The following is a 72,089-nucleotide window of genomic DNA, read 5'->3' on the forward strand; positions in this document are numbered from 1 at the left end:
GATCCTTCTGGGAATTTGAATTCTCAATAGAAACTCGTGTGCTTTTAATTCATCTGATTCTAAAATAAAACCTCTGCTCCTGGGTTCTTGGAAGAACCTTCAGCAAGTCCAGTGAATCCATCTGTATCAGGGATTTAATCGTCTGAAAGCTGCTGAGGGAGCAGGATGCTACACCCACTTAGAGGTACATTTCTCACCTCTGTGGGTGGATTCTAGCTCAAAGTAGATCTTATGAGAAATTCCAGTGCTAGGATCTACCGATGCAGAAGAGATTCATTTATGCTGGGAGGAGGTTATCATTATGGGTAGCTGGTAGAGGTCAGCACAGCAGCGGAAACCACCACGGCTACGCGAACAAGAATGACATTCCTGGGTGATCTTCCCTCCTGACACTGTGCGCTGAAGGTAGATTTAATAGGCACCTAGATGTCTCCTTCTCCCACCTTAGGGTCCTTCTGCCTACTGTGCTGTGGCAGGAGGACTTTGAACTCCCTCGGCATCTCTCACCATCACTTACCAATGTAATTGGGTGTGGTGGTCAGAGCTAGCCCAACTGCCTCGGTGAGAAGAGGCTCAGAGAATGAGAGGCTGTATATCCAGACATCATCTCTGAATAAGGCTCTGAAATTGCCAAATCAATGAAAAGACTTTATACCTAGCCTAAATGAACATATTGATGTCCAGGACAACATCTCTCAGTGGAGAAGAAAATTGTAGTAACAGGTAAAGTAAATCTTGTCTTTGCTGAAACAGTGGAAGATGTAAGTTTCCCACAGAGTTATTTCTTTTTGGAACCATCACAGGTCATCACCCCACAGTGATGATTATCTGACTTGAAATCACAGTATTTCGTATAAATATCTTTCTCATCACCAAATGAGATAGAATGAGTGCCAATACTCCTGACAAGAGCTGGAAAAATAGAATAAAGTTCCATAGATCAGGAAACATTCTGTATTGTAGGACTGCCCAGGAAGAGAATTACTCATACTGACCATGCAACCCTTGTCGTATCTGAGTTGCTATTGTTTTATTTACCCTATTGGGAAGGTGAAGTTGCATATCTCACTTCAGTGACACATTCTTTTCTATTCCAGCACTGTATCTGCTTAAGAGTGTTAATCTATCTTCAATTTTATTTTATGTTTATTTTTAACAAAATGATAATAATGCTAAGAAAGATAAAAATTAAAAGATTTATTAATTCAGATACAAAAAGAACTAGACTAAAAGTTAATAGAGAAATATTCCTACTGGGTAGTTAGAGTTTGAGTTACCTTCAATAATATTATTAACCTTTATGTTTGGTGATTAAATGTGTTTCAGACATTGCTTATGGTGTCTAATTGTGTCTAAGTAGAATTGTGCAATACTGATGTTACTATCTCCCACTTTACGTAATATAGGACTATTCCTTAATTGTAGCAAAATTCCTTGTCTCAAACTTAATGAACATTTACATAGAATCCTCTCAAATGCAATCGTATTTATGCAAGTGAAAGAATATGATTTTATCTCTTTCATTTTCCAGTCATCAAATTCTGACTGTGAACTCTAATAAACTGGAAACCGTGTCTTGGTCAGTAGAAACTGGCAAATAGAAGATGCTTAGTACACATATGTTTTGAATTAAAAATGACAATCATCCATTTAACAAACATTTGATTTCCTGAGTGCCTGTTTCATCTATAGCTATACTAGTTATTACGAGATATAAAGACGTACAGGACATATTACCCACCCACAAGACTTATTCTTTGGTGAAAGGGAGTCTCAGTTCAAGTAAATGCCATTTTGTATAAATCTTTTTTTATCTTGGATTTTATCTTGAAGATCACCCAGATCTTTTCTTTTTTCTTTCTTTCTTAAAGATTTTTTTTTTCCTTTTTCTTCCCAAACGCCCCCAGTACATAGTTGTATATCCTTCGTTGTGGGTCCTTCTAGTTGTGGCCTGTGGGATGCTGCCTCAGCATGGTTTGATGAGCAGTGCCATGTCCGCACCCAGGATTCGAACCAAAGAAACACTGGGCCACCTGCAGCAGAGTGCGCGAACTTAACCACTCGGCCACAGGGCCAGCCCCAACCCAGATCTTCATAGTGAGGGTGTAACTCTTTTAACTGTGATTATTGACCAAGCCTATACTTTTGCTAGGTGCCCAAAGAGCCTCCTCATAGAAATCTACTCTAATTCCCAAGAGTGGGAAAGACCCTCCTTATAGACTGTCTGACAACTAGCCTTTGATGGGGCCTAGAGAAGGTCAAGTAGGCTGCCACCTTTCTCTTTATAGGAACTGGCTGTAACCTGCAATAAAATGATTCAGATGAGGGCTGTGACTCCAATGGCAACACCTCTTCAGAATTACACAATGAGGGCAGTGATAGCACAGTTTGTGGCCACACTAGTATTTTTGAATGACCCATATGCATTTTCTAACTCAATATATACCAGCCTGAGAATTTACATTTACCTAAGTCTGATATCCTCTAGAGGAAGATATAATAAGTCTCAAGATTTTTAAAATTACTGAAATCATCCTATACTCATAAGCATTAAAAAAAAAAAAGGTGTGAACTAAAATTATATCCATCATTTTAAGAGATTTAATTCACAACTATCTGGGAATGTATTGTGTGCTCTACTGAAACCTTACTGTAAACCTTCTATGACAAAATGGAATTATATTGATGTAACATTAAGTGAAATGGTATTGATTATATTAAAATACTGTTTAATTTGTAATTCCTGTATAGGTAAGAACATTCCCTTTTTGAATAGCGAAGAGTCAAATAATTACAGAAATCATTCACCAAGGAAACAGGAGTTCCTCTCAAGCCAAAAACTGGAATTGACCAGAAAACACTAAGTTAGATACTACATGAGAAATTTGTATCTCTTGTTGCTAATTATATAGGGAGGAAGATGTCTAGAAAGCACACCTGTATAGTGGTGTTAGGATGGTTTCTTTCACGGAAGCTTATGGAAACTGGACAGTAAGAAACACCACAAAATGTCACATTAAATTGTGTCTAGTCCTTGAACTAGAGGGTACGTATCTCGGGTAGCAGGTAGAATAAGAGAATAAGAATAAGATAATTTCAGCAATTAACCAAGTAGCCACACACATTATAAGCTGCACTTAAGCTTTGTGGGGTATGAATTTCTATTTAATATTTTTCTTCCTTCTCAGTACCTAACATCAAGCTGAGAAATGAATGAACCAAAAGAGGCTGTTGTTAAGCAGGCTTTGTCAAAGCATTAAAAGAGGCTCAAGGCCCCTTTGGGAGCCAGCATGAGAGGAGCAGCCATAAAAGTCTAGCAACCATGTAGGAAAGGGGAACGTGGGCTTATAGACTCATGACTAAGTTAGACACCCCTTGCCACTGGGTGGTCCTTACAGAGATAAGTCTTCAGACATCTGGGGTTTTTGTTTGTTTGATTTTTAGAAGACCAGAGATAGATAGATGCATACACAGAGACCTAAATTGTGTGATTGATTTGAATGAGCACTTTCATGTCTCAGTATAAAATTTAATCATTTTAGCATTATACTCTACAAACCTAATGAGGTGATAATATATCAAATAAATTAAAATTTTGTATTCAAGGAAATAGTCTGGAGCTGTTCAAACTATATTGCAGAAAAATATTTTGACATGGAAAATCATTCCTGCTATGTTTCTAAATGAAAGAAATAGGTAAACTTGCAACATTGTTTGATGTTCTTTTTTTTTAATTCATGAAAAGTATGACCATAGATATAGAGTAAAAAGGTATAACTGTATATACAAATTATTAACAATGATCATCTGTGATTTTATGTTTCAGTGTATTACCTCTTTAGTCTTTTAAATGGAGTCTCAAAATGTTTTTATAAGAGGATTTTGAAACTTGATGTCACAAGGCCGTACAAGGTAGGTACCACATTATTCACACAATGAACCACACTCTTAAAACTTTAATCTCTAAATTTCAAATGTCCAAGTCTTGTATTTTCTAAATAGGAATAAAAGCAAGATAGTCATATAAATTTGATAATAAGATGCTAGTTACAAATACATTCTCTGCCTAAATAACTGAATAATATCGTGAGTTTTTGTTGATACTGCTAATTTAGTGAAATAAATTTGACTCCATAAAGGAAGTCATTTAAGATGTATTTTGAGGTAGTTATAAATATTGATTGTCCCCTGGAACAATTTGTATAACTTCCAAAATTATATGCTCATTCTTTTCAATGAAGACATTAAAAATTTGGCAAAAATCATGACAAAATATAAACTTTTAAAATCCAGATATTAGTTTATATGACTCTTCACTATGATTCTTCACTAAAAGTAATCAGACCTTTTTGTAGAAATGGCTGTGTCCATGGCTGAAGAGGGGAGTGTACAAGATCTTGAAACATCTTATAATATCAAAAGAAAAGAAGTGCTCAAAAATTATGGGAACATATTAATAGGAGAAAGCAACAAGCTTGAGGGGTTCATATATAAGACAATTAAGCATGTAATGATCATAAATAATTGGAAGCCCTTGATAAAGAAAAATTCATGAGTCCATATTGATAGATAGATGAGAGAGAGAGAGAGAAAGATGATAGATATAGATGCCCAGAGATAGATAGATTGTGCTTTTGCTTAGACTGAAAATGATAATCAATAAATACAAAAACAATGAAGGAGTTAGAATGGCACATTTTGCAATAATCATTACCAATAATGGAGTCAGGCAAGATAATTAATGGATGCTGAAATTATTGACCAAAAGCTTTTTAAGGAACACAATATTTTTATATTAATTTTAATGGGTTCTCCAGAAGTTACATTAGGAAAAGAATAATGATTTTATAATGGAGATATTTGAGAGGCCCCATCTTCACCAAGTGGTCCAAGTTAGCATCACCCATAATGGGACAAATTAACATCATACCTCTGCTCATGGAATACACTGAGGAGGATACTTGTTTTTCCTGCAGAAAGTGAATAATCTGAATCAAAACTGAGGAACCCCATATAATCCAAATTTGAGGAACATTCCACTAAAGAACTGCTCTGTACTCTGCAAAAATATCAGTGTCATGAAAAGCAAAGAAAGGCTGAGTAACTATTGCAGATGAAAGGAGAATCAACATAGATGACATTAAATATAGTACGTAATCTTGGATTGGGTCCTGGATGGGGGGGGGGATTAGAGAGAGAATACTGTAGATTCAAGAATCATGTCAGGATTAAATTGCCTGATTTTGATAATTCTATTGTGGTTAGGTTAGTAAATGTCTTTGTTCTTGGTAAAAAAATGAGGAATTTAGGGGTAAATGGGCATCATGTGTACACTTTAACTTCAAATGGTCCCAAAAAAGGTAATGCATATATATAGATAAAAGAGAATGATAAGGCAAATATGAAAAAAAAAATTAAAATTTGTTAAATTGGGTGAATGTACATGTGAGTTCTTTACATAATTCTTGACCCTTTTCTGGGAGTTTAAATTTATTTCATATTACAAGTTAAATACAAGAAGGTAACCAATTTGGGGGAGAAAGGAAAGCTGTCAAGTATGGACAAGGATACAACCTTTCTCTGAGCTCATTTTGAGATAAACAACGCCAATTTTTGTTCATTCTCCAGCTCTGACCTTTTATCATGTTTCAGTCCTTGACAAACTGTCATTAGGGAATGGGAAGCAACCAGTCATGGGTCACAGAGTTCGTCTTGGTGGGATTCGAGCTCAGTGCAGACGTGGAAGTGCTCCTCCTCTGGGTCTTCTCCCTGTTCTACATCTTCAGTCTCTTGGCAAATGGCGTGATCTTGGGACTCATCTGTCTAGACTCGAGTCTACACACCCCCATGTACTTCTTCCTCTCACACCTGTCTGTCATTGACATGTCCTATGCTTCCACTAATGTGCCCAAGATGTTGGCAAACTTAGTGAGCCAGAATAGAACCATCTCCTTTGTTCCTTGCATTATGCAGACATTTTTGTATTGTAGTTTTGCTATAACAGAGTGCCTGCTTTTGGTGGTGATGTCCTATGATAGGTTTGTGGCGATCTGCCACCCCCTCCAGTACACTGGCATCATGAACTGGAGAGTGTGCACAGTCCTGGCTGTCACTTCCTGGTCATGTGGATTTATTCTGGCTCTGGTACATGCAATTCTCCTTCTCAGATTGCCCTTCTGTGGGCCCCGGGAAGTGAATCACCTCTTCTGTGAAATTCTGTCTGTCCTCAAGCTGGCCTGTGCTGACACCTGGATCAACCAAGTGGTTATCCTTGCTGTCTGTGTGTTTGGATTAGTCGGGCCTCTCTGCTTAATGCTAGTTTCCTACATGCGCATCCTCTGGGCCATCCTAAAGATCCAGTCAAAGGAAGGCCGCACAAAGGCCTTCTCCACCTGCCTCTCCCACCTCTGTGTGGTTGGACTCTTCTTTGGCATCGCCATGGTGGTTTATATGGTCCCAGACTCCAGTCAACGAGAAGAGAGGGAGAAAATACTGTCCCTGTTTCACAGCCTCTTCAACCCCATGCTGAAGCCCCTCATCTACAGCCTGAGGAATGCTCAGGTGAAGGGGGCCTTGTATCGAGCACTGCAGAAGAAGAGGCCCACTTGAAGGGTAGACAGAATGTTGCTTCATCAGGGATTTCCTTTTAAAATATGTGATTTGCTAAAGGCAAAACTCAGGGAAATTTTCTAACTAGAACTTTGGTATATAAATTGTAATTGCCCAAATTCCAGCATTGAAAATTGGGTAAAGTGACATGGCAAAGCATATCTTCTAAACTTTAGAGACAATTTTAGGAGATGGGACAGCTAAATTATCAGAATATTTAGTCTTTCTTTTACGACATATTGAATTCTCTTTATTTTTTAAATCTAGGAATATCAATATAGGGAGAAAAAAATTAAGAAAATGACATCAATGCCTTTCTCTGTGTTATGTATTTAGACATCTGTGACTTCTCACCTTGTGGTAGTTGGAAACGGTGCAGTAAAGTTAATACCATGAGAGAGAACTTCCAAAGTAGACCTGAAATTTCAGTGCAGAAAATAGTACAGAGTTATGTGACTCTAAGGCCCCAGTTGTGAGGCCAATGAAATAAGAGTTTAGAGAAACTCTAGCTTACTTGTTGGAATAATTTAGGAGTAAAAGTGAAAAAAATTAGGGAAAGCTTTAGTCCAACAAGAAACTATACTAAAAATACTAAAATATATTAAAGTTTTACGATTTAGTCAAAAGGAAATTCATTAGTAAATGTTTAAATGGTTCTAGAGGTAAGAGTTTTCAGCATTTCTCAAATATTACATTTATTTTGGGGTTATAATAATTTACAATAAGGGCAGATTTAATCCTGTTAAAGTTCTTGAAAATTTTCCCACCAATATTTTTGTAATGTTCAAACCAACTTATCTAAAGATGGTTTGGGGTAGCACCAAGCGGCATGAGACAACTAGGAGAGAGCCAACATCATTTCTCTTTCATGGCGGCAAAAGTTCCTCCTGATTTATGAAACCAGATTGAACAAGTGTCTTCATAAAACTAAAGAGGATAAAATAAGTAAGGGCTGCTTTTTTTATGATTTAATATTTGTGTATATTTCAAAATGATCACCACAATAAGTCTAGGTGACGTCTGTCACCATACATAGTCACAAAAAAGTTTCTCTTGTGATGAGAACTTTTTAAGAGCTACTCTCTTAGTAACTTTCACATATGCAATACAGTAGTATTAACTATCATCACCATGTTGTACATACACCCTCATGATTTATTTATAACTGTCAGTTTGTACTTTTGTGACCCCCTTCATCCATTTTGCCCACTCCCCACCCATGTCTCTGGCAACCACTAATTTGTTCTCTGTATCTTTGAGCCCCTTCTTTTTCTCTTTTGTTTTTAGATTCCACCTATAAGTGAGATGATGTGGTATTTGACTTATTTCACTCAGCCCAATGTGCTGAAGGTCCAGCCATGTTGTCGAAAATGGCAAGATTTCCTTTTTTATGGCTGAATAGTATTCTATTGTGAGTGTGTGTGTGTGTGTGTGTGTGTGTGTGTATACATACATACTACAGTTTATTCATCCATCGATGGACACTTACATTGTTTCTATGTCTTGACTATTGTAAATAATGCTGCATTGAACATGAGGATGCAGATATCTTTTTGAGTTAGTGTTTGTTTCCTTTGGATAAATACCCAGAAGTCAAATTGCTGGGTCATATGTTCTATTTTAATTTTTTGTGGAAGCTCCATGCTGTCTTTCCTAGTGGCTGCACCAACTTACCTTCCCACCAACAGTGCACGAGGACTCCCTTTTCTCCACCTTCTCATCAGTACTTATTTCTTGTCTTTTTGATAATAGCCATTCTCACAGATGTGAGGTGATATCTCATTGTGGTTCTGATTTGCCTTCCTCTGATGATTAGTGATGTTGCACACTTTTTCATGTACCTGTTGGCCATTTACACGTCTTCCTTGGAAAAATGTCCTTTTAGATCCTCTGCCCATTTTTTAATCAGATTGTTTGTTTTGCTATTGAGTTCTATGAGTTCTTTAAATATTTTGGCTCTTAACCCCTTATCAGATATATGGTTTGCAAATATTTTCTCCCATTTGGTAGGTTGCCTTTTCATTTTGCTGATGGTTTCCCTTGCTATGCAGAAGATTTTTGTTTCATTAGAAAATGTATTATGTTGTTAATTATCCTCTATTTTCTGACAAGTCATGAAAACTTTATCTACTTTGAGTTATAAAATTCTAGAATAAGTAAAGAATGAAACATAATTAACTTTTGCTTTAAAAATATATAGTACCCAAAGGATAAAATATGTGGTATTGTACACTGTAAACAAACATAGATGCTGGGAAAGAAATGAACCAAGAAGGTGAGGGCCATATTTCAGCTCTAGACATTTCATACGCCCAAACAAATAAACACAGAAATAAATTGAATTCACTTTACCAGGCAAAGGATGATTATCTATGTATGTTTCCTGTTTGTAGCAGATTTTTTCCATCATAATTTTATGTTTGAATGTTCACATGCTGCCAATATATGATTGTAATTATAATTTTGAAATAAAGGCAGTTCTATTTTTCTTCCCTATTCTGAACAAGATAATTATATTTCTTTGGATTATAAATTGCCACCATTTTTAGAATTAGAAATTCTTCAAAGAACAATTAAGTCTTTGCTGAAACATGAAATAGAAGATTGTTTTAGAGGAGATTACAATTCTTCAATTCAGTCCTTCTAACGAGAATAAAAAAATGGGCTTCACTGTTGGTCAAGTCAATGCCTCCGATTCTAAGATGTCAGGCTGTGTATTTTGAATGAGCTTAAATATACTCAGTAATACAAGCAGCCTTGCAAGCTATGGAGTTGTTCAGTAAATCAAATGTTTATTTTCTTCACATAATTGAAAGTAGGAAAAACCATATGGTGGTTGTATTAAACATAATGCACTTTTAAGTAAAAGTTTAAAGCATTTCTCCATTACCTTATTTGTTTTACAGAAAGAAAGAATAGAAAAATAAAAAAAAGGTAAAGTTGTTAAAATAAGGGAATAAAAAGTCCATCTAGTTCTAAACGATTATCTAGTTCAAAATCGTTGTTTTTAGAGTAGTATTTCATGTTTACACTGGTGCTCTGCTCTACATTTTCCTGTCTATTCCTGTAATACTTCAGAGGTGTTAGAGCTGTGGTTTGTCTTTCTGACGCAGCTGTGAATACTGTGTTGTAAATTGCATCACAGGAAAGATTACAGAACCTTTTCTTTGAGGAAAAGACCAGCAGTGGTGGCCTTCTGGTGATCTTAGGGTGTCTCAAAGTTATGAAGTTTCTACTGAGTCACAGTGGGGACAAGTTCTGCCCATAACCTGACTGATGTCTCTCATTCTCACAAGAAGGCCATGGAAGAGGGAAGAAACACACACACACCCCCACACACACACGTCTGGGCACAACACTGACCTTCTATGAAAGCAGCAAAATACTCCAAAAGCCAGAGGTCAAGAATTCAGAGATGCATCAGGTTAAAAGAGCAGAAACCCTTCAGTAGATTGGAGTCAGAGAGATGGGGTAATGAATCCCATTTTCCCTACTTCCTGTGTGGCTGGAACAAGTACTTAAAATTCAGGACCTTCATCTTTAAAATAGGAATAATACGTATGCCATAGAAGAGCAAGACCTGCCAGTCAGACATTGTTTCAGCACAGTGCTTGACATATATGATACACTGAGCAAATGATACTCTCAGGTACAGAGTGTCCAGAGACCTCTGGTCAAGCCTGAAGCCTGATGGCCATTCTGAATTGTGGATATGGTATGATCAGAATTGTGTGGTTTCCAGCTGCCCAGAAGTAAGACTCTTTCTACTTGGGACTTCTGAAACTGAAAGGATTTTGTTGGCAGCAGTCTTTGTTTTTTTTTTTCCTTAAAGATTGGCACCTGGGCTAACAACTGTTGCCAATCTTTTTTTTTTTTTCTGCTTTATCTCCCCAAACCTCCCCTGTACACAGTTGCATATCTTAGTTGCATGTCCTTCTAGTTGTGGGATGTGGGACACCGCCTCAACATAGCCTGACGAGCGGTGCCAAGTCCGCACCCAGGATCGGAACCCTGGACCCCCGCAGCGGAGTGCACGAACTTAACCACTCGGCCATGGAGCCGGCCCCGGCAGCTTATACTAAGTCTTATACTAAGTAGTTATCACTATTACAAATAACAGTTTTCTTTTTTAGCCTTTAAAATCTTCAGAGATCTCTGATTTCCTGGCCCCAATGTGGATCCTTTCATTCTCGTACTATCTGAGAAAGCAACTTTTTTAATCCTCAAGAAAATGGCAGGGGCTCGAAAGAACATAAAGGCGGTCATATCTTCTATCCTGTGATGTTACTTCTTTTTCTTAAGAATAATGTAGAGAACCTGCTAGGTGATCAGCAGCATTTACATGGCCAGGAAACACTCACTTGTCAAAGAGGTGCTTCTAGGTCACTCTCTTTGCCATCTTCTGGAATAACAATGGTGACTCACAATGCCTAGGCTCAGATCTGGTGTAGAAGGTTCAGTCCAGGGACTGATGCTGCCATATACATGGACCAGCATCACAGTAGGCAGCCGGCAATACAATACAGTACATGGAAATGACCCAGGCTGTAATCACCTGGCCTAGGTATTTCATTCCCTCCCACTGGGGTTCTTTGAAGTTCAACTTCTTTAAGGTTATCTAATGCCATTTGATCCCTGACAAGGCCTAACCTGACTGTCGGAGAATCAAGCAGAATGACAGGATATCAGTTAGTGAGCAGTTTATTGACACAGTCTCTGGAGAGAGCTTTCCTGAGTTCAAATCCAGGCTCTGCCACTTCCCAGCTGGTGAGCCTGGGCTGGTTATTCACCTCTCAGTGTCTCTGTTCTATCATCTGTAAAATGGACACAATAATTGTACCTACTTCACAGAGTAATCATGTGAATTGAGTTAATTTTCATGAATGCATGTGGCATGCATAACACACAGCAGGAACTGTGTAAGCGTTTGATTAATAAATGATGTAGAATAAATAAATCTACCACGGGCTTGGGATTGTGGTTGGTATTGGAATCCAAGGACAGAAACTACATCTCATGTTGCCTTTCACCTTTCATGCACAGTGTTGATTAGTCAGTCATGGATCTTGGAAGACTCTAAAAAGATCATTATTTTTTTCTATCCTTACTCTATCATTTGTGTAAAAAATTATTTTCTCCACCTTATAGATGAATCAATTGATATTCTGAAAGTTTTAATTACTTACTGAAAATGAAAAAAGGAACTAGTGAGAAAAGATGAGACTAGAAACTGAAGAAAACTTTGTCTTAAACCTGTTTTGAGACAAGGTTTTTTTTGCAAGATGCAATTTGCAACCACTGCAGAAAAATAATTAGAATTCTTTATAAAACTTTTGAGCAGTTTTCTATTAGACTTTCATGATATTTCAAGACCCTTTCTGGGAATGTAGGGTTACCCACTCTGACAGCTGACTCACTTTTGGAACTTGCCCACATCTTTAATCCATTTTGTGACTAGCCTAATAATCTTTAACTAGACAGTTCTTTACTGTATCATCTCTTTTTTTTCCTACAAATATTTTTACCAGCAGAGGGCATCCTTGCATTTGGGCACCCTCGAGTTTGGTATACTCAGCAACCTCTCATTAGGCAGCGGTTTGAAATAAAACCGCCATGTGGGCTCATGATCATTTTATCTGAGAAGTTGTCTTTAAATTTAGATACATATTTGGCAGCATAATACACCACTCGTTGCTATATTCCCCATGATTCTTACCCCCTGCTGCTTTTTAATTCTAAAAATGCATAGATCCATTGAATTAGAGTTGGAAGAGATATTCAGAATCAACTAGGCCAACTTTCTTCATGGAAAACAACTGCATCTTAGCTGCAGCTATGAAGACTCAAAGAGAACTTTAAAGGGAATGTAAGTGTCTTGATTAGCCATTATCCTTTCTAAGGGCAAAATTGTTGTTTTCAGTTTGTAGTAGTGTGGTTGATTCCATGGTTGACTGATTGCCTCTCTCTTTACCATCCGATCTCCAGACAAAAATAAAAGTACTAGAAAGTCTTCCTCCCTCACTCCCTCCCTCTGTGCCTTCCTTCCTTTCTTCCCTTCCTTCCTTTTTCTTTTTCTTATTTGTTTAAACAAAGCAACCAAAGGTTGGAAAGGAGAAGCCCAGAGAAAACATGAGACAGCCAGTGGTTCTCAAAGCTCACCTTGCACCAGAATCACCTGGAGGGTTCGTTAAAACTCAGGTTGCTGGGCTCCACCCCTGGTTTCTGATGCTGTAAATCTAGAGTGAGGTCTGAGGATGTGCATTTCCAGCAAGTTTCCTAGGGGAGCACATGGTGCCAGTCAGGTATCACATGGTGAGAACCACTGAGATTAGCCACCTCAGTGGGAAATTCCGTTTTGATCACCACCTTCAGGCCAAACACAGCTTTTCCCTCCTCCAAATGCCAAAACTCTCCCTCCCTCCTCTGGACTAAGAGAGACTGATATTCCAAACACATGCAGTTGGTGAGACTATCAGGTTGGAGGGGAGGGTGCTGAGCAGACAAGGGGTTAAAGGCATGTGGTGGGAGAGGATGAGGAGGAAGGTTCCTGAAGTATTTTAGTGACAAGTTCCATGAGAATTAGGTCCTCCCCCTGAGAAGCCACTTCTGAATCTTCGCCATCTGGCACTTCTTTGTGAGGGCTGGATTGTACCAGTTCAAACCGGAAAAAGGGACTGGTTGAGCATTCTGCAAGATTCTCTTAGAGAAAGGTCAGGACATTCTTCACTACTTAAGCTTCAGCAAATTTCTCCAGGGGAGGAGATGAGGAGACAGAGAGATCCATGCTCGGCCCCAAATTGTCTTTGGTGGTTCCTAACATCCAGAGCTCCCCTCCCCCCACCTCCCCAAGGCCTTGTTCCCTAGAACAAAGGGGTGGGGAAAATGATGCAGTTTGTAATGCAGATTCCTTCTCTCTCATCTTTTAATTCCTGCAGGTGAGGTGTTTCTAAGAGGGGACAAGTTCTCAATCAAAACTGTCCTCCCAAAGGTTCTCCTAATTAAAGGTTATTTGGGTAACAAGTTTCACTTTTACAAATGCACCACTCCTTCTCCCCCACCCCCACAGCATCTATTAACATCCTCCAGCTATTTTAATCAGCAATTCAGCCTCAGATGGCTGTCCTTAGCATCACATGGGGAGCTGTTAGAAACTACCAAGGCCAGGACTCGACCCCAGACCCACATCATCAGAATCAGGAGGCTGTGGTCTGGCATCAGGACTGTTAAATTTCCCACATAATTCAGATGTGCCCTCTAAGGGTCAAAAAGTCCCTGTTTTAGTCAAATAGCAGGTACATCTCTGTGAGAGCCAAGCTGTCTTTTAATCTGGGTAGTGAGGACATGCCTGAACCACGGGCTGATTTAGGCAGCAAGAAGGCTGCATGAGTGTCCCGAGTGTCGAGAAAAAGAAATATGGCTGGAGGGTGGGAGAGCTCTTCAGAAAAGGAGCCGCCATCAATGACCATGGGACTTTGGTAAGAAACATCCAGGGTTTTACTGAAATTGCTGCCCACAGTCACCAATGGCCTCCATCAGTGATGATCTTTTGAGTAGTATAATGACTGAAATCCTCAGCTCATCCCAGTCAGCTGAATTTTCAGTCCAGCTCTGAACCTGCGGAGGGTGAGGGAGAGACGAAAGGCCAGTGCTCGAAACTTCTTTCGCCTCCAATGTCTTCCTTTATCATGGGGTTTAGCTTGTGTGAGTCAAAGGGCCCCCTAATCATGGCTTCTCTCTAATCTGGAGACCGTTGTCGGGGTGCTCAGAGGCATCAGCACTTGGAGGATGCCCACAGAGGGGACAGTGGTTATTGTACCCAAGATGAGGTGTTTTCACTTTACTAAGAGAGCTTTGGTTTGAATTTCTCCTGGAGGAGAATAGGTGAATAGAACACAAATTTGAAATATTTGTTTAAAATCTCTGCTTATTTATGAATTAAAACTCAGTGAGTCACATAGTGAACAAACCCTATATCCTTAGGTCTAAAAGAAGCTATTTCTTTTCTAAAGCCTTTTACCTGTCTAGCTGCTTTTTAACTAGTTGACCTAAAGAGTCTCAGGGAAATTTCTAGAAATAGGTTTCTACAGTGAGCATGTAATGCTTAAATTCTTTTCTCAGTCGGTACAAACTCTTTGTTCATGGAGTTGGCTTTGTATTTTCAACTAATTAGGTTGCGCAGAATTTTCCCTCCATCTCCGATATTCAGAAATGATGTGGGTCTTTTCTCCAATGCTTAAATACTAAGTATTTTTTTCTTTCCCATAAAAGACAAATGGATCATCAAGGCCAGAATTATTTCAAAGTGACATCCCTCTGCTTATCCATGACTCCCTTATAAGCCACTTGGTCCCTTCAACAATATTAAAGGGGCTCTCTCAGAACCTTCTTAAATTCTTGATCCTTCTTCACTCCTGTTTTCAAAACCCTGTTAATCATATCCAAGTTCCATTCCATCAAATCCAAATTCCAATGGTAAGCACTCAAAGTTCATCTTCTTGTAGCACAAGGTTTATTTCTCATATTCTTTCACCAGTGTGGCCTTCTCTCTTCAAATAGCAAGACCTTTTGTTTGCTCATCATCATGACTTCATTCATGTTGTTTTCCTTGCTGGAGTGGTCTCTACTTCTTTACTGGGACAAACTGCCTGCCATGGCAGCCACCAGCTTCATGAGAACCATTATGATAGTTGGACCACAAAAAAAGCTCCTCATCGGCCCACTCATTCCAGGAAAAGGAACACAGAAAACACCACCACCTCCAATACTGAACAGTCCTTCAGCCTTCGACTGTCCCTAAGCCCCTTACTTGCCCCATTGCAGCCACCCAAGGACTGCCAAATGTACCTGAAGACCAATTAGAAAGATCCCCCCAACTTTCAAAAACAAATCCCACCAGAATAACATGCTTGCCAGTCAGAGACCATCTCAGTGTTTCCTCTTTTTCCTGTGTAAAACTTACTCTCCTTACTAACCTCTTTGAACCCCTGCTGACATAAAATCAACAGCAGATGGGTTCCCTTGCCAAAAGTCTATGAATAAGCAGCCTTTTACAATTGTGTCTCAGACTTAGTTTTGTCTTTAACACTAACCATCTAAATCCCACCAACTTTTCAGAAGCAGTTTGGTTCCAATGTCTCTATGGCTGTCTAGCACTCAATTTCCTCTTTGCTATGTTACTTGCCCCTTTCCACCCCCGAATAGACTTGGCCCCTCCCACTCCCACGTGGGAAATGTAAAGAAATAGTAAGAAATTGAAAGGAGGGAAACTGCATCTTCTCTCTTTTTCTTCGCTGTGTTCCCTCTCTATCATATCTTTCTCCCCTCCCTCCTTCTCTCTCCACTTCCTTTTTCTTTTACAGTCTCCATACACCTAAAATTGAGCCTAAGCATAAGTGCTCAATGTCCTATCAATCAGTGTTTTTTAATAAGTTCATACTCATCCCCCAGGGCAGGAGGAATGAAGCAGACCAGATTACCATGTTATTATACATATATAATTTTCAGTCAGTCACAGTACAGAATTTTTAATGTCTTTGACATTTTTAGGAGAAAATTCAATTCCAAATAGTCATGTAAATAAAGCTAAATTTAAAAAAGCTTGGGGCCAGCCCAGTGGCATAGCAGTTAAGTTGTTGCACTCCACTTTGACAGACCGGGGTCGCTGGTTCAGTTCACTGGTTCAGATCCCGCTCGTGGACCTAAGCACCGCATCCCACATATAAAATAGAGGAAGATGGGCACGAATGTTAGCCCCTCATTTGTTGAGGCTAGATTATATTCTTTACTATAATTTCCTAAAATAATTTTCCTTTCTTTCATTACTTTTTATTGAAATATATTTGACAAATAACACTGCGTAAATTTAAGATGTACTACATGTTAATATGTTACACTTATATACTGTAATATGATTGACATTATTGCAATAAATTAGCACCTCTTTCACATTACATAATTATCCTTTTTTTAGAGGTTGGTATAATTCTAGTGTCTTAGCAAGTTTGTAAATTATAGTACAATATTGGTGTCTAAACTCACTATACTGTGAACTAGATCTCTAAGGCTCATTACAGCTAATCAATTTGTACCTGTAAACATCTGTCCTATCCTCTCTCCTCCCATCCCATGATAACCAGAATTTTACCCTGTTCTTACAAGTTCGGCTTTCTTAGATTCCACATATAAATGATATCATAAGGTACTTGTCTTTGTCTGCCTGACTTATCTCACTTATTCAAGGTCCATCCATGTCAAAGCAAATGGCAGGATGTCCTCCTTTTTCATGTTTGAGTAATATTCTACTGTGTATATATATATATATATATATATATATATATATATACACACCACGTCTTCTTTATCTATTTATCCATTTTGTTGGGCACTAGAGTGTTTCCATATCTTGGCTATGGTGAATAATGCTGCAATAAAAACTGGAGTGTATATATCTCTTTAGAAATCCTGTTTTCATTTCCTTTGAGTATACACCCAGAAATGGAATGGCTGGGTCTTATGGTAGATCTATTTTTAATTTTCTGAGGAACCTCCATATTGTTTCCCATACTGGTTGAACCAATTTGCATTCCAACCAACAGTGAACAAGGGTTCCCTTTTCTCCATTTCCTTGTTAGTACTTGTTATCTCATCATCTTTTTCCCCCCAGTAATTTTATTGGGATCATAAAGGTTTATAACATTGTGTAATTTCGGATATACAGTATTATTGATAAGTTTCTGAACAGACTTCATTGTACTCACCATCAGGTCTAATTTTTGTCCATCACTATACCTATGTGCCTCTTTATCCCTTTCACCCAGCCCTCAACCCCCTTCCCCTCTGGTAACTACTAATCTGTTCTCTTTATCCATGTATTTGTTGTCTTCTACATATGAGTGAAATTGTGCAATATTTGTCTTCCTCTGTCTGGCTTACTTCAACCAACGTCATACCCTCAAAGTCCATCCATGTTGTTGCAAATGGGACAATTTTCTTTTTTTTATGGCAAGTAGTATTCCATTGTGTATATATATATATATATATATATATATATAAAACACATTTTCTTTATCTATTCATCTGTAGAAGGACACTTGGGTTGCTTCCACATCTTGGCCATTGTGAATAATGCCACAATGAACATAAGAGTGCATAAATCTCTTTGGAGTATTGATTTCAAGTTCTTTGGATAAATACCCAATAGTAGGATAGTTGGATCATATGGTATTTCTATTTTAATTTTTTGAGAAATCTCCATACTGTTTTCCATAGTGGCTGTACCAGTTTGCATTCCCACCAGCAGTGTGAGGGTTCGCTTTTCTCCACACCCTCTTCAACATTTGTTGTTTTTTGTCTTGGGAATTATAGCCATTCTGACTGGTACAAGGCAATATCTCATTGTAGTTTTGATTTGCATTTCCCTAATAATTAGTGATATTGAACATCATTTCATGTGTCTGTTGGCCATCTGTATATCTTCTTTGGAAAACTGTCTGTTCATATCCTCTGCCCATTTTTTGGTCAGGTTGTTTGTTCTGTTGTTGTCGAGTTGTATGAGTTATTTATATATTTTGGAAATTAACTCCTTGTTGGATAAATGATTTGCAAATGTTTTCTCCTAGTTCGTGGGTTTCCTTTTCATTATGTTCATGGCTTCCTTCACTTTGCAGAAGCTTTTTAGTATGATGTAGTCCCATTTGTCGACTTTTTCTTTTCTTTCCCTTGCGCGAGTAGACATGGTATTTGAAAAGATGCTGCTAAGCCCAATGTCAAAGAGTATACTACCTATATTTTCTTCTAGGAGTTTTATGGTTTCAGATTTTATATTCAAGTTTTTAATCCATTTTGAGTTAATTTTTGTGTAGGGTGCAAGATAATGGTCTACTTTCAGTCTTTTGCATGTGACTGTCCAGTTTTTCCAACACCATTTAGTTTTTTGTTATTTTGTTTTAATAAAGAAAGGCATTTCTTTTTTTAAGATTGGCACCTAACCTAACATCTGTTGCCAATCTGTTTTTTTTCCTTCTTCCCCTCAAAGCCCCCCAGTACGTTGTTGTATATTCTAGATGTAGGTCCCTCTGGTTCTGCTATGTGGGATGCCACCTCTGCATGGCTTAATGAGTGGTGCCATGTCCGTACCCAGGATCCAAACCAGTGAAACCCTGGGCCACTGAAGCAGAGGGTGTGAACTTAACCACTCAGCCATTGGGCCCGCCCCTCCAACACCCTTTGTTGAAGAGACTTTCCATTCTCTGTCTCATGTTCTTGGTTCCTTTTTTGAAGATGAACTGCCCATAGAGGAGTGGTTTTATTTCTGGGCTTTCAGTTCTGTTCCATTGATCTATGTGTCTGCTTTTGTGCCAGTACCATGCTGTTTTGATTACTATAGCTTTGTAGTATATTTTGAAATCAGAGATTGTGATGCCTCCACTTTTGCTCTTTTTTCTTAGAATTCATTTGGCTATTTGGGTCTTTTGTTGTTCCATATAAATTTTAGGATTCTATGTTCTATTTCTGTGAAGAACGTCATTGGGATTCTGATAGGGATTGCAGTGAATCTGTACATTGCTTTAGGTAGTATGGACATTTTAACTATGTTTATTCTTCCAATCCATGTACATGGAATATTTTTCCATTTCTTTATGTCATCATCAATTTCTTTTGGTAATGTCTTATAGTTTTCATTGTATAGGTCTTTCACCTCCTTTGTTAAATTCATTCCCAGTTATTTTTGTTGTGATTGTAAATAGGATGGTATTCTTGACTTCTCTTTCTGTTAGTTCGTTATTAGTATAGAAGTGCAACTGACTTTTGTAAGTTGATTTTGTACCCTACAACTTTGTTGTACTTGTTGATTATTTACAATAGTTTTCTGATAGATTCTTTAGGTTTTGCTATATAGAGAATCATGTTGTCTCAAAAGTGATACAGCGAAAGTATCACTTTTTCTTTGCCAATCTGGATACTTTTTATTTCTTTATCTTGCCTAATTGCTCTGGCCAAAATCACCAGTACTGTGTTGAATCGGAGAGGCAAAAGTGGGCACTCTTGTCTCATTCCTGTTCCCAGAGGGATGATTTTCAGTTTTTCCCCATTGAGTATGATGTTGGCTGTGGGTTTGTCATATATGGCCTTTATTATATGAGGTACTTCCCTTCTATAACCATTTTATGGAGTTTTTTTTTAATCACAAATGGATGTTGGATCTTGTCAAATGTTTTCTCTGCATCTATTAAGATGATCATGTGGTTTTTATTCCTCATTTTGTTAATGTGGTGTATTACACTCATCAATTTATGGATGTTGAACCATCCCTGTGTCCCCAGTATAAATCCCACTTGATCACAGTGTATGATCTTTTTAATGTATTGCTGTATTCATTTGCCAAAATTTTGGTGAGGATTTTTGCGTCTATGTTCATCAGCAATATTGGCTTGTAATTTTCCTTCTTTGTATTGTCCTTGTCTGGCTTTGGTATCAGGTGTTGTTGGCCTCATAGAACGTATTAGGAAGTATTCCATCTTCCTCAATTTTTTGGAATGGTTTGAGGAGGATAGGTATTAAATCTTCTTTGAGTGCTTGGTAGATTTCTCCAGAGAAGCCATCTGGTCCTGGGTTTTTGTTTTTTGGAAGGTTTTTGATTACCGTTTCAATCTCTTCACTTGTGATTGTTCTATTTAGATTCTCTATTTCTTCTTGATTCAGTTTGGGGATGTTGTACGTGTCTAAGAATTTATCCATTTCTTCTAGCTAATCCAATTCTTTGCCATATAGTTTTTTATAATATTATCTTATAATCCTTTGTATTACTAATTCTTTGCCATATAGTTTTTTATAATATTATCTTATAATCCTTTGTATTACTGTGGTATCCATTGTGATTTCTCCTCTTACATTTCTAATTTTATTTATTTGAGACTTCTCTCTTTTTTCCTTAGTCTGTCTAAGGGTTTGCCAATTTTATTATCTGCTCAAAGAATCAGCTGTTTGTTTCATTGATCCTTTCTCCTGTCTTTTTTTTTTCAAGTTCATTGATTTCTGCTCTAGTTTTGTTATTTCCCTCCTTCTGCTGACTTTGGGCTTTGTTTGTTCTTCTTTTTCTAATTCTGTTACATTTAGTTTAAGATTGCTAATGAGAGATTTTTCTTGTTTGTTAAGGTAGGCCTGTATCGCTATGAATTTCCCTCTAGGGACCACTTTTCCTGCATCCCATATGAGTTAGTATGGTGTATTTTCATTTTCATTTGTCTCCAATTATTTTTTGATTTCTCCTTTAATTTCTTCAATGATTCATTGGTTTTTTAGTAGCATATTCTTTAGTCTCCATATCTTTGTCCCTTTCTTATTTTTTTTCTTGTAGTTGATTTCTAGTTTTACAGTATTATGGTTGGGAAAAGATGCTTCATCTAATTTCAACCTTCTTAAATTTAGTGAGGATTACCTGTTTCCCAACAGGACCTATATTATCTATTTAAATGGCAGTGTGGGGCCCAGCCCCATGGCTTACCCCAGTGGTTAAGTTTGTGTGCTCCACTTCAGTGGCCCAGTGTTTCACTGGTTCAGATCCTGGTCACAGACCTAGCAACACTCATCAAGCCAGACTGATGCAGCGTCTCACATAGCAGAACCAGAATGACCTACAACTAGAATATACAACTATGTGGTGGGGAGCTTTGGGGAGAAGAAGAAGAAAGAACAATTATGGGCAACAGATGTTACCTCAGGTGCCAATCTTAAAAAATAAAATAAAATAAATGGCAGCATGCTTGTCTGTGTAGCAAAAGCAGCCAAATATTTTAATACATCTCCAATTTATAAAACTTCATGGCAATTCCAAATTTTTAAAAATATAAACGGGATTACAATGAATATTGACAATCTCTTGGACACTATGGTTTGGGGGACACTGGATATTTTTCTTCCCAAACTCACTAAGTCCCTCTTGCCTGGGGATTGGACTTTCAGGTTCCCTGTGCAAAGAGCAGTCTACTTGGCTGTGGTCAGGGTGGACTCCCTTTCATGGTTTAGATTACACCCATGTGTCTTCTCTTTGGAGAGACCTTTTCTGACAATCTCATCTACAGGAGCCCCTTCAAACCAAGCCACTATCTATCATTTACCCTGTTTATTTCCATCATAGTACTTTTCACTTTCAATAAATATTTCTTGTTTTTTTTTACTCCTGGTATTTTAGGAATGGTAATTAACTATCACCTCTCCTTGCTCCAAGTGTAAAAAATAGAGAAATAGACACAGAAGTCAGGCAGAAATTAGAAATATGTTTTATTTATGAGGTTCATTGGAAAACATGGTTTATATCTTTGACAAAATTTCTCACCAAATTGCAGTCACAACCATTAGCCCACCTCCATCCCCAAAGGGCCAGAACATGCCCCTGCAGGCTGTAACCAGAAGGATAGAACTGAATCTGACCCAACAGGAGAGCAGAGAAGGAGCATCCTCAGTGCCTTTTTCTGTTTCACAAATCATTTCAACTAGAGGACAGAGAGGGTAGGTGTGCTCCAAAGCGCTTCATCTCGGTTAGAGAGGCCTCTCCCCTCCATGGAAATGTGAGGAACAGATGACAGATAGACCACCTACTTCCTCAGAATATGTCTCCCCTTCAGAATATCTACTTTATCCACTGCTGTGCCTCCGAAGCATAGAACAGAGGCTGGAACATGATGAATTCAGGAAGATGTGTAAGGAATTGTTGAAATAAAAATTTAAAGTATATGAAATTACTCACATATCAAATTAGCAAAGGTTAAAACTGATAATGTGTAGTATTGATGACCATGTGAGAAAGATACATAATTCTCACACACTGTCAGAGGGAGAAATTGGTACAAATCTTCTGCAAGGATGCTGGCAACAGGTTTCAAAGCTTTATGGGGTCTACATCTTTAGCATCTACAATTTCAATTTTAAAATACATCCTAAAGAAATAATATTGAGTATAGACAAAATTCAATTTGAAAGAATATTAACCCCAATACTACTAAACATAAGAGAAATAAGAATCAAAAATTTCCAACACAAGGATATTAAATAAATGGTATGATAGTACAATATTGTGCTAATTTTAAATAATATTTGTAAAATATTATTAAAATATATAAAAGTATTCTGAATATTAAGTGAAAATGATAGCTAACAAGATAGTCTGTATAATATAATCCCAATTTTAAAATATGAATTTGAGGATGTAAATGTTTACTAAAGGAAATCATTGGAATAATTTTTAAGTATTCTGTAAGACTTGAAACTTTCCACTAATTTAACAATAAAGATAGTTCATCCAGCTTGTTTCTGGAATATATGTGAAGAAAGTATAAAGGGACAGCACCAGGTCACTTGCTCTCTCGACGTGATGTTGCCATCCAGCCCTTCAGGACCCTTTCTACCTCTGCTCCTGGACACACACAGGCACCTCCCAGGAGGAGCACTCTAGAAAGCAGTAAGCAACTGATGTTCCCGCTGATCCCGCTCCCTGTGACCTGCTCAGAATCCATCTGATCAGCAGGACGCAGTCAGCATGGGAACAGTGATGAGGACTGTCTGGAGGGGATTGGATGACAATGGAAGCTGCAAAGCTGGGAGGAAATCATGAGGACAAATGATTCTGTCACAGCAGAAGATAAGATAAGTTCTGGGATTTGTCTCTATATCAAGTTATAAAAGGGAAAAGAGAAAACCCTCAAACAAAATACAGTTACCATAGAGCTGTCATCTTTATAGCCACCCACTGTCGATGTAAATTTACTTTCTCCTTTTGAATTTCATACTTGAAGAGGCTGCAAAAACATCATCATATTTAACTGAATTTAAGATATTTGGATAGGTTTATTCTGAGCCAAAATGTCCTTTCACGTATGCCTAAATTTCAGTATCAAGTACTGATAAAGAATAAATAAAACTCTCACAATAAAACTACAGACAATGGAGACGGGACAGAGGTCTGAGAAGATGCTCGTGGATCAGATTATGTTATTTTATAGTTCATTTTATTATCTATAAATAACTATATATATTTATCATATTATTCCATTGATTCAAGGGGCTTTTTTTCTGTTTTATGTGGGGACACTAATTAGTTTATTGCAACATATCTAACAATAAATTATAGAAAAACCTGCCAAACTAATATATTTATAAATGTTCATTCTGGACCATACACTAAATATTGTGTGTCCTGATTGCCATACAGCTCTGACCTTCCTGTTGTGAACGTGGACTAGTCTGTCTCTGCTGCAGGAGCATGGCGGGAACCAGAGGTGGGTCACAGAAGTCACCCTGCTGGGATTCCAGGTGGACCCAGCACTGGAGTTGGTCCTCTTTGGACTTTTCTCTCTCTTCTATATACTCACCCTCCTGGGGAACGGGGTCATCCTGGGGCTTATCTGCTTAGACTCTAGATTTCACACCCCTATGTACTTCTTCCTCTCCCACTTGGCCATTGTTGACATATTCTATGCTTCCAACAATGTCCCTAAGAGGCTGGAAAATCTTGTGAGCCAGAAAAGAACCATCTCTTTTGTTCCTTGCATTATGCAGACATTTCTCTATCTGCCTTTTGACCACACAGTGTGACTGATTTTAGTGGTAATTTCCTATGATTGGTTCATGACAATTTGCCACCCCCTGCATTACACTATCATCATGAACTTGAAAATGTGCTTGGTCCTTCCTAGTCATCACTTCATGAGGATTTAGCTTCGTCTTGGCTCTGGTCCATTTAATTCTCATCCTGAAGCTGCCCTTCTGTGGACCTCATGAAATCAACCACTTCTGTGAAATCCTGTCCATCCTCAAGTTGGCCTGTGCTAACACTGGGTTCAACCAGGTTGTCATCTTGACATCCTGTATGTTTATCTTAGTGGGTCACCTCTGCTTGGTGCTGGTGTCCTACATGCGCATCCTGTTTGCCATCCTCAGGATCCAGTCTGGGGAGGGCCGCTGAAAGGTCTTCTCCACCTGCTCCTCGCACCTCTGTGTGGTCAGACTCTTCTCTGGCAGCACCATCGTCATGTACATGGCCCCCAAATCCCACCATCCTGAGGAGCAGCAGAAGATCCTTTCCCTGTTTTACAGTCTTTTCCACCCTATGCTGAACCCGCTGATCTACAGCCTGAGGAACGCAGAGGTCAAGGGGACCCTGAGGAGAGCACTGTGCAAGGAGAGGCCAGTGTGAGAGACAGCAGAGATCATCACAGGGTAGAGGGCTTGGATCCCTGTGAATATGGTGGGTGGCATGTTTTGCCTTGTGCTATAATAAATGTCACATAAAAATAGAATATTCTAAATGTAAATATATAACTGGAAACCATATAGACTTCAGAAAACAAAATGATTATCTTCATGATCTTGGATAGGCAAAGATTTTTAGAGATGATCCAAAAATAATACGGCAGACAACCTGAAAAATTGATAAGTTTTGGGCCTTTTTAAAATTAGTCATTTTGTTCATCAAAGTCACTATTAAGAAAAAAGAAATGCAAGTCACACACCAAGTGTTTTGTATTTTTTAAAATATGTTGGTCAGTCAGGTGTGGCCACAAAAGGAGACAAAGCAGAGGCTCAGGAAAAGACACATGATCATACTCCCAGGTCCTGGAGACAGGAGGCAGGGCACAGCACGCAGGGCCACATGGGCATGACACCAGGGTGGTCAGAGCAGAAGACAGGAGCAAGAAGAGGTTTAGACCACCACTTTTATTGGCATTTCCATAGGAAACACCCAACAAAGAGGGTCGATAAGAAAAAGTTGGATTCTTATAGCAGGTAAGTGTAGACTGATAATGCAGAGAATTCTAAAGCTCAAAATTCCTCTGATATTCGGGGCCCAAGCCATCTTACTCTTGGTGATCTCATTTTAAATCTCTGGCCTCACTTCTCCTTTGGAGGATAAAGTGCTGTATATTAGTAGGTGTTACTGTTTTCTTCTTCCTTTCTTGATTCTCCTCATCAATTTGATAATCACCGTGCCCATTTCTCATTTTCATATAGCTAAGCATGAATTTCCTCTCAGTTCATACCCGTTCCCTGATATTAAAATGTTCCTCTGACAAATTGCTCTGCAATTTGATTTGAAATTCTTTTTGCCATCTTCTCACAAGAAGATGTGGACATTCCTGGCTTCCATCCATCTTACTGAAAATATGTGTTAAAATAGAAATAGATAGAAATAATTTTAAAAAGAAAGGCCAGTATGCAATTGTAAACTTCAAGGTTACCAAATGATGAACCCCTGATCTCTAAAAGCAAAATAAAATGAAAATTAACAATTTTTTAATAATAAAATAAAATATTTTTCTTTTCAATGGGATTTTCAAATACTGACAAACTAGATAATATCTTTAAACCCATATCAAATCATTAAAATATGCTGCTTCCAAATGTGACAGTAAAGTTAAAAAAAAGTCCTTTTCTGTCAACAAATTGTAATTATTAAAAGTTAAGAGACTAATGAGGCTCTTCAGTGCAGCTGCTGAGAGGACAGTGCCTGAGGCTGCACCATGCATGCAGGGAGGTGGTGGACACTGCAGGACCTACTGACAGCCTCTGCAAGGTGCAGCACAGCCCATGAGTTTTGAAGATGCATGAAAATCATCAAGATAAATGTTTCCAAAAACTTTTCAGAGCATGACTGCGACCTCACTACTAAGACCACTACTGTATGTTACAAGAGCTGCCAAAATTTACGTTGCATAGGTAGTAGTAGATGCATGTTCAGTCATTAACCATGGTTAACCCGGTGGTATTCACCACCAGGTGTGGCATGCAACAGTTTGAAAAGTGAAAATGAAGAATTGGTCAAGAACAGATGAAAGGAAGCAAATGATGAAAATTAATGTTTTATTTGACATTGGTAAACTTACCTCACAATAAATTAAGTAGAAAAAATACATCAATGGGGAATTCTGCTTCTTGTAGGACAATGTGACAAACTCTAGTGGACAAGCTGCCCAGTGAAACTGGTGAAAAGTTATTTTAAACAACCAGTTAAAATCTCTGGAAATGGCCCATTTCTTCTCCTGCCCCAGGGCATACAACAAATGAAGAAACATTAATTTAATGATTAATGTTAAAGCAAGAGTCTGACAGCTGAATCTGATGCGGGGTCGGTGAGCCGAGGAGTCGAAAGAAAGATTTCTTAGACTCTCAAGATCTGGCAGTAGTGCTCTTTTATTTAGAGAATAGTGTGGAATAGCATGGGGACAGGACCCATGGGCAGTCAGAGCTTCTGCTTCCACCGCTTCTGCTGCCCCCTCTGGAATGGGGACAGGGCCCATGGGCAGGCAGAGCAGCTGCTGCTGCCCCCACTGGCATGGGGACAGGACCCATGGGCAGGCAGAGCTGGTGCGTGGGGACAGGACCCACGGGCAGTCAGAGCTCCTGCTGCTGCCCTGAGTTGAGGGTTAGGGCTAATTTTATAAGGCATGGGTACGTGACTTATTTTTACTGGAGAAAAGAAAAGATGATGTAAAAAGTCATTAAATGATTTCAGTGCAGATGGGGTCTGGTTATTGTGCGGTCATATAACTTTAGATACGAATCTGGCCACATAGATCGGCATGTAGGTGAAGATGCCCTGGGCTTTGCTCCCTGGGGCGGTCCTAATTCATACCATAAAAAAAGTCCACTGGGTCGTATAGTTTGGCATGTAGGCCAGGTCACCTTGGGCTTCTCTAGCTGGGGCAGCCTTAATCCACATCAATAATCATAGTTTATGGCATGCGTATCTAAAATAACTTCCAAAATCTCTTTGGTAATTTGAACCTTTGAAGTTTTTCTAGGTTAATTTAAATGATAAAATTTATTGAGTACCCGGGTCATTTCCACATAAGATATTAGACATTAATTATTAAATGTAAGTTTATCTACTTTTGGCTTCTTATTGCAGAGAGGCTAAAAGTGTTTTGGGTCTATTGCTGTGAAGCGGCATGTTTCTAGAAATTATGAAAAGTGTTTAGAATGCTGATATAAAAGACAGTTCATAATTGCTGAGTTTTTAGCTCTTACTGGGGTCTATAAGGGGTAAAATTCTAATTAACATATGTAATTAAAGCTACTAAAAATTAATAAGGAAAATAGCTTTGTATTCAAGGAAAATAAAATGTATGTTTTCAGTAAAGAGGGTATAAAGAATCGAAGTGTTTTTGTTGGGTAAAGAAAGATAAATTTGTCCAAAAGTTCTAGAAAGGAAGAAAGCAAGCATGCAACAAATTCTGAAGGTAAAAGGAAAGTTGTATAAGGTTCTGAAGGAGAAATTCTGAAAGGAGTTTTATGCTGGTCAAGTTGACTAAGATTAACTAAATTGAATTAAGTAAATGAGTTTTAATGTTAAAAAATAAGTGGGTGCAAAAATTAAAATTTGGTTTTCTCTCAAAAGGATATTTTTCTTAAACTTTTGGTCTGCTCTTGATAAAGAGGTTATAAAAGCGTCTTTGTTTTTTTTTTTTTATTTTTGAGTAAGTCTACCTAAAAAACAGAAAATCTATGTTTTGCTAAAATAATTTCCTATGTTCAGAAAGAGGTCTCTCAAGATTTTTTTTTTTTCCAATTTCAACTGCTCTTGACTGGTTTCTGTTGTCACTTTGAATAGATAACTGAGCATTGTTTTGTAGTGATCATTGTTTCCTATCTGAGTGAGAGTTTTAAAGCCTTTTGGTATTTTTGACAAGCTTCTCCCTCAAAAAGAAAAATGTTCAAGTCCTGAATAAAGGCTTTCTTTTGACCTGGATGAAGGAAGTGGATTTCTCTGGGGATTTTCAGAGGGCCCCTAGGACTTCTCAGAGAAATTTGCTCTCTCTTCCTATAAGGAGGAAGATTCTAAACTAATTAGGCTTGTTTGATATGTTAAATTACATCGGAAGCATTGTCAGATAAGCAATGATAAACTTTATTAGGTGATATTATGTGGGTAAATGTTATTGATATAAGTGTTTTGAAAATTATATAACATTCCTAAAATTCTGATCTGTCCTGGTTATCAGGGATAATGCTGGTTATTATTTTAAGGTGTTGTATGTCACAAAATTAACCAAATTTCTTTGTCAATTTCCGTTTTTGTTGTTTACAGACAGTTATTGTTTCACTCTGTTGCTTTTTGCTTTTGCAAATATGTCTCATCTTCAGAGGAATACATGGAAAGGACTCTGAAACTCTGGGATGCAGGTTTCTGATAAACTTTCAGATCGTAAAACTGAACTGGGTAATAAATTACGGAAATCTAACGGAGGAACTGATGATCTCACAAAACTGCTAACAGAATATTGAGAGCAAGAATTGATTATACAAGACCGAATGAACTGATGAGGATGATTATAATTTTTATGACTTTTCAAAATATTGTTGATTTTTTTGGTGTTTTGTTTCCTCAGGTTTAAGGAAAGCGTTTTCTCTTTTCTCTTATGTTAACTATGACATACAGCAATTTGGTTAAATTTTACACCTTTCTGAGCAGAACTGAAACATTTATCTTTTTATCCCTAACTGATCCCTCCAGAATTTGGAAACTCTTCGTGAGTATGGTTATTTTGTGGCAATATAGTTATTTGCATAAGTTCCATAAGAATCTGTTCTCCTTATAACAGGACACATTGGTTATCTTTCCAAAGCTTTGACTGGAATGTCATATTTGATAGAAGCATACAGACTCGGATATGACAATACTGCCTTTGAGGAATAAGATTAACTTTCTGGAATAAAGCCACTTGGAAATATGGGCCTGGTGCCTTGTTTACAGAGAGAGATTCCAGCACTTTTACTTGGTGAGTAAGAAAGCTCGCTTATCTGGCAGGTGCAAAGAATCTTGAAATATTTTGGGGAACCTCAAGAAGAGAGGAGTCCACCCAAATCTGTAGGTACTGCAGGTAAAATCTGATGGCAAGTCCTTGGCTTGGCTTTTCTGTCCTTGAGAGGTCTTTAAAGTTCAATCTGAGATTACTCATAAAAGATTCCAGCAGAGCAAATTTAAAGCCTATATGATCAATTGCTATTCTTGCTGCACTTATATAAATACTTAGACCAAGTTGTATTGAAACTAAACTTATTTGGAAAACCAGTTAAACTTAATTTGGCTATCTTTAGTAAAAATTACGGTGATTTTAGACAGAAAAATTATGTTTCAGTAGAAGAAAATACTATAATACACATTTGTGGATATTAACTCCTAGTTCTTTTTTTTTTTTCCTGAGGAAGATTAGCCCTGAGCTAACATCTGCTGCCAATCCTCCCCTATTTTCTGAGGAAGCCTGACCCTGAGCTAACATCTGTGCCCATCTTCCTCTACTTTATATGTGGGACGCCCACCACAGCATGGCTTGCCAAGCAGTGCCATGTCCATACCTGGGATCCGAACCAGTGAACCCCGGGCCACCGAAGTGGAACATCCGCACTTAACCGCTGCGCCACTGGGCCGGCCCCCAAATCCTAGTTCTATTAATTGTCTGAGGCTTTTTTCTACCTGTGAACTGGACTGGATCCTGAATTCTTCTCCTGAAATATCAGATTATAAATCTCCAAACTAATCTTTTCAATTTTTTCCCCTCATTTTCATTTGGAATCATGGAGAATTGAACCTGCCCTTTGTCCTGAAGCCTTTCAAACTGAAGCTGAACAACTTGATATAAACTTGAGAGATTCCTGTCTGTTGCTGTGTAAGCTGTAAGCCACTCAGAAAGATACCTGAATGCCCAATGACATCATCAGAGACATCTCAAGCTGCAAAAGATGCTTTGACTCAAACATCTAGAAATCTCCTTGATTGGCTGCCCCCTGGGCTCAGGAACTAGTTTATAATTTGCTCCAACCATTAACCTTGTTTTTCTTTTCCATAGAAATACTTATTAGATACTTGATAGTTTGCTTCCAAAATTTAGGCCTAACTTTGGGAGTCCACCTGTATCATCGCCTGCTAAAACGACTTTAACTGGACTGATCTATCACCAAGACTAAGAAGAGTGTTCAGTGAGATGAAAAAATTTACCACTCAGCTTCTGGACTATGAAATTTCTTAAAGTTTCAAAGGACTGTGAAACTTAAAAGTTTCAAAGGTGGGACTGTAGGGGACTAGAATTGGCCACCCCAAGATATATCTCTTTGGCATGAGGATTTTTTTGGGCTGGTTACTTTTAAAAACTACAGACAGGAAAGAAACTGAAAAGTAGAATTTACTTACCCTTTGTTAAGAGACATTTACATTTGTAAAGGAATTCTCTGCATGTAAAGGTGTCTCTCTCTCTCTGTACTGGGAAGAAGTAGGGGACGACCTTGTCTCTAGAAACTCTTAACCAATGCAGAAGGCAAGGATTTAAATCTGCATAATAATCTTATTCTTGTTTACTGTACTTTTCTGGTAACCTCCTGTAAGTGACTCTCCCCATCACCAACATCCTCCTTTGTCTTTACCTGAGGATGGTATTTAAGGTAAGAATTCTGCCATTTTGGTGAGTTTCTCAGTTTGCCTGAGCCTCTCCCATGTATACATGTTATAAAGCTTTGTTTAATTTTCTCCTGTTATTCTGTCTCATGTGAATTTAATTTATTGTCCAGGCAGAAGTACCCAGAGTGGGTAGAGGAAATGTCTTCCTCCCCTACAAGAGAAATCAGCCCACAATATGGAGTTTAACAGTTGAGTTTGCTCAGGGAAATAGGCAAAGAGAGCCTTGTGACAGTAGGCATACTTAAGGTGTCACTCCCTAAGAAGCAACATCCTCTGATGTTAACACCCAACACTGATGTGCTGGTGGATGGGAGAATAGACTTTACTAAAATAATCCAACAAATCAATAAATAACTAAACATAACAATAAAAAGACCCAGAACAAATGTGAGAGTTACTAATACCCAGAGTTTTATCTAAAATATCCTGCCCACTAGTTCAGTAACTATGTAATGACAAATAAAAATGGCAAGCAATAGGATATATTGGAGAATATGAGGAAGCCATTTGGTATAAACCTAATTCGGCCTGACCTTGTCTTTCCAGAAGGGCCTGACCATGGCTGTTGAGCATACATTGTATATCTGCTTTAGATATTCCCTATGGCAAGAACAAAGGCCATTGAGATAAAGGTGCAACTTCCCTCCCCCTCCCAACCTTGGTGTCTCCTTAAGGATTAAGCATCTTTCCTTAGGCTAGAAACTGATTGCTGTGCTCACCTGTGACCGCCCAGCTCGAGACAATAGACTTGCCTCCTGCTTCGCCCACCAGGATAGCAGACCCGCTACCTGCTGTGTCCATCAAGTGCTGTGCTGACAGGGCAATCTTGTGACTATTGTGGGAGGGACATTTCAATCATATGTGAAACACCCTGTTTGGGGGTATATAACCACTCTGTGCACCCCACTTCTTCGGTGCCCTTTCTTCTTTTGGGTAGAAAGGCCCTGGGCCATGGTCCTCAGATTTCAGCTCAGAATAAACTCACCAAATTTTCATTTATAGATTGGTTATGGATTATTTTCGTCGACAGTAAGCAGACCCTATATAAATGGGAATGGACTGAGGGACACTTACTAAACTGGTATTGCTGTCAGCAATCTGTCACAGCACAGTGGTTGAACCTAATATCCCCTCCAAAGGTGGGAGATGGGGTTAAAATCAATGATAAATGGAAAGAATGAGAAAGAGTAGCTGAAAGTAAGCAAATGAGTAAATAGTTTACACAATAATGGAAATCGAATATTACATTGGTGACTTCAAAAAAGGCTAACAGCTAGAGGATAAAATTGTCAGTTAACACAGTTATGCCAGATGCACAAAATGGTGAAGTCATATATTTGCCAAAACCAACCCCATTTTTGGAAGCTGGCAAGGTCAAATGAAACCATGCAATCCCGAGTGGCAATCCACTGGGAAACATTCTGGTCATATGATGTGATGAACTGGACCAAATGTACAGTAAACATTGTCTCTTATTTTTCAGGTTGCTTCTTCCAGAAAGATCTCATTTGGGAAGAAATATCTGGGAACCACTCTCCACATGGCCATCAGACCATGTGTTGTACAATTCTCACCTGACTGATCACTGTGTAACTATAGACTTTGATGATCAAAGGCTTAGAAAGTTCCCTGGTTATAATGGACAAAATATATCAACATGCCATAGTGTGCTGCACGCAGGTACATCTCACCTTTGTTTCTGTGGGTAGAAATCTATTAAACAGAGAAAGAGAAGACAATGGGGTTCTGATGGGAATAAAATGCAGACCTCCCATGGTGGGGATGAATTGCCAGGAAATGACCTTGACAGAGAGATGGTTCTAGGAGGCCTTATGGCATACTCAGAATAGGTTACATCCAGGGGGACTGCCACTTATATACCCCTAGTGTCTGAGACCCAATATTGTGTGGTAACAAAACAGATATCATAACTGAGCTCAGCCCATTCATACACAGTGGCAATAAGCAGCATAATCGATATCCTGCAAAACAAAAAGTGGCTTTAGGAGGGACAGGTGGCTATCTAGGCATCATTGACAAGCTGAATTCACTTTGTTAGGAGTAACAGTCAGTGGGAAAAAAAATTAACTAGAAAGAGTAGATTAGAGGGAATTCTCTTCCAGGAGGAAGGTGAGGGATAGGAGTCAGTCTGGAAATGTGATGAGACTTCAGTGAAATGGGTCAGACAGTCTCAACAAATGATGCTGGATACTGCTGGGGCTCAGTCCTGACCCAACAGAACATCCTGACTGTTGTGATACAGATCAAAGCTAAAGTAACCACAGAGCAGTAGCCTTCCATTCTAGATGCTGAGGCCCAAAAGGTGCACATATGAGGGTCTTATAGACAAGGGAATTTATTCAGGTTATCTGGGGGATTTGTAATTTTCATCAATGAACCTTGACTCTCCCTGAGACTAGATAAGAAGAAGACATAACCTATAATACAGTTAGGAGGGAATGAACTAGTCTGAATAACACTATGTCCTCACCATGGACGGGTGGGGATAGGACAGGCTCCCAATATATAGAAACACACCATAGAAACTAGTTTGAACACAAACCTTTAACCTGAGATAGGGTAACTGGCTTCATCCCCAACTGACTTGAATTCCACAAACAAGTGAATCATGGCTAATTGTAATGGCACATAATAATCTGGTATATGGTCAAGAGCCAAATCTGTTGTAAAGGCTTAGCATATACCTCTGTAATTCTTACTGACTTGTTCTTAGTAAAACTGAATTGTGCTATGACCATTCTGTAATATGGTTGTTGTTAAGATTCAACTACCTTATGTAAATAAGTCATGTGACCACGCTGATACTGATGACCAAATGTGTTGGAAGATGGAATTAAAGCCTCCTCAGAATGCAACACTAATGGGAAATGGCTGGCCTGAGAAGAACTTAATTTGGATGTATCATCAGCTCATTTCTATGCGAAACAGTTCTGCACAAGATTATTGGAGGTACAAATGCCACAGGTCAAAGAGAACAAGTAATCAAATTAGTACAAAAATATGAAAATATGTGTCATGGTTCTACAGGATATAGCTGTTTCTTCAAGTCTATCCCTACCCTACACTGGTTCCTCCAAATGGTAAGCATATTTGTGCTATTACTGTATCTATTACATTGAATAAACTAGCTCTGTATCTGTTATAGAAATGCTCTTCTTAATGTAGAAGATCAGAAACGTATGATCATTTTGCTGGAGGAGAGACTGGGCCAAGGGCCAGGCAGGTGGACTGTGTAAGAATGGGTTACTCACTTAAATTCACATAAATTGAGAATTAAAAGAGACTTTAAATATCCTAATCTTATCATTTAGAGTAAGACACGGAAATGGAAATTGTTCCTTCTGAGTTAGGATTCAGAACTATTTTGATTATTTTGGGTAGGAGTTCTAGAGGCATATACAGCTGATAACAAAGATCACAGAGAGAGGATGGCATCTTTCCAAGGAAAAATATAGGATCTAAAATGAAAATGCTGCCCAGTGGTTCAGAAAAAAGACTGTGGGGTTAATCAAACACTAATCTGGGTCCTGCTGTAAAAGGATTTGGCAAATCAATTGATCTTAAAATGTGGAGGTTCTCCTGGGGGCCTGACCCGATCAGGTGAGCCTCCTGAAAGCAGGGATTTTTCTCCATCTAGTAGCAGAGGAGGAAGCCAGGGACCTTTAAAGTGGGAAGGACTCAACACACCTGCTGATTTGAAGGTGGAGGGGCCGCGTGCAAGGACCTCAGAGGAGGATGCAGACCCAGCCAAGACCTTGCTCTCAGCCTGTGAGACCTGTGCAGAGAAGCCTGCTGACCTGTCCCAGGACTTCCGACCAATGAAACTGTGAGGGAGTAGATGTGAGCTGTTTTCAGCCGATGGGTTTGTGGTAATTTGTTACAGCAACAATAGAAAATGAAAACACTTTTGGTGTCAGATAAAATTCTTGTTCCCAGCTCTGGCCCTTGCTACATTGGTAATCCATGATTTATGCAATGGTGCTCTGACTTTGGTCTCAAGACCCTTTGGAACTCTTAAGAATGACTGAGGACACAAACGCATTTATATATGTGGTTATATTTGTTGATATGTACCATATTAGCAATTAAAACAGAATTTTAAATATGTACTTTCTATTCATTTAGAAATATTTCCATTATATTTTAATATAAACAATGTACCTCTATGAAAAATAACTGTCTTTTATAAAACAAAAAAAGGTGAAAAGATTAGTTGTTTGATATTTTTGGTTTAAATGTTTGACTTTAAAAGAGAGCTGCACCTTGTATCTTCCTCTGCATTCTGTGTTGCAATATCTAATGTCATGTTGCCTCCAGAATTGTCCATGTTGCACTCATAAAGAGTGAGGGTGTAAAGGCAAATGGTGCCTAAACATTATTGTGAGAATAGTTCTGATCCCATGGACACGTTGAATGGTTCTCTGAGATTCCCAGTGGTCCCTGGACCACACTTGAAGAATCGATAGCTTAGTATATTTAAACTTCAGTCTCCACATCTGTAAAATGGAGATAATGACCAGATTAAACTCTGTAGTCAATGGAAAGCATTTGGCATATGAAGGGCTCGGTAATTGTCGCTTATGGATATCATGATCCTTCCTCATTTGTGTCTATCAACCCCTACTGCAGACAGAGATGCCTCTTGGCTTTGGGGATCTCTTCCCTCTCAGGGTTGCCAGAACAGTCTCCATGGGAACCCACCTCTCAACCATCTAAAAGTCCCAGCCTCTGATGTACCTTCATGGGGACTGTAGAAGCATGAATTCATAAAACTGTAATAATTTTGAGAGTCTGGGTACTGTAACTTGTGATATCTGTCTCAGGTTCATAACCCTTGAGATATTTGAAAGTTTGTGTAGAAACAGTGTGACGCCATCTCTGCCCTGCCCGTTCCCTAAACTTTTTCCTCCAAGACAATTGGAGACAATCTCATCTCTCCTCCTGAGAGAAAATGCGGGCATCCTTTTCCCCGCTAAGGGAGAAGATAAATAGGTACGATATCTTATGATCCTTCTGGGAACTTCAATTCTCACTAGAAACTCAAGAATGTTTTTAATTCATTTGATTCTAAAATAAAACCTGTGCTCCTGGGATTCTTTGAAGAACATTCAGCAAATCCTCCTCCTGTATCTGAGATTTAGTCCTCAAAAGCTGCTAAGAGAACAGGATACTATACTTATTTTAAAGGTACATTTCTCACCTCTGTGGGTTGATTCTACCTCAAAGTAGATTCTTATGAGAAAGTCCAGGGCTAGCATCTCCTTCTACAGAAGAGATTAGTTTATTCTGGGAGGTGGTTATCAGTATGGTTGGCTGACATAGGACAAGACAGCTGTGGAAACCACTATGGCTATGTGAACAAGAATGACCTTCCTGGGTGATCTTCCCTCCTGAGTCATTGTGTACCGAAGGTAGATTTAATGGGCACCTAGATGTCTCCCTCCCCCACCGTAGGGAACCTCTGTCTACTGTTGTGTGGCCAGGAGTTCCTGGAACTTCCCCAGCATCACTTGCACCATTACCTACTAACGTAATAGGGTGTGGTGATCAGAGCTGGCCCAACTGTGTCAATGAGAAGGGCTCAGAGAATGAGAGGCTTTATATCCAGGCATTGTGTCTGAATAAGGTTCTGAAACAGCCAACTTAATGAAAGGACTTTATATATTACCTAGCCTAAATGAAGATATTGATGTCCAGGGAAAGCTCTCTTAATGGAAAAGAAAATTCCAGTAACAGTTACAGTAAATCTTTTCTTTGCTGAAACAGTGTAAAGTGTAAGTTTCCCACAGAGTTATTTCTTTTTGAAATCTTCCCAGGTTATCACCCTATTGTCATGATTGTCTGACTTGAAATCACAGTCTTTTACACAAATATCTTTCCTATCACAAAATAGGATGGAATGAGTGTCAACACTCCTGACAAGAGTTGGAAAAATAGAATAGAGCTCCATAGATCAGGAAACATTCTGGGTTACAGGACTGCCTGGGAAGAGAATTGCTCACATTGACCATGCAAACCTCGTTATCTGAGCCACTATTGTTTTATTCACTCTATTAGGAAGGTGACCTTTTAGGCATCACTACTGTGATATATTCTTCTGTATTCCAGTACTGCATCTGCTTAAGAATTTTAATCTGTCTTCAATTTTATTTTTTATGTTATTTATTTTTAAAAGCAAAATGGTACTAATGATAAAGATACAAATAAAAGGATTTATTAATTCAGACACAAAAATAACTAAACTAAAAAGTTAATGAACAAATATTTCTACTGGGTAGTGATAGACTGAGTTACCTTTGACAATATTATTATTCTTTATATTCAGAGATTAAATGTGTTTCAGGCATTGCTTATTGTGTCCAACTACATCTAAGTAGAATTTTGCAATACTGATGTGACTATCTCCCACTTTACATAATATAGGAATATATGTATATGTGCATATATCTCAAAAATCAACGTCTCAAACTTAATGAATATTTACATGGAATCCTCCCAAATTCAATCATATTTATGCAAGTGAAAGAATCTATGATTTTATCTCTGTTTAACTTTCAGTGATCAAATTCTAACTGTGAACTCCTCTAATAAAGTAGAAACTACGTCTTGGTCAATAAAAACTGACACTTAGAAGATGCTTAGTACATGCATTTTTTGAGCTATAAATGACAATCATCCATTTGACAAACATTCCCTGAGTGCCTTTTTCAGGTAAAACTAAACTAGTTATTATGAGACATAAAGATGTGCAGGACATATTACCCACCCACAAGACTTTCTGTTTGGTGAAAAGGCATCTCAGTTCAAGTAAATGACATTTGGTATAAACCCCTTTTTATCCTGAATTCTATCTTGAGGATTATCCACATCTTCATAGTGAGGATGTAACTCTTTTAACTGTGATTATTGACCAAGCCTATGCATTTACTAGATGCCTGAATACCCTCTGCATGTGAATCTACTCTAATTCCCAAGAGTAGAAAAGACCCTCTTTATAGGCTGTCTGATAACTAGCCTTTGATGGGGCCTAGAGAAAGTCAAGTAGGCTGCCACCTTTCTCCTTATGGGAACTGGCTGTAAACTGCAATAAAGTGGTTCAGATGAGGAGGGCTGTGACTCCATGGCAACACCCCTTCAGAATTACACAGTAAGGGCAGTGATAGCACAGTTTGTAACCACACTAGTATTTTTGAATGACCCATATGCATTTTCCAACTCAATATATACCAGCCTGAGAATTTACATTTACCTAAGCCTGATATGCTCTAGAGGAATATACAATAAGTCTCAGCACAGAGAAATATATAATAAATCTCAGCATTTTTAAAATTACTGAAATAATCCTATACTCATAAGAATTAAAAAAAAAGTGTGAACTTAAATTGTATCCATCATTTTAAGAGATTTAACTCATAACTATCTGGGAATGCATTGTGTGCTCTATTGAAACCTTACTATAAACTACCTGTGATAAAATGGCATTATATTTATGTAATATTTTTAAGTGATATGGTATTGATTATATTAAAATACTGTTTAATTTGTAATTCTTGTTAGATAAGAACCTTCTCCTTTTGAATAGTGAAGAGTCAAATAATTACAGGTGTTATTCACCAAGGAAGCAGGAGTTCCTCTCAAGCCAGAAACTGGAATTGACCAGAAAAATACTAGGTTAGATACTACAAAAGAAATCTGTATCTCTTTTGCTTAATAATATAGGTGTGAAGATGTCTAGAAACGAAACCTGAATAGTGGTGTCAGGATATTTTTTTTCACATGAAAGTTTATGGAACCTGGGGATTAAGAAATACCAACAAATGTCACATTATATTGTGTCAAGTCCTGGAATTAGAGGGTAAAATGGCTCAGGTAGGAGGTAGAATAAGAGAATGTCAACGATTAGCCAAGTAGCCACACACATTATAAGATGCACTTAAGCTTTGTGGGGTATGAATTTCCATTTAATATTTTTCTTCTTTCTCAGTATCTAACATCAAGCTGAGATAAGAATGAACCAAAGCAGGCTGATGTTGAGCAGGCTTTGTCAAATCATTAAAAGATGCTCAATGCCCCTTTGGGAGCCAGCATGAGAGGAGCAGCCGTAAAAATGGGACCGCCACATAGAAAAGGTGAACTTGGAATTATAGAGTCCTCACTGTTAAGTTAGACACCCCTTCCCACTGGGTTGTCCTTACAGATGTTAGTCTTCATACATCTGGGGTTTTTGCTTGTTTGATTTTTAGATGAGTAGAGACAGATACTTATACATAAGAGACATAAATTGTGTGATTGATTTGACTGGGCAGTTTCAAGTCTCAAAATTTATTATAAGGATTCATAAAAAAACACATATGTGTAAAATTTAATCAATGAAGTATTATATTGTACAAACCAAATGAGGAGATAACATGTTAAATAAATTAAAATATTTATATTCAAGGAAATAGAGGCAGCCTTTCAAAATACGTTACAGAAAATATTTTGACATGTAAAATTTTTCCTGATATGATTCTAAATGAAAGAAATACAGAAAATAGCACAGAGTTTGATATATATTTTTAATTCATGATATGTATGAAAATGGATGTCCAGTTAAAAGGTCTATCTGTGTATACAAATCATTAAAATCATCATGTGTTAATGTATGTTTCAGGGTATTGATAAAGTTTTTCTAAGAAGATTTAGAACCTTGATGTCAAAACTTCTTACAATGTAGGTACCACCTTATTCACACAATAAACAACACTCTTAAACCTTTAATCTATAAATTTAAAATGTTGAAGAGTCTGTAGTTTTCTAAGTAGCATAAAAGCAAGAAAATAATGTATTTGATAATAAGATGTAAGTTACAAATATGTATATATTGCTTAAAAATACACTACTGAATAATATCAAGAACATTTTCTTCAATACTAATCTTTATTTAGTGAAATAGATTTGACTCAACAAATGAAGTCAGTTAAGATATATTGGATTTTCAGAAGTAATTACAAGAATCTGTTATCCCCTATCACAATTTGTACACCTTCCCAAATTATATGTTCGTTCTTTTCAAAGAGGACATTAGAAATTTAGCAAAAATCATCATAAAAATATAAACTCTTAAAATCCAGATATTAGTTTATGTTACTTCACTATTATTCACTAAGCGTAACCATAACTTTTTGGAGAAAAGGCTGTGTCCATGGCTGAAGTGGGGAATGTACAAGAAGAGCTTGAAACATCTTATGATATCAGAAGTAAAGAAGAGCTCAAGAATTATGGGAACATATTCATAGGACAAAGGAGTAAGCTTGGAAGGCTCATATACAGGAAGACTAAGCAAGTAATGATAATAAATAATTGTAATCCCTTGAAAAAAGAAGTTATGAGTCCATATTGATAGATCGATGAGAGACACAGAAAGATGATAGACACAGATGCATAGAGTTAGATGCTAGACAAATAGAATAATAGATAGATTGATAGATAGATTATAGATATTGAGCATTTCCTTATAGTGAAATACACAATAATTATAAAAGCAATGAGGGAGTTGGAACACCACATTTTGCATAATCATTACCAATAATTGAGTCAGACAAGATAATCACAGGATCCTGAAATTATTGGCTAAAACCTTTATGAGGAACAGAATATTTACATATTTATTTTAATGATTGCTCCAGAAGTTACTTTAGGGAAAAAATAATGATTTTTTAATGGAAACACTTGAGAGGCACAATCTTCACCAAGTATTCCAAGTTAGCATCACCAAATATGGGACAAATTAACATCATGCACCTACTTACAGAATACACTGAGGAGGATACTTGTTTTTCCCACAGAAAGTGAATAATTTGAATCAATGAGGAACTTCATATAATCCCAATTTGATGAACTTTGCATTAAAGAAATACTCTATGTTCTTCAAAAATATCAGTGTCATAAAAGGCAAAGAAAGGCTTAGTATCTATTCTAGATGAAAGGAGACTGAATATAGATGGCATTAAATATAATAAGTAACATTGGATTGGGTCTTGGATGGGGGTACTGTAGATTAAAGAATCATGTCAGTATTAAATTGCTTGATTTTGATAATTATATTCTGGTTAGGTTAGTGAGTGTCTTTGTTCTTAGAGAAAAAGTAAGGAATTTACAGGTAAATGGGCATTATGCATACAGTTGAATCTCAAATGGTTACAAAAGAAGTAATACATATATACAGAGAAAAAGAGAATGATAAGGCAAATATGAAAGAAACATTAAAATTTGTTGAATTGAGTGAATGTGTATGTGAGTTCTTGACATAATTCTTGACCCTTTTCTGGAAGTTTAAATTTATTTCATATTAAAAGTTAAAAACTGAAAAGTAACCAGTGTGAGGGAGTAGGGGAAGCTTTCAAGTAGAGAAAGGGCAATAATCTTTCTCTGAACTCATTTAGAAATAAACAACTTCACTTTTTGTTGATTGTCCAGCTCTGACTGTTTATCACGTTTCAGTCCTTGACAACTTGTCATTAGGGAATGGGGAGCAACCAGTCATGGGCCACAGAGTTCGTCTTGGTGGGATTCGAGCTCAGTGCAGACGTGGAAGTGCTCCTCTTCTGGATCTTCTCTCTGTTCTACATCTTCAGTCTGTTGGCAAATAGTGTGATATTGGGACTCATCTGTCTAGACATGAGTCTACACACCCCCATGTACTTCTTCCTCTCACACCTGTCCGTCACTGACATGTCCTATGCTTCCAGTAATGTGCCCAAGATGTTGGCAAATTTATTGAACCAGAACAGAACCATATCCTTTGTTCTTTGCATTATGCAGACATTTTTGTATTTGAGTTTTGCTCACACAGAGTGCCTGCTTTTGGTAGTGATGTCCTATGATAGGTTTGTGGCAATCTGCCACCCCCTCCACTACACTGTCGTCATGAACTGGAGAGTGTGCACAGTCCTGGCTGTCTCTTCCTGGTCATGTGGATTTATTCTGGCTCTGGTACATGCAATTCTCCTTCTCAGGTTGCCCTTCTGTGGGCCCCGGGAAGTGAACCAGCTCTTCTGTGAAATTATGTCTGTCCTCAAGCTGGCCTGTGCTGACACCTGGATCAACCAAGTGGTTATCATTGCTGATGGTGTGTTTATCTTAGTTGGGCCTCTCTGCTTAATGCTAGTTTCCTACATGCGCATTGTCTGGGCCATCCTAAAGATCCAGTCAAAGGAGGGCCGCACAAAGGCCTTCTCCACCTGCCTCTCCCATCTCTGTGTGGTCGGACTCTTCTTTGGCATCGCCATGGTGGTTTATATGGTCCCGAATTCCAATCAACGAGAAGAACGGGAGAAAATACTGTCCCTGTTTCACAGCCTCTTCAACCCCATGCTGAACCCCCTCATCTACAGCCTGAGGAATGCTCAGGTGAAGGGCGCCTTGTATCGAGCACTGCAGAAGAAGAGGCCCACTTGAAGGGGAGACAGAATGTTGTTTGATCAGGGATTTCCTTTTAAAATATGTGATTTGCTAATGCAAAAACTTAAAATATATGATTTGCTGAAGCAAATACTCAGAAAAATTTCCCAATTAGAAGGTTTATATCAAAATGGTAATTGCCCAAATTCTAGCTTTGAAAATGGGGCCAAGATACAGAGAGAAGCACATTTTCCAAACTTTAGAAACCACATTAGGGGATGTGAGAACTAAATTATCAGAATATTTAGTCTTTCTTTTAGGAAATTTTGAATTCTCTTTCTTTTTTAAAGCCAGGAATATTAATGTATAGAGAAAAAATTAAATGTAGGAAAATGATATAAATACATTTCTTTTGCTTTGTCTTTAAACATCTTTGACTTCTCATCACCTCATGGTAGCTGGAAACAGTACAGTAAAATTAATACCATGAGAGAGAACTTCCAAATAGACTTGAAATTTCAACGCAGAAAATATTGCAGAGTTATGTGACTCTACCTCCCCAGTTGTGAGGCCAATGAAATGAGTTTAGAGAAACTCTAGATTACTTGGTGGAATAATTTAGGAGTAAAGGGAGAAAAGTTAGGGAAAACTTTAGTCTAATAAGAAACTATGTAAAAAATCCTAAAATATATTAAAGTTTTAGGATTAGGGTCAAAAGGAAATTCATTAGTAAATGTTTAAATAGTTCTAGAGGTAAGGGTTTTGAGCATTGCTCCAGCATTACCTTTATTTTGGGGGTTAAATTAATTTCTAATAAGGCAAGAGTTAATCCTGTTGAAGTTCTTAAAATTTTCCCCACCATTTTTTTTGTAATGTTTGAATCAATGTTTGGGGTGGCACGAAGCAGCACGAGACAACTAGGACTATTATAGCCAACATCATTTCTCTTCCATGGTGGCAAAATTTCCTCTGGATTTATGAAACCAGATTGAAAAACTGTATTCATGATGATAGTGAAGATAAAATAAGTAAAGGCTGCTCTTTTTTAAGATTCAATATATATATTGGATACTAACCACCACAATAAGTCTTGTTACCATCCATCATTATACACAGACACAAAATTTTTCTTGTGACGAGAAATTTTGAGGTCTAATCTTAGCAACTTTCAAATATGCAATACGGTATTAACTATAGTCACCATGCTGTATATACATCTCCATGATTGATTTATTTTATAACTGTCAGTTTGTACCTTTTGACCCCCTTAACCCATTTTTCCCACCCCCACCATCTGCCTCTGGCAACCACCAATTAGTTCTTGGTATCTATGAGCCGTGTTTTTTTGGATTCCACCTGTAAGTGAGATCATGCGGTATTTGACTTATTTCACTTAACCCACTGTCCTCAAGGTCATCCATGTTGTCACAAATGGGAAGGTCTCCATTTTGATGGCTGAATAATATTCCTTTATATGGTATATATATATATATATATATATGTGTGTGTGTGTGTGTGTGTGTGTACAACACATTTATTTAACAATTCATCCATTGATGGACCCTTAGGTTGGTTGCTTCCATGTCTTAATCATCGTAAATAATGTTGCAATGAACATCGGGGTGCAGATGTATTTCTCAGTTTGTGCTTTTGTTTCCTTCAGATAAAAACCCAGAAGTGGAATTGATGTTATCATATGGTAGATCTATATTAATTTTTTGAGGAATCTCCATACTGTTTTCCCTAGTGGCTGCATCAATTTGTATTCCTACTAACAGTGCACAAGGGTTCCCTTTTCTCCACAGTCTTACAAACACTTATTATTTCTTGTCATTTTGATAATGGCCATCCTAACAGGAAGAGGGGATATCTCATTGTGGTTCTGCTTTGCATTTCCCTGATGATTAGTGATGATGTGCACACTTCATAATCCTGTTGACCATCTGTGTATCTTCTTTTGAAAAATGGTCATTCGTATTATCTGCCCATTTTCCGATCAGATTGTTTGTTTTGCTGTTGAGTTGTATGAGTTCTTTATATATTTTGGATATTAACCCTTATCAGATATATGATTTATAAATATTTTCTCCCAATTGTGCCTTTTCATTTTGTTGATGGTTTCTCTACCTGTGAAAAAGCTTTTTAGTTTTATATGAAATGTATGATGATGTTTATCATTCTCTACTTTTTGACAAGTCATGAAGACTTTATTTACCTTAAGTTAAAATTCTAGAATAAGTAAAAACTTAAACTAATTGACTTTCATTTAAAACATATATAGTACCCAAAGCATAAAATGTACAGTATTTGACACTGTGAATATAAATGTTGAAAAAGACAAGGAACCAAAAAGGTTAAGATATCTACAAGATCTTCTAGTTGATCATGTTTCAAACATCATCTCCTCAAAGACCAGCATATTTCAAAGATTCCCACTTGTCTTGACTAAGTGACTTTCAACCATTCCACTCCAGTTTATCTTTTTACCCAAATCACTTTACAAAATAAACAAAAATTAAGAATGAAAGCAGAATAGGTTTTTTTTTTTTTTCTGGTAATTTGGTACATGAGCCGTTTTCAAATGCTTTGGTGGGAAATTTTCTGACATAAAAATTTTTAAAATTGATCAAAAAGCAAAAAGAAATTCTTCTTGTCAGTCTGTCCCTTTTTATCAGGAAGGAAAGTCTTTTCCAGAAGCATTCTCTCTTCTCAGAATTTTTCTTGTATTCTATTGGCCAAAAGTGGGCTAAATGGCCATCTCTAAATGAGTCACTGATAAAAAGGATAAAATTGAGAGCTTCACTTAGATTAATCATGGTTTAATCCTCTCTGGCTCAGGATGAGGTCCACTTTCTGTTATAATTTTACTACCTAGTACCTGAAGAAATGAGTACTAGGTCAGTAAGGAAGGGGGTAAGGGCCAGAGGGCAGACAACTAGCAGTACCTGCTAAATGGCTTAAGATCTGAAGCAAGCCTTCTGAATCTTGAGAAGCAGGAAATTGAAGTGTGCTAATTATTCCATCCTCCAGTTTTAGGGATCCAATGGATACTCTTTACAGATAAGACATAATGTTTTTCAAAACCTAATGGCTACAATCTATAAATATAATGGAAAATTATTCTTATGTCAAGGAGATTGTATTAAGAATCTTATCTTATAGTTAAAAAAGGATTCTGAAGAAAATGAATATTTTAGTTGCATAGTAGGTACTTTTCCTTCCGCTACGTTAAAAAAGCACATATACTTAAAAATAGCATGAGGAGTTGAACTTATTTTTATAAAAAATATTTATCCTTATCTGTTTATTCTTCCTTTCATATATTTCTCTGAGAGCACAGAGATATGCGAGATTCCACTTACCGAATGTGTCGAAAATGGTTATATTTTTCCAAATTGTTTAACTTATTTTTATATTGAGAAACTATTCTTTTTACACAAAAAATAAAAGTCAAAATATTTTCCTAAAATATCATGTGATTACATTTTTATTAAATTATTCATCTAGCTGTCCAGTAGTCTTGGATCGGTATATATTCATGGAGAAATCTTTGGGATATTGAGCTAATAATATTGACGGTATTTCAAAGTGCTGTGTTCTGGAACAAGTTTAGATTTTTTCTTTGTACTTTTCAGAATTGTTGTTTTTTGTACATATGGCACTAATGTCCTTTTACAACAAAAAATTCCATTGTTTTCCCTAAAAGTGGGTGGAGAGTGAGGATGGTAAAGATGGGTAGGAACTTTTAAGAAAGAGGTCATGGACTGTATCTCTCCTGTTTACCGCTAGACATGAGCAAAGGGAACACAAATTTGTCTCAATCTGCTGTGTCCTGTAGCATCTATAACCTGTATTGTGCCTGTCACATTAGTGGTCTATGGTAAACATTCCATTACTGAAGATCTGGGTGGTGAGCACCAACTCTTCAACCCCCAAGCAAAATGCAATGCAGTGCCCAATCAACAGGTGGGAATTGCTGGAGAAGTCGACTGCGCAAGGAAGAAAAGCACTGGCACTTGGAGTCCATTCATCCACCACATATCAGCGGTGGCAAGGAGTTTGAAAAGAAAACACTTTATTAGGCCAATATATTCCTCACTTGACTTTCTAAGCAGGAAGTATGTATTAATTAAATGCTTACAGCTACAAGAAAGGTGGTGTTTACTGATTGCCTATTTTTCATTCTGCTTGGATTCTTTGTGCCCATTGCTATGGCCTTCTACACATGTCAATCCTCCTCAGCCACCTCAGATAATATATCCATCCCTCAGGAAATTTACATTCTCCTACTATTTGGACTAGTCATTTCCTAGCAATTCCATCTGGCTTTGTCCTGTGTTGGACTCCTTAGTTCATTAATCTCACGTCTTATTCTTTCTTGGTTTACTCCCTTGTTTTGATAGAGCGCATCCTTTATTATCTTCATATGGTTAAAAAGGCATACCATGACAGAAGTTATGGTGAAAAGAGACATCAACACTTCTAAGTTCTCATCATTGCTTATACTATTTTATCTTTTTCAGGGGCCCCATTGAAATTCTAAGTTCTAAGTGGACTTATAAATAAAAATAAAAAAGGACTCAAGGCCTGTGAAGGAGGAGTTATTGTCTTAGAGATGGCAAAATGTTAAAATGATGTATAGGTGCAGCTGTAGGTATTTTATTGTGATCTGCAAACACTTTTATCTCTAAACTGACCTTCATTTTATAAAGGTCTGTCACTAATGATGGAGCCAAGTATGCTTTGCAATATTTATTCTTACTAAATATAAAATAGTAATCATTATAAATATTTGTAACACTCACAAGAAGACTTAGACTCTCTACAGTAAATGTTTTTGCTCTACCCATTTCAAAGATTTAAGGCAACAAAGTGGACACAATTCATGACACCTCTTGGTAAGCAAGCTAGGCTGTATTAAATGTCGTCATATTATCCTCATCAAAAGAAAAGTGGTAATTATTTGTGTCTGAATGAACAGGAACTAAATTTTTATCCTTAACTCCTTCTTGGTGTCAATGAATGAAACTTATTTTTCTGTAATGATGTTGCTTTGCTTGTACAATACAGGAAAGAGGAACAATAAAAATGCTAAAAGTTATAAGTTATTGAAGCACAACCTTGAAGGATGTTATAAGAAGTGCTTTTAGGCTACCAGAGAAGACCAGTTTAGGTTGGGATGGTTGAAGAGGGCTCCATGAGAGCTTTGAAGGATTGGCTTTATGTTTGAAGTCAAATGGGTAACACAAGGAGAAAATGGGCTTGACACAAAAACTAAGACTTTCAAGAGCAGGAGGTACTGGGGAGTAGGATTTGAAGGAAGTAGAGAGTGCGTGTTGGAGAATAAGGAGGTAAGTGGAGTGAGGTTCTATTGGACACACAGATTATTTGAAGAAAAGAAATAACCCCAATTTGCCTCCTCTTAAATATACATTTTTCTGCTCTCCAATAGATCAAATATATTGCTTTTATTTTGAAGTGCTCCTTCCACCACAGTTGAAGACGAAGTCTCTCTAGAGAACTAGATTAAGACAGACTCTTAGGATGTTAGACCTGCAAGGACTTGACAAGTTTTAAATATTATCACTAGTGCAAGAGAGAGAGAGAGACTGGTTCAATTTAACTGTAGCCCTTAACCCAGGATGAAGAAATAAAAATGTGGCTCAGAAATCTGGAGATGTTGGAAATGGAGGGCAAACATAAGGCAATTTAGGGAAAGGTATATCTAAACTGTCAAGTCAAAAATGTTTGTAAGTGAGAAATGTGCAGGCATTATTTGGCAATAGCGTTGTCTCCCTTGGGAGATCACCTATTTCTCTGAGATGATGTCTCAACAGGGTCCATGGGGCAACTCCTATGAGAGATCAAGAAATAACAGCCTCTCCTCTGCAGTTGAACAGAAGGAATTAGAGAGTGGAGCAATTTGAACACTTGAATAAAAGAAGTATTGAGAGAAATTAACTTATGGCACAGTGTTGAATTTTGTTATTTTCTGTGCCAGGGTCTTGCATAGTTTAGAGACATCCTCACCTCATGCAATCCCAAGAAAACATAAACAAATTCCAGACAAACTCAAAAATTACCATTGGATACAGAAAGAACCAAATGAATTGGCATGGGAAATGCATTCATTATTTCACCTACCCCATAGGAAAGGAGCAAACTCCTTAAATCTCTCTGGGGAGAACATGAGTAGATGTAATGCCACATGGTTCTGTCCCTGAATCATTATTTGTGTCTGTGGGGAGGGATTTGGGTGTTAAACAATGATAGAAAAAGCCCTCCCTTGCAGAAGCAAGTCTATCATAAAGTTCAGTGATGAGAGCCGTGAATCTGGGCTTCCCCTCCCCATGAGGCCGCTTTAGAGAGGAGAATCAATCCCAGTCCTCCTTCTCTGTGAGCTTTCTTCTAAGCCCAAGGCCATGTTTGATAAAAGAACACAGATGGTACCACTGTAAGGAAAAGTGGTTCATCAGCCCTGAGCAGGGGTCTGCAGGTGGGAAATGGGAAAGGGGAGTGAATGAGATCACTGGCTCTAGGGATCAGTGGCTAAATGACTTTCGTGTGAGCCTAAGCCTGTCTTCATAACTAGGGGCTTGAGGGGTTCTCTAGGGACCACTGCCTATCCCCATGGTGTGGCCACAATGCCTCTAATTTCTAGGACCCTCCATACATGTCCCACTCATCCTCGTGTGTCAGCTCTTAGCTTTGTCATGACTGTGTCAGAGGAGAGGAGTCAGCTAGCCATCCATGTAGGAGATCAACTGGCTCAAAGGCTACAAGGAACTGCAGGGGCCACGAGGCCCAGGTGCCTCTTCTTGGACACAGAAGATCCTGAAGGCAGAGGGGAGTGGTTCGCTTGCCCTGAGACTAATCTTCCTTCCCCCGCTAGCCAGCTGCCTTCACAGATCCTCGGAAACATTGTGTAAGGAAAAAGAACCCATGTCTCACTTGAACAGGAAATAGATGGCATTCTCTTGTGAGAAAAACTCAGCGTGTATTGGTGGACAGATTCTCTTTTTGTTCTTTATTTTAATAGAGGAATGTTAAGCATGTAATATGCTTCCTTATGATTATTGGATCCAGCAGTTACTCTCCAGTGATGGTTTTCAAATTTCTAATAATATATCTTTAAACACTTAAGTGCTTTATGTGTGTTAACTCCTTTAATTCTCTCCACTATCCTATGATGTAAGGCTTAGTACTCATCCCATTTTGCAGATGGAGGCACTGAGGAACACAGAGGCACCAATAGTCACAAAGCTAGTATGTAGCAAACCTGGGATTTGAACCCAGGAAGTAGGCTCAGAATCCTTGTCTGTTTGTTTCTTTCTTAAACTATGCAACTCACTAGGATCAAGCTGAGTCTTGAAGTAACTGTTGGAGATGGTAAGTAATTTCTGAATAGGCGTGAAAATTGGACAACTCTGTGCTGCCCCAGATCTGCATCTTTGACAGCCCAGGGCTCTCACTCTCAGAGACTGATCAATAGGAACTTTTACTTTGGGTTAGTTTAAATATCCTGAATACGGCCCTTTTCCTTTCATAACATTTACTCTCCTCTCATATTGGGAAATTTGTCATGACAGAACTGGATTTGAGTTTTAAAACCTGTATTTTCTTCTTCAATCCAGGAGTGTGGTTATTTTAAAAGATAATTCCATTTCTTTAAATTCCTTTTTAAGCTTAATGTAAAAAATATTAAGAGAAATGAAAGTAAAATGTATGTTTTCTATTTAAGCTCAGAAGTAACCAGTAAGAAAAGCAAGATAAATGTGAAAGAGTTTACAATAACACGATTTCGTTGGCTCTCGAATCCCAATGGTTTGGAGTCTGCCTTCAATTTTGTGGTCTCCTTAACACTGTCAATAACAGCTTAGATTTATTTAACTCTGAATATATGCCAATTGAGTGGTATTTATTCTTCACACCCGCCCTGCAACTCCCAGTATGTACCAACTTCTCTGCAGTTACTCTTCACATCAGCCCTTTAGACAGCTGTTGTCACCATTTTACAGATGGTCACAATGACGCTTAGAATAAGTGACTCAAGCTCACAGCTTCACCTTGCAAAATCGGGGTTAGAATGATGTCTGACCAACATGTGAACCGTGCTGTCATCATCCTCAATCAGGAATATTTCATTTTTCAGGCCCTGCTCATTTATATGCTATGGAAGAACAGAAAAATGTAGTCATGAAACTTTTCCCTGTTCTGGGCACTGAAGATCTTTCTTTAACGTGCAGCTACTGTGGACACTTAAAGAAATCTTCATTTCAACTGCCTCTTTATTGTATCTGCCACAGGCTCTTTCTCAGAGGAAAAAAATATGACTTGAACTGTGAAATTCAAAATGTACATCATACCAATATTTAAGAGAAAAAAAAAAATGTTTTTGCTTCTATTGTGTATTTTTACTTTTTTGTCCTCACAAATGAGCTGATGAACAACTAGTGTGTGTAGACAGCCCCCATTATAGAGCTATCTCCTCATGACCTTCCTACAAAACTATAAAAGTTGCAAGTGATGTCATGTATCACGATGGTTTGTCCGTAGTTCACTCTGATAAAATGAGTTCATTCACTAAGATTTCTATTTGTTCCTGCCATTTAGAAATGGTTTTCTCTAGGCTACTGGTTTCCTTCAGAAATGTCTTACCTAAAAACATTACATGTAAAATTCTATAATTCCGGATTGCTTTAATTGTGAACTTTGATTATGAAAATGATCCAAATCATTTGAGCCAAGGAAGCTAACGGCATGCATATTTGATAGCTGAAGCGTTCATGTGCCTGGTATCCTAGGTCACTGGCTGGGTGCAGGAGGAACACACGTGGAGGTCCCAGATGAGCCCACTGGGCTTTTCCTTTGTTGCGCTCCCAGGATTCCATCTCAGGCCCAGACAGGCTGCCCAGGCCCTGCCCTCAGCCTGCCTGCCCTTCCTCTCCAAGCTCTCGCCCACACTTCACCTCCTGCAGGCCTCCCCTGACTCATGCAAACATGATCTTTGGAAAGAAATTTACTCTTCCCAGCTTCCTGTGTCCTTATTTGCTCCAAAGATATGCATATGGGAGTTTTTCTGAAGTCACTATCTAATTTTCTGTCATTACTTCTGTTCCTTGCTCACCATGATAACACAGTGTGCTTATTCAAGAAGAGCTTTAAAAATTTACAAAATGTCCATGTTCCTGGAGGCCTCAGGCATTAAGAGCTCTCTGACATGCCATTCAGCTTGATTCAGTGGGACCGATTAAGATAATATTTGCTATCTCCACAAAGGACCAATTCCATTCTGTTATTAAATTTGTATTTTCCATAAAATTGAAAAGGTTCTCATTTCATATATCTCCTAATTGGAAGTTCAATATATACCCTTTAATGGTGCTCTGCTTGCATGAAATTAAAACACATCAATCAATAAGAAATCAAAAGTATATCTATCAGCTCAGATAAAAGCATTCCATAATATTTGAGAGACTTTGTAAGATATCTTACTGACGTTAATTTGCTGCTGTCTTTTGGGAGCTCCAGTGAAGTGTCCACCCAAAACTTAGGATGTTAGTCTAAGAAGGCCCCCTCCTTTTAAGAAAAACACCAAATCCATGTAGGTATAGACACACAAATTCATGTGAAAGAGAACAATTGTCTCTCAAATTTGCAGTTCATGGCACTCTGATCAAATGTGTTCACTAGTGAGCACATTGTAACCACAGGAATATGATTAAAGGGAATTCCCAGGGGCAAAGCTTGACTTGCATCCCTCCAGGAGATTCTAGGGGAAGAGGAGGCCTCCATGAGCCGAGCTGGGACACAACATTCCACTAGAAAGTAGGCTGATTCTAAGTGCCTTTTCTAAAAATACCGATGGAAAGATTCCTGGCTAGATGACAGATAAATTCCTCGTCACTTCTGATTACGCATTTACAGATACTGAATTTATCATTGTTTTCAATTCTTTTTGTTTTTAACTGGAAATCCTGAGAAGCTACATCACAGATAAGAAAATTATAAGGGGATTGAAATGTGCTTGTCTGAATGACAAAGTTCACTTTCCTTGACTGTGCAACTTCAGAATACTGCTCTGCATGTACGCTCCTCCATATTCTGGTGGATTTTGCAATAATTTTCAATCAGATGTAAGAGCTATTTCTACTTTTAGTCAACAGAAGATCTTGATCTTTTTCTCTATCGGGACAATTCAGAAGAGAAATCTCTATTAAGAAAAATGAGATTGAGGTTTTTGATATCACCTGTCCTGTCAAAGGTCAAGTATTTATCATAATGTAGTGACACTTCTCTCATTTGAAGCTCTAAGAAAATCCGCTCAGATTTGAGATTCCTGTTAAAATTTGATGAGGATTGACTCAGGATGAGCAAAAATAATGTGCAACTGTGGTTGTATATTACATTGTGGATTTTTCCAAAATGGAAATATCTTATTTTTGCTCCTGATAATGCATAAAGTTTATCAAAAAACAAACTAAAAAATATGTAAACAATTTATAGAAAAAGTAGGTCCCTGTATCATCCTATTCTTTAAAGATAATCATTGTAAACCATTTCATTTTTAGCTTACAGAATTTTCCTACATATATGAAAATAGGCCAAAAAGACCTATGTGTATAAATAAGTTCATATTTTAAAATATAAGTGGATCATATTATAAAGGTGTGCTTTGTCTTTATGTGGACTATTTTCTTTTCACTATATAAAGACTTATATCATCTTTTAATGGCTGCATTGTATTCTATGTTACAAAAGTAGCCAGATATTTTAATCCATCTCTAATTTATAAACTTTTATGCAATTTCAAATTTTTAAAAATATAAACAGAGTTGCTATGAATATTGACAACCTCTTGGTCCCTATGGTTTGGAGACATTGGATTTTTTTCTGTTCCAAGAACTCACCATGTCCTTCCTGCCCTGGGATTGGCCTTTACTGTTCTCTGTGCAAGGAGCGGTCTATGCCACTGTAGTCAGGGTGGACTCCCCTCCATTGCTTAGATTCCACCCATGTGTCTCCTCTTTGGAGAGACCTTTCCTGACAATCCCATCTACAGGAGCCCCTTCAAACTGGGTCACCGTCTATCATTTACCCTGTTTATTACCTTTGTAGTACTTTTCACTCTCAACAAATATTTTTTTGATTTGTTTACTCCTGGTGTTTTAGGGGTGGTAATTAACCATGACCTCTCCTTGCTCCAAGTCAGAAAAAATAAATTGAGAAAGAGACACAGGAAGCAGGAAGAAATTAAAAACATATGTTTTATCAGTGAGGTTCATTGGAAAACATCATTTACATCTTTAACAAAATTTCTCTCCAAAACACAATCGCAAACATTAGCCCACCCCACCCCCAAAGACAGAACATGCCCCTGCAGGCTCTAACCGGAAGCATGGAAATGTGTCTGACCAAACAGGGGAGCAGAGGAGGGCCATCCTCAGTGCCTTTCTCCTGTTTCGCAAATCATGTCAACTAGAGGACAGAGATGGTGAGTGTATCCCAAAGTGCTTCAGCAGGGGTAGGGAGGTCCCTCCCCTCCATGGAAATGTGAGGAACACATGATGGCAGACCACCTACTTCCCCACAATATGTCTCCCCTTGAGAATATCTCCCTTATCCACTGCTGTGCCTCCAGAGCCGAGAACAGAGACTGGAACATGATGCACTCAGGAATATGCGTAAGGAATAGTGGAAATACAAATTTAAATTCTATGAAATTGTTCTCATATCCAATTAGCAAAGGTTAAAACTGATAATTTGTAGTATTGATGATCATGTGAGAAAGAGGCATAATTCTCACACAGCATCAGAGGGAGAAATTGGTAAAAATTTTGCAGGGATGTTGGCACTAGGTATCATAGCTTTAAAGTGTCTATATCTTTAGTGTGTGTAATTTCACTTTCAGAGTGTATCCTAAAGAAATAATCATGATTATACACAAAACTTCAGTTTGAAAGAATATTAATCTCAATACTACTAAACATAAGAGAAATAAGAACCACAAATTTCCAACAATAAAATTAAAATGCCAATAGAATATTGTGCTAATTTTAAATACCTGTAAAATATTATTTTAATACATTAAATTTTTATATTAAGTGGAAATGGTAGTTACAAAACATTCTATATAATACCAATTTTAAAATATGAATTTGAGGATCTAAATGCATACTAAAGGAAAACATTGAAATTATTTTTTAAATATTCTATTGGATCTGAAGCTTTAGACTAATTTAAAAATAAAAACAGTTCAGCCTGTTTCTGGAATAAAATGTGAAGAGAGTGTAAAGGGACAGCACCAGGTCACCTAGTCTCTTAACGTGATGTTGCCATCCAGCCCTTCAGGACCCTTTCTCCCTCTACTCCTGGACACACCCAGGCACCTCCCAGGAGGAGCGCTCTAGAAAGCGGTAACAACTGATGCTGGAGCTGGTCCCACTCCCTGTGAGCTGCTCAGAATCCATCAGAACAGCAGGAGGCGGTCAGCATGGGAACAGTGATGAGGACGGTCTTCAGGGGATTGGATGACAATGGGAGTTGCCAAAGCTGGGAGGAAATAGTGATAATAAACGATTCTTTCGCATCATAAAATAAGACAAGCTCTGGGATTTGTCTTTATGTTAGGTACTAAAAGGGATAAGAGAAAACATCTAAACAAAATACAATAATAATACAGCTGTCATCTTTAAATGTACCCACTGTTAATGTGAATTCATTTTCCCCTTTGAGTTTCATATTTGAAAAGGCTGCAGAAATGTCATCATGTTTAACGAATTTAGGATATGCACGTATCTTCAAGATGTAGCCAGACTTCTTTCAATTATGCCTAAATTTCAGTACCAAGTGCTGGTAAAGTATAAATAAATCTATCAAAATAACACTACAAACACTGGAGATGGACAGAGGTACTGCAAGATGCTGATGTATCCTATTATGTTATCTTATATTTTATTATCTATAACAAATTATATACATATATTCTATTATTCCATTGATACAAGGGGCATTTATTTCTAATTTATACGCACACTGAGTTAATTTTTACAACATATCTAAAAATAAATTATAGAAGATCAAGCAAAAGTAGTAGCTTCTGAGTGCTCACACTGTAAGATTCAATAAATATTCTGTGTCCTGATTGCCCTACAGCTCTGACCTTCCTGACATGGACGTGGATTTGTCTGTCTCACTGCGGGATCATGGCAGGCAAACTGACATGGCTCGTAGAAGTCACCCTGCTGGGATTCCAGGTGGACCCAGCACGGGAGTTGGTCCTCTTTGGACTTTTCTCTCTCTTCTATACCCTCACCCTTCTGGGGAATGGGGTCATCCTGGGACTTATCTGCTTAGACTCTAGACTTCACACCCCCATGTACTTCTTCCTCCCCCACTTGGTCATCACTGACATGTCTTATGCTTCCAACAATGTCCTCAAGATGCTGGCAAATCTTCTGAGCCAGAAAAGAACCATCTCCTTTGTTCTGTTCCTTGCATTATACAGACATTTTTGTATCTGGCTTTTGCTCACACAGAGTGCCTGATTTTAGTGGTGATGTCATGTAATCGGTTCATGGCCATCTGCCACCCCCTGCATTACACTGTCATCATGAGCTGGAAAGTGTGCTTGGACCTGGTCGTCACTTTACAGGTATTTAGCTTCATCTGGCTCTGGTCCATTTAGTTCTCATCCTGAGGCTGCCCTTCTGTGCGCCTCATGAAATCAACCACTTCTTCTGTGAAATCCTGTCCGTACTCAAGTTGGCCTGTACTGACACTAGGCTCAAGCAAGTTCTTATCTTTGCATCCTGTGTTTTTATCTTAGTTGGGCCCCTCTTCTTGGTGCTGGTGTCCTACACACACATCCTGTTTGCCATCTTCAGGAGCCAGTCCGGGGAGGGCCACAGAAAGGCCTTCTCCACCTGCTCCTCCCACCTCTTTGTTGTCAGGCTCTTCTTAGGCAGCGTAATCATCATGTACATGGTACCCAAATCCAGCCAACCTGATGAGCAGCAGAAGATCCTTTTCTTGTTTTACAGTCTTTTCAATCCTATGCTGAACCCACTGATCTACAGCCTGAGGAACGCAGAGGTCAAGGGTGCCCTGAGGAGAGCGCTGTGCAAGGAGAGGCCAGTGTGAGAGACAGCAGAGATCATCATGGGGGAGGGGGCTTTGCTCCTTGTGAATATGGTGGGTGGCATTTTTGGCTTTGTGCTATAATAAATGCCACAATAAAAAAGACTACTATAGACCTAAGCACGTAACGTGAAACCATATAGACCTTAGAAAATTAAACAGATGAATATCTTCATGACCTTGGGTAGGCAAAGATTCTTAGAGATGCTCCAAAAACCAGAAGACATAAACTTTGAAAAATTGGTAAACAGTGGGACTTTTTAAAATTCTTCTTCTTGTCAGGTCACTATCAAGAAACAAGAAATGGGTAGGGGGGGAGGAATTTCTTCTACCCACTCAGACTCCTTATGACCGGACAACGAATTAAATTCACATGAGACAGAATAACAGGAGAAAATTAAACAAAGTTTTATAACATGTACACATGGGAGACACTCAGGCAAACTGAGCAACTCACCAAAATGGCAGAAGCTCTCACCTTAAATACCACACTCAGGTAAAGACAAAGGAGGATGCTGGGGATGCAGGGAGTCAGTTATGGGAGACAATAAACAAGAGTAAGGTTATCATGCAGATTTAAGTCCTTGCCTTCTGCATTGATAAGAGTCTCTAGAGATAAGGTCATCCCCCCTTCTTTCTGGTACAGAGAGGGAGACACCTTTAAAGATGGAGATTTCCTTTACAAATGTAAATGTCTCTTAATAAAGGTTAAGTAAATTCTACTTTTCAGAGTTTCTTTCCTGTCTGCAAGTTTTAAAAGTAACCAGCCCCAAATAATCTTCATGCCAAAGAGCCATATCTTGGGGTGGCCAACTCCAGTCCCCGACAATGGTCAGTCAGGCATGGCCACAAGAGGAGGCAAAGTAGAGACTCAGGAAAAAACAGTTGATTATAGCCACATGTCCTGGAGACAGGAGACAGGGCCCATCGTGCAGGTCCACATGGGCAAGACACCAGGGAGGTCAGGGGCAGAAGCCAGGAGTGAGGGGAGGTTTAGACCACTGCCTTTGTTGGCATTTCTGCAGGAAACGCCCAGTAAAGAAAGTGTGTAAGCACAAGTAGCAGTTCTTATAACAGATAAATCTTTACCCTGTAAAGAAAGGGAATCATATAGACTGACAGTGCAGGAGAATCCTAAAGCTGAGAATTACTCTGACATTCGGAGCCCCAGTCATCTTACTTTCAATAGTCCCCTTTGGAATCTCTCTGGCCTCTCTTCTCCCTTGAAGTATAAAGTGCTGTATGATAATATGTGTTACTGTTTCCTTCTTCCTTTCTTAGTTCTCCTCAGTCAATTCAAAATCAACATGCCCATTTCTGACCTTCATACAACTACCCATGGATTTCCTCTCAGTTTCTACCTGTTCCCTGGTATTAAAATGTTCCTCTAACAAATTGCTCTATAGTTTGATTTGAAGTAAATTTATGCCATTTTCTCACAAAAAGATTGAACATTCCTAGGCTTACGTATGTCTTACTGAAAACATATATTAAACAAGAAACATAGGGGTGGGCCCCGTGGCCGAGTAGTTAAGTTCATGCGCTATGCTTTGGCAGCCCGGGGTTTCGCCCACTGGGATCCAGGGTACAGACCTAGCACCACTCATCAGGCCATGCTGAGGTGGCGTCCCACATAGCAGAGCCAGAAGGACCTACAACTAGAATATACAACTATGTACTGGGGGGCTCTGGGGAGAAAAAGAAGAAGAAGAAGAAAAAGAAGATTGGCAACAGATGTTAGCTCAGGTGCCAATCTTTAAAAAAAAAGAAACATACTGTAGTGAATAGAAAATGCAAGAACAGTTTGCACTTGTAAACTTAAGACTCACAAAACAATGAATTCTTGATCACTAAAAGAAAAATGAAAAGAAAATAAATATTTTTTTAAATAATAAAAAGAAATATGACTTTTGTTTGTCAATGGGATTTTCAGACCCTGGCAAACTAGATAATATCTTTAGATCCCATATCAAATCTTTAAAATATACTGCTTCCAATTCTAAGAATAAAGTAAAAAAACAGACCTTTCCTGTCACCATTTGTAACTATTGAAGGTTAAAACACTACAGGGACTTTTCAGTGCAGCTGCTGAGAGAGGAAGGTGCCTGAGGCCCCACCATGCAGGCAGGGAGGTGGTGAAGACTGCAGGCCCTGCTGACAGCCTCCTCTAGGTTCAACAAAGCCCATGAGTTTTGAAGATGCCTGAAAGTCATCAAGATAAATGTTTTCAAAAACTTGTCGTAGAGGATGGCTGTGACATAACTACCAGGACCACAACTGCTTATAACAAGAGCTACCAAACCACATAGGTAGTTGCAGATGAATGTTCAGTCCTTCACCACGGTATTCAACAAGGCTTCCCCACCTCAAGGGTGGCATGCGATGGTTAGGAAAAGAAAAATGAAGACTTGGTCAAGAAAATGGCTGAATAGAAGCAAATGCTGAAAGGAAATATTTTATCTGACATTGATAACCTCTTCTCACAATAAATTATGTAGAAAAATACATTAATGAGGAATTCTACTTTTCGTATGACAGTGTGACAAACTCTTGTGGACATGCTCCCCAGGAAAACTGGTGGAAGTTATTTTTAAAGAAACAGTTAAAGTCTCTGGAAATGGCCCTAAGGACATACAGCAAATGAAGAAAGAGTTATTCAAGAAAATCTACTAAAATTCAGTATGAAGAGCAAGAGTCCGATATCTGAAGCAAGATTGGCTGCCTCCCTCCCTCTCCTCACCTCATGGAGAAGGAAACTCCACTGCAGACACAGGCAGCCAAGACCACAGGGTTCCCCCCTCCCCCTAACTCCCCGTCAGAGGGCCATCTCCCAGGAGGGGCAGGACACCAGCATTTCTCATCCTGCCTGAAAAACCTCAGCATTTCTTCTCCTGCCCCAGAGCTAACTGCTACTGACTTTCATACAGCTGACTTTCAGACAGGCTAAGTGCTGGGTGAGTGAGGCAGGAAGTGGGGGATCCCTTCTTCTGTCCAGCTGCCACTCGTGGGACAGAGACTCTTCCTTGGGTACAGCAGTGCTGAAATCCTGGGCCCCTTGCTGCAGCTCTAATGTGGTGGTCCCACACCACAGGAGGCAAGTCAAGAAGACCTGAGGCTACTATCCCCACTCCCTCACTCTGCACTGAAAGCCCAGTCCCTAAAATGGACATTTCAGGGAGAAGTATGCCATTGTCCCCATACATAGTCAAAAAATCATAACTTAAAGATTATGCCTAGAGGTACAAGCAAGCCAGCCATAAAATAGCTAGTAATCTCTCCCAAAGAAGCTGACTCCATTTTCAAGAGTGTGGAGAAATTCAAGACTAAGTGAGCTCTCAAAACAGTGGAGGTTGTGTTGAGAGGCAGGTGGGAAGAGATTGTGTTAGATCCATTGGAGATACAGGGTAATCTGTAGGCTGACTAGTTTTCAGGAGAGAACTGGAGAAAGGAATAGCTGAGAGGGGCCCTCCAGGGGTCAGACAGAAGCTCCAACACTGACCTCTGATGGATCCCTTCACTGGAGCCCAAATTTCATTGGATTTTTATCTGGAGCAATTTATGCCCTAGAGCATTGTTGAGAACAAGAGACCAATCAGCCCACAATTAGTGGAGTTTAACAGCTGAGTGTTAGGCAAATAGCCTGGCAAAGAGAGCCTTGTCATAACCACTGTCATCCCTGGGTGACTACAGGTATACCCAAGTTGTCACTCCCTGAGAGGCAACATGCTCTGATGTTAATACCTAACACCGAAGTGCTAGTGGATGGGAGACTAGACTTCACTAAAATAATCCAGCCAATAAATAAACAAGTAATCAAGTAAATAACAGTAAAAAGACCCAGAGCAGGTGTGGGGGAGGTACCAATACTCAGAGTTTTATCTAAAATGTTGATTTACAACAAAAGAATTATGAGACATGCAAAGAACAGGAAAGTATGACTCTGACTCTAGAAAAAAGGGGGCAACAGAAACCGCCTGTGAGAGTGACCAGATGTTAGATTTAACAGACAAGATCAAAGTAGCCATATGTTCAGTGAACTAAAGGAAACCATGATTAAAGGAGTAAAGGCTGTACCATTGGATCACCAGATTGCATTTCTTTAGACCAAAGTATGCACTTTACAGCCCATATTGCCAACTATGGGCAAAGACATACCATATTGAGTAGACATATTATGTTACATATCATTCTCTGAGAAATGGTTTTACAGAAAATTAGAATGGTCAATCCAAACATTTCTTATCTAAAATGAGAAAAGATAAAGGCAGGAAGGATTGGCTAACATGTCTTCATGAGTGTGTGCTACTCTCAAGATGAAGAGACTCACAGAGGAGACCCTACTCAATAGATTCCTCCACTTTTCTGGGGAATTTCAGGGAAAGAAGGTAGGGGATGATTATGGTACTACATACAATTCTTCCCCACATTATCTCACTTTCTGTTTTCCTACCTTATGCTGTTGGCCCTGGACCAAGGCTGCAACACTGGTTGCCAGAAACAGGGATGATCCCTAAGCAAAAAAATACAGCTATACCTTCAGACATTGATGCCAGAACTTCTAAAAGCTGATGAGATGCAGGTGTGTTCACTCCATCTGACAAAATTGGGGTTGACAGTGAATGCAGCTGTTTTGCCCCATGGTTTAGAAAGCCCACTAGTCCAGTATCTATGTAGCCAGACACTATATGAATGGGAATGGACTGAGAGACAGCTGTTAAACTGGTTTTGCTGTCAGCAATCTGTAACGGTATAGTGACTGAACCTAATATTCATTCCAAAGGTGGAAAGCTGGGTTAATATCAATAATAAGGGAAAAAAGGAGAAATAGTAGCTGAGAGCAAGCAAATGAATAAATAGTTGGGTTACACAAAAAGAGAAATCTAATATTACATTGGTGCCTCAAGAGAGAATGATATTATCTCTTAACATAATCATGCCAGAAATCACAAAATGATGAAGTTATATGTTTGCCAAAACCAACCCCGCTTTTGGAACCTGACAAGGTCAAATGGAAGCATGGAATTCTGAGTGGCATTACACTGGGAAACAGTTTGATGATATGATGTGATGATAAACTGGACCAAATGTAGCAGTAACATTCGTCTCTTTTTTTTTTTTTTTTTTCAGGTTGCTTCTACTAAAAAGGATCTGATTTGGGAAGAAATTTCCAGGGACAACTCTCCACATGGCCATCAGACCGTGTGTGGTACAATTCTCAGCTAACGGATCACTGTGTAACTGTAAAACTTGATGTTAAAATACCTAGAAAGGTCCCTGGTTATAATGGATAAAATATATGAAATATATTCCTAGCATGCCATAGAGTGCTGTGCACAAGTACATATCACTTTTGTTTCTGTGGGTGGAAAGCTATTGAACAGAAGAGAAGACAATGGATTTCTGACAGAAATAAAGCATAGACTTCACACAGTGGGTATGAATTCCCTGGGAAATGGCCCCAACCCTGACAATAGGAAGGTTCTAGAAGGCATTATGACATGCACAGACTAAATTGAATCTAGGTGGGACTACCACTTATCTAACCCTAGTATGAGGGACCCAATATTATGGAACAACAAAACATATATCATCATACTCACCGCATTGGGACACAACGGAAACAAGAAGCATAATAGATTGTCCCACAAACAAAACATGGCTTTAGGAGAGACTGATGGTTATCTAGGCAACATTGACAAACTGAATTATCTTTTAATAAGGAATGACAGTCAGTGAAAAAATTTGTTAACCAGAATGAGTAGACTAGAGGGAATTCTCCCCCATGAGGAAGGCAAGGGATGAGAATCAGCCCGGAAATACATTGAGACTTCAGAGAAATGGGTCAGGCAGACTCAACAAATAATGCTGGATACTGCTGGTCCTCAGTCCTGACCCAACAGAACCTCTTGACTGTGTTGATGCAGATGGAAGCTAAAGTAACCACGGGGCAATGGCCTTCCACTCTAGCTGCTAAGGGCCATGGGGTGTTCTTGCAGGGATCTTATAGACTTTAGGACTTGTTCAACTTCTCTGGGGACTTATAGTTTTCATTAATGCACCATGACTCTCCTCAAGAATGGATCAGAAAAAGACACAACCTGTAGTACAGTTAGGATGAAAGGAACAATTCTCAGTAATACCATGTCCTCACCATGGGGAATGGGGGACAGAAGTGGGCCCCACTATATAACAACAGACAATAGAAACTAGTTTCAGCACAAGCCTTTAAATTTAGATAGGGCAACTGACTTTGTTCCCAATGGACTTGGAACCCAGAAGTAAGTGAATCATGGCTAACTGTAATGACATCTATCCATAGTAATAGTCTGGTAATGGGCAAGAGTCAAAGCCATTGGAAAGGCTTAGCAAATAACTCTGTAATTTTTACTGACTTGTACTTAATAAAACTGAATTGTACTATGACCATTCTGTGATGTGGTGTTACATTAGCATTATTGTTAAGATTCAACTACCTTATCTAAATAAGTCATGTGACCACACTGATGTTGATGATCAAATGTGTTGGAAGATGGAGTTAAAGCCTCCTCAGAATGTAACACCAATGGGAAATGGCTGGCCTGAGAAGAACTTGATCTAGCTGAATCATCAGCTCAATTCTTCTGTACAAGATTATTGGAGGTACAAATGCCACAGGTCAAAGAGAACAAGTAATCAAATTAGTACAAAAATTTGAAAATGTACGTCATGTCTCTATAGGATATAGCCTTTTCTCAAGTCTATCCGTACCCTCCACTGGCTCCTCCAAATGGTAGGCATATTCATGCTATTGCTGTATCTGTTACATTGAATCAACTACTTTTTCATCTGTTATATAAACGCTCTTCTAAATGTAGGTGCTCAGAAAAGTGTGATCATTTTGGGGTCGGAGAAACTGAGCCAAGGGCCAGGTGTGCAAGAAAGAGTTTACTCAGTTAAATTCACATAGGATTCAGAATTATTAGATTATTTTGGGTGGATGTTCTGGAGGCATATACAGCTGATAACAAAGATACTGGTGACAGGATGACATTTTTCTGGGGAAAAATGTAGGATCCAAAAATGAAACCGCTGCTCAGCAGTTAAGATAAAAGACCCTGTGGGGTGGGCAGAATTCTAAATTTGCCTCCTAAGATCCCTGTCCCCTCACTATTTAATCAAGCACTAATCCAGGTACCACTGTGGAGGGATTTGGCAAATCAGTTGATCTAAAATGTGGACGTTATCTTGGGGGCCTGACCCGATCAGGTGAGCCTCCTGAAAGCAGGCATTATTCTCCAACTAGAAGAAGAGGAGGAAGCCAGGGAGCTTTAAAGTGGGAAGGACTCAACACACCTGCTGATTTGAAGGTGGAGGGGCCGAGTGCAAGGACCTCAGAGGAGGATGTAGACCCAGCCAAGACCTTGCTTTCAGCCTGTGAGACCTGTGCAGAGAAGCCAGCTGACTGTACCAGGACTTCTGAGCAATGAAACTGTGAGAGAGTAGATGTGAGCTGTTTTAAGCCGATAGGTTTGTGCTTATTTGTTGCAGCAGCAACAGAAAAGGAAAACACTTTTGGTTTCAGATAAAATTCGTGTTTCCAGCACCAGCCCTTGCTACATTGGTAATCCATGATTTACTCAATGGTGCTCTGACTTTAGTCTCGAGACCCCTTTCAAATCTAAAGAATTACTGAGGACACAAACACATATTATTTATGTGGTTATATTTATTAATATGTATCATATTAGACATTAAAACTGATAATTTACTATTTACTTTTCATTCAATTAGAAATGTTTCCATTAAATGTTTGGCTTAATCAAAGAGAACTGGATCTTACATCTTCTTCTGTATTCAATTTGTTGCAATATCACATGTCGCATTCCCTCTGGAAAACTCTACTGTGAACTCACGAATAACCAGGATTGAAAAAGGCAAAACGTCTAAATATTATTGTGAAAATAATTTTGATCCCATGGACCCATTGGAAGATACTCTGAGATTCCCAGTGGTCCCTGGACCACACTTAGAGAATGGATAACTTAGTATATTTAACCTTTAGTCTCCACATCTGTAAAATGGAGATAATGACTGGATTAAACTCTGTAGTCAATGGAAAGCATTTGGCATATTTTCTGAAACAAAAGAAGGACTCGGTAATTGTCCTTTATGGATATTATGATCCTTCCTCATTTGTGTCTATCAACCCCTACTGCAGACAGAGATGCCTCTTGCCTTGGGGGATCTATTCGATGAGGGTTGCCAGAACAGGCTCCATGGGAACCCACCTCTCAACCATCTAAAAGTCCCAGCCTCTCATATACTTTCATGGGGTCTGTAGAAGCATGAATTCATAAAACTGCAATAATTTAAGAGTTTTGGTACAGATATGTGATATCTGTCTCAGGTTTATAACCCTTGAGATATTTGAAAGTTTGTGTCGAAACAGTGTGATGCCATATCTGCCCTGCCTGTTCCCTAGAATTTTTCCTCTAAGGACAATAGACACAATCTCAGCTCTCCTTCTAAACAAAAATGCAGCTATCTTTTTCCCCCTTAGGGATAAGATAAGTAAGTATGATGTCTTATGATCCTTCTGGGAATTTGAATTCTCAATAGAAACTAAAGAATATTTTTAATTCATCTGATGCTAAAATAAAACGTCTGTTCCTGGGGTTCTTGGAAGAACCTTCAGCAAGTGGAATTGCTGGATCATATGATAGATCTACTTTTAACTTTTGAGGAACCTCCATGTAGTTTCCATACTGGTTGAGCCAATTTGCCTTCCTACCAAGAGTGTACAAGAGTTCCTTTTTCTCCATTTCCTTACTAATACTTGTTATCTCATCTTTTGATGATAGCCATTCTAACAGGCGTGAGGTGATCTCTTTGTGATTTTGATTTGCCTTTCCCTGATGATTAGTGATGTTGAGCATGTTTTCATGTACCTGTTGGCCATTTGGATCTCTCCTTTAGAAAAATGTCCATTTAATTCTTCTGCCCATTTTTTAATCAGATTGTTGTGTTGTTTTGCTGTTGTTATTGAGTTGTATGAGGTCTTTATATAGTTTGGATATTAACCCCTTGTCCAATATATGGTTTGCAAAAACTTCCTCCTATTCTATCGGTTGCCTTTTCATTTTGTTCATGTTTCCTTTGCTGTGCAGAAGCTTCTAAGTTGGAAATAGTTCCATTTTTTGATTTTGTTTTTATTGTTTGTGCTTTTGTTGTCATATCCAAAGAATCATTGCCAAGACCAATGTCAAGGAACTTTTTCCTTATATTTTCTTCTAGCAGTTTTATAGTATTAGGTCTGATATTTAAGTCTTTGCTCCTTTTCAAGATATTGTATTGTGAGTTCAATAGGATAGTGGTCCAATTTCATTGTTCTTCATATGTTTATCTGGTTTTCCCAACAACATTTGTTGAAGAGACTATCCTTTCTCCATTAGGGGTTCTTGGCTCCTCTGATGGATCCATTCATTGGAACCTAAATTTGGTTGGATTTTTGTCTGGAACAATTTATGCCCTAGAGCATTGCTGAGAACAAGAGACCAATCAGCCCACAACATGGAGTTTAAAAGCTGAGTATGATCAGGGAAAGAGGCAAAGAGAGTCTTGACATAACTACTCTCATCCCAGGGGGACAGTAGGCATACCCAAGGCATCAGCCCCTAAGAAGTAACATCCTCTGATGTTAACACCCAATGCTGATACACTGGTGGATGGAAGAATAGACCTCACTAAAATAATCCGGACAATCGATAAACAAGTAACTAAGCAAATGACAATAAAAAGCCCCAGAACAAATGTGAGGGTTACCAATACCTAGAGTTTTATCTAAAATGTCCAGTTTACAACAAAGAATTATGACACATGTAAAGAATCAGAAAAGTATGACTCTGACTCTAGAAAAAAGCAGGCAACAGGAACTACCTTTGAAGTGACCAGATGTTGCATTTAATAGATAGATAGACTTCAAGTAACCATTTTAAATATGGTCAATGAACTAAAGGGAACTATGATTAAAGGAGTAACGGGCTGTAACATTTGGACCAGCACGTTATATTTCTCTGGACCAAAGAATGCACTTTACAGGCCATATTGCTAACAATGGGAAAGACATATCACATCATATAAACATATTATGTTGCATATAATTCTCTGAGTTGTGGTTTGATAGAGAATTAGAATGAGCAATTGAAACATTTGTTATCTAAAATAGGAGGATAAAGGCAGGAGAGATTGGCATACACGCCTCCACGTGTGTGTGCTCATTCTCAACATGAGGGGGCCAAGGAAAAGTCTCCACTCAACAGATTCCTCCACTTTTCCAGGGGATTTGAGGAAAAGGGAGTCGGGGAGCATCCTGTTACCATATGCAATTTTTCCCCACATTATCTTGACAAAAAATGTTCACATATTGAGGGATACGGGGTGGCTATTCTGGTTTAAAACTAATTCTGCTTGAACTAAAGAAGGCTGACTGAAGGCCTAACAAACACACGTTGTACATCTGCTTTAACCGTTAAGGTAAAAGAATGCAGTCTTTGAAGATCAGAATGCATCCTTGCCCTCCTACAATGCTGGTATCTGTAAGGCCGTATCAGTACTCCTGAAAATAAGTTCCTTTTCCTGGACATCAGGGTCATATTGACCTGCTAATTGGCAGCTGAGTACCTCTTTAAAACTGATGAATATGTGTCCTGGGCATGTTGGATATATGTTGTTTGTTCTAAAGGTATAAAACCATATTGAAAAACCATGCATCTCTGGAATGCTTTCTTCCTTTATGGAGATTGCCTTCCCAGGTTATGATCCTCAGCTTGGATCAATTAAAACTAACCTTAGTTCTCCTATCAATAGAATGCTATTGGTAAATTGCATCAGCAATCTCAAGTTTCTGTTTTCCTACCTTTTGCAACTGCCCCCAGACCAGGGCTGTAACTGTGGTTGCCAGGGCCAGAATGATCCCTAAGCAAGAAACTGTAGCTCTACTTTTAGACGTTGATGCCATAATTCCTAAAGGCTGCTGGGATGCAGGTGTTTTCACCCCATCTGTCACCACTTGTGTTGGCAGTGGTGGAAGCTGTATTGCCTAGTGGTTGGGGAAGCCCACTAGCTCAGTAACTATGTAGCCAGACCCCATATGGGAATGGCCTGAGGGACACTTGCTAAACTGGTATTGCTGTCAGCCTTCTGTAACAGCACAATGGTTGAACCTAATATCCCTTCCAAAGGTGGAAAATGGAGTTAAAATCAATGACAAATGGAGAGAAAGAGAAACGTTAGTTGAAAGTAAACAAATGAGTAAATGGGTTGCATAAAATGGAAATCTAATATTACATTAGTGCCTCAAAAAAGGCTCACAGCTAGAGAATAACATCATCTCTTAACAAAATGCACAAAATGGTGAAGTCGTATGTTTGCCAAAACCAAACCCACTCTTGGAACCTGACAAAGTCAAATGGAAGCATGCAGTCCTGAGTGGCATTGCACTGGGAAACATTTTGGTCATATAATGTGATGATAAACTGGACTGAACGTAGCACTGAACTTGCACTCTTATTTTACAAGTTGCTTCTACTAGAAAGATCTCATTTGGGAAGAAATATCTGGGAACCACTGTCCACATGGCCATCAGACCTCATATGTAGTACAATTCTCACCTGACTGATCAGTGTGTGACTGTGAAGCAGGATGATCAAATGCTTAGAAAGGCCCTTGGTTATAATGGACAAAATATGACAGCTGCATCCCTAGCACGCCGTAGTGTGCTGTGCACAGGTACGAATACCCTTTGCTTTTGTGGGTAGAAAGCTATTAAACAGAGGAGGAGAAGACATGGGGTTCTGAAGGGAATAAAACGTAGACTTCCCATGGTGGGTGTGAATTCCCCAGGAAATGGCCCCACCCCGACAGGAGGACTGTTCTAGGAGGCCTTATGGCATACTCAGACTAAATTACATCCAGGCAGACTACCACTTATTTAACCCAAGTGTCTGGGACCCAATATTGTGGGGTAACAAAACGCATATCATAACTGCAGTTACCCCATTCATACTCAGTGGCAACAAGCTGCATAATGAATTGCCCCAAAAACAAAAAATGGCTTTAGGAGAGACAGGTGGCTAGCTAGGCATCATTGACAAGCTGAATTCATTTTTAGTAAGGAGTAACAGCAATTGGGAAAAAAAATTTATCTAAAAAGAGTAGATTAGAAGGAATTCTCTTCCAGGAGGAAGGTAAGAAATAGGAGTCAGCCTGGAAATATGTTGAGACTTCAGTGAAATGGGTCAGGCAGACTCAAAAAATAATGATGGATACTGCTGGGGCTCAGTCCTGACCCAAGAGGACCTCCTGACTGTTTTGATAAAGATGGAAGCTAAAGTAACCATGGGCAATGGCCCTCCATTCTAGCTGCTGAGACCCAAAGGGTGCACTTGCGGGGATCTTAAAGACCTTGGAACTTATTCAAGTTCTCTGGAGCACCCGTAATTTTCACTGATGTACCTGACTCTCCCCAAGAATAGGTCAGAAGAAGACATAACCTGTGGTGCAGTTAGGAGGGAATGAACTATTCTGAATAACATCATGTCCTCACCATGGGACGGAGGTATGTAAGTGGGCCCCACTACATAACAACACATAACAGAAACCAGTTTCAGTACAAGCCTTTAAACTGAGATGGGGTAACTGGCTTTGTCCCCAAGTGACTTGGATCCCACAAATGAGTGAATCATGGCTAATTGTAATGACACATAAAAATAATCTGGTATATGGGCAAGAGTCAAAGCTGTTGGAAAGGCTTAGCATATACCTCTGTAATTCTTACTTGTTCTGAATAAAATAGAATTGTACTGTGACCATTCTGTGATATGGTGTTACACTGGCATTGTTGCTAAGATTCAACTACCTTATGTAAATAAGTCACGTGATTATACTGATACTGATGATCAAATGTGTTGAAAGATGGAGTTAGGGCCTCCTCAGAATGTAACACCAATGGGAAATGGCTGGCCTGAGAAGAACTTGATTTAGCTGAATCATCAGCTCATTTCTATGCTAAACAGTTCTGCACAAGATTATTACAAGGTACAAATAACATAGGTCACAGGAGAACAAGTAATTAAATTAGTACAAAAATATGAAAATGTGTGTCATGGCTCTATAGGATGTAGCTGTTTCTTCAAGTCTATCCCTACCCTACACTGGCTCTCCAAGTGGTAGGCATATTCATGCTATTGCTATATCTACTACATTGAATAAACTATTTCTATATCTGTTATATAAATGCTCTTCTAAATGTAGAAGATCAGAAACATATGATCATTTTGCTGGAGGAGAGACTGGGCCAAGGGCCATGTGGGTGGACTGAGCAAGAAAGAGTTATTTAGTTAAATTCATATAAATTCGGAATTAAAAGGAACTTTAAAATATCCTAATCCTATCACTTAGATTAAGACACAGAAATGGAAATTGTTCCTCTCTGAGTTAGGATTCAGAATTATTTTGGTTATTTTGGGTAGGAGTTCTGGAGGCATATGCGTCTGATAACAAAGACAGCAGTGACAGGATGACATCTATCTGAGGAACATTATAGGATCTAAGAATGAAAATGCTACTCAGCAGTTAAGAAAAAAGACTTTGTGGGGCAGGCAGAATTCTAAATTTGGCCTCCTAAGATCCCTGTTCCCTCACTGTTTAATCAAGCACTAATCTGGGTCCTGCTGTGAAGGGATTTGGCAAATCAGTTGATCTAAAATGTGGACGTTATCTTGGGGGCCTGACCCGATCAGGTGAGCCTCCTGAAAGCAGGGATTTTTCTCCATCTAGTAGCAGAGGAGGAAGCCAGGGAGCTTTAAAGTGGGAAGGACTCAACACACCTGCTGATTTGAAGGTGGAGGGGCTGCGTGCAAGGACCTCAGAGGAGGATGCAGACCCGGCCAAGACCATGTTTTCAGCCTGTGAGACCTGTGCAGAGAAGCCAGCTGACCTGTCCCAGGACTTCCGACCAATGAAACTGTGAGGGAGTAGATGTGAGCTGTTTTTAGCCCATAGGTTTGTGTTAATTTGTTGCAGCAGCAATAGAAAACTAAAAACATTTGGTATCAGATAAAATTCATATTCTCAGCTCCTGCCCTTGCTACACTGGTAATCTGTCATTTATGAAGTTGTGCTCTAACGTTGGTCTCAAGACCCCTTGGAAATCTTAAAAATTACTAAGGACACAAAGACATTTTATATCTGTGATTATATTTGTTGATGTGTATCATATTGGAAATTAAAACTGAGAATTTATTAAATGTTTACTTTTTTTTGAGGAAGATTAGCCCTGAGCTAACTACTGCCAATCCTCCTCTTTTTGCTGAGGAAGACTGGCCCTAAGCTAACATCCATGCCCATCTTCTTCTACTTTATATGTGGGACGCCTACCACAGCATGGCTTGCCAAGCGGTGCCATGTCTGCACCCAGGATCTGAACCAGCAAACCCCAGGCCGTCAAAGCTGAACATGTGCACTTAACCACTACGCCACCTGGCTGGCCCCTAAATGTTTACTTTTAATTCATTTAGAAATATTTCCATTATATTTTAATATAAACAGTCTATCTTTATGAAAAATAACTATCGTTTATAAAACAAAAAAGATGAAAAGAGTAGCTTGGTTTAATTCTTTAAAAAACTTTACGTTTGACCTAAAAAGACTGCTGAATCTTATATCTTCCTCTGTATTCTATGTGTTGCAATATGACATGTCTTGTTGGCTCTGGAAAAGTCCACTGTGCACTCATGAAAGAGTACAGATGAAATGGCAAAAAGTATCTAATTATTATTGTGAAAATAGTTTTGATCCCCTGGCCCCTTTGAAATGTTCTCAGAGATTCCCAGTGGTCCCTGGGTCACACTTAAAGAATTGGTAATTAAGGGGATTTAAACTTTGGTGTCCACAACTGTAAAATGCTGATAATGTCTGGATCACTATGTAGTCAATAGAAAACATTTGGCACATTTCCTGAAACATAAGAAGGGCTCGGTAATTGTCGCTTATGGATATCATGATCCTTCCTCTTTTGTGTCTATCAACCCCTGCTGCAGACAGAGATGCCTCTTGGCTTGGGGGATCTATTCCCTCTCAGGGTTGCCAGAACAGGCTCCATGGGAACCCACCTCTCAACCATCTAAAAGTCCCAGCCTCTGATGTACCTTCATGGGGACTGTAGAAGCATGAATTCATAAAACCATAATAATTGTAAGAATTTGGGTACAGATACGTGATATCTGTCTCAGGATAATAACCCTTGAGATATTAGAAAGTTTGTGTAGAAACAGTGTGATGCCATAACTGCCCTGCCCATTCTCTAGGCCTTTTCCTCCAAGGACAATAGACACAATCTCGGCTCTCCTCCTGAGAGAAAATATGGACATTTTTTCCCTCCTTAGGGAGAAGATAAGTAAGTATGATGTCTTATGATCCTTCTGGGAACTTAAATTCTCAATAGACGCTCAAGAAT

The 72,089-nt window shown here is 38.6% G+C and overlaps 2 protein-coding genes and 2 pseudogenes across 2 annotated transcripts; all 4 read left to right on the forward strand.

Annotated features, from left to right (window-relative positions):
- Nucleotides 1-5,676: 5,676 nt before the first annotated feature.
- Nucleotides 5,677-6,609, forward strand: LOC103552552 (olfactory receptor 2A2-like). The gene has a single exon (XM_008522623.2). It carries the CDS (start codon nt 5,677-5,679, stop codon nt 6,607-6,609), a length of 933 nt encoding a protein of 310 aa, XP_008520845.2.
- Nucleotides 6,610-13,991: 7,382 nt separating this feature from the next.
- On the forward strand, nt 13,992-24,799 carry LOC103552551 (olfactory receptor 2A14-like; annotated as a pseudogene).
- Nucleotides 24,800-41,581: 16,782 nt separating this feature from the next.
- LOC103552550 (olfactory receptor 2A2-like) lies at nt 41,582-42,514 on the forward strand. The gene has a single exon (XM_070618142.1). It carries the CDS (start codon nt 41,582-41,584, stop codon nt 42,512-42,514), a length of 933 nt encoding a protein of 310 aa, XP_070474243.1.
- A 13,148-nt stretch (nt 42,515-55,662) lies between these two features.
- LOC103552542 (olfactory receptor 2A14-like) lies at nt 55,663-56,599 on the forward strand (annotated as a pseudogene).
- Nucleotides 56,600-72,089: the final 15,490 nt, after the last annotated feature.

Source organism: Equus przewalskii, chromosome 4, assembly GCF_037783145.1.
Source record: "Equus przewalskii isolate Varuska chromosome 4, EquPr2, whole genome shotgun sequence".
Classification (NCBI taxonomy): domain Eukaryota; kingdom Metazoa; phylum Chordata; class Mammalia; order Perissodactyla; family Equidae; genus Equus; species Equus przewalskii.

Excerpts from the sequence above, each read along its gene's own strand:
- LOC103552552 (XM_008522623.2), top strand. The coding sequence starts at position 5,677 with ATGGGAAGCAACCAGTCATGGGTCACAGAGTTCGTCTTGGTGGGATTC.
- LOC103552550 (XM_070618142.1), top strand. The coding sequence starts at position 41,582 with ATGGGGAGCAACCAGTCATGGGCCACAGAGTTCGTCTTGGTGGGATTC.